The sequence below is a fragment of the Sturnus vulgaris genome, chromosome 8 (assembly GCF_052056855.1).
Source record: "Sturnus vulgaris isolate bStuVul1 chromosome 8, bStuVul1.hap1, whole genome shotgun sequence".
Lineage (NCBI taxonomy): Eukaryota > Metazoa > Chordata > Aves > Passeriformes > Sturnidae > Sturnus > Sturnus vulgaris.
The window spans coordinates 7,382,278-7,443,225 of record NC_142250.1 but is presented as its reverse complement, the minus strand read 5'-3'; the positions used below and the strand labels follow the sequence as shown (position 1 = coordinate 7,443,225).

The following is a 60,948-nucleotide window of genomic DNA, read 5'->3' as shown; positions in this document are numbered from 1 at the left end:
TCCACAGCTCCATATTTCATGGGACATATTTCCTGGAAACTTCTACATAGCTGCACATGGAAACATACTCCTGCAAGCAGCCACTTGAGGCAGGACAGGAGCACACCCTGACCCACTTGCACAAAGCTCCCAGGGAAACACCCTGGCCTCTGGGATGCCCTGGGACAGCAGGGAACCCAGAGCCCTGTGCTTGCCAGTAATGGATCAGCTGCACATGCAGCCTCCTGCTGCTCTCCCTGCCCCACAGCTCAGCAACCCTACAGCTCCACGCGGCACTGGGAGCAGCAGAGCTGATGGCAGGGGGCACCTGCAGGGCAGGACTGTTCCCTGGCAATGTGCACAGGCTCTCCAGGCTGGCACAAGACCCTTCCTCCTGCCAGACAGCGGCCCAGCTCCCACCTTACCTCTGTGTGAGGCTGAGCCTTGCTCAGCCTTCCCCTTGTCCTCAGTCTGCAGTTGTTTCAGGCCCCCTGAGCATGCCATGACTATGAAGGGCAGTGGAGAGAGCAGGGGCAGATGCACGCCCTTCTTTAGTATTTCGTCGTTTTTGGCACAGCTAAAATGTCAAATCCGGAGGTGTCCATCTCAGCACTTGGTCAACTTTCTGGAGAACATCCATCCTTCACCAGCCCAAAATGCTGGAGAGGTTTTTCCGCACATGTGGAGGCTGGCTGGCAGCACGCTTCTGCAGCTGGGTGCCCATCACCTCGTGGAGGGCAGAGGCAAGCCTGGTGACCACAGTGCGGACATTGGCGCTTCGGACAGGCAGCGCCTTGTTCTCCAGCAAGGACCAGAGCACGGGCAGGGCGTAGCGCTGGACGACCTCAGGGCTCCTGCCATAAACGCCTTCCACAAGCACTGCCAGGACAGAGACACAAGCTCCTTAACCACCAAGCTCAAGGCAAACCAGGATCTACCTCTGGTTTTGCTTCTGGGAAGCCTCTCTGGCAAGATCAGCAAAATAGCACACAGAGCCCCACGATCCAGAAATGGCCAAAGCAGCTGAGCCTCCCCAACACAGAACCACCAAGCCCTCAGGACTAATTTCTCCAAACAGAGCCTTGTATATTTATGAGACTTTGTACCTTTAGTAAATTATTTCACAATCTGTTTCTGCATCAATAGACTGATGCAGTGAGCAGATTAATGACTGAAATGTCAACTTCTCTTCTATTTCCATTAGGAAGTTTCTAAATCCACACTGAATATTTGGAAATGCACCATAGAGAGACAATTGAGAGATTTCTAATATAAAGGATGATTCCATTTTTGTGACCCTTGATGTCAAGTGCCAAAAATCTAATCTGGCTCTTCCCTTTGCTCAGTGGCAAATTCCAAAGGACAGTATTGGACTACACTTCCAAACTCCAGCCCACCAGAGATGGGTGCTGCTTGACAGTTGGATTAGAAACATCAGTGACCAGCTGGTGTCTTTGGCAGAATGCTTTTGTGGCTTCCAACAAACAGCTGTTTAAAACCTCAGGGTGTCTTAGATAACTAACCAGACCCATTTGCTGTGGCATTTGTGCATCTCCACATTTTAATAGCCTTTCCCCTTCCAATGTTAATGGCCTTTTTTTCTTGCAATGTGTACTGAAACAGCAGAATAGAGAGAAAAAAATAATAGACAAGGGACTGAATTTTAACCAAATCACGAGGGGTTTTTCATATTCTCTCTGAAGCCTGCTCCCTGCTCATTTCCTGAACTATATCAAACACACACTAAAATTTCCTACCAACTGGCTCCTTGTATGGCAGATTTGGCTGAGAGATCAAACCCTGAAATGCTCGGCAGTACATTCTTATTTTATGCACAGGCCAAAACTTTTATAGCAGCCACTTCTTATTCTGTAGTGGAAGAGACTTCATTTTTTCTAGGCTGTTAATCCACCAGCAGTCATCAACATTTAAACAGCTCCTGAAAGTACCCAAAACCAATTCTACTAAGCAGGAAAAGGGTTATGGTACCCATTTCAAAGTGGAAATTAATTTCAGTTTAAATGCAATTAAAGACATTGGTCACTATGGGACTTGAGAAACAACTGGCTGTTCCTACTAAATCTCTGAGAGAACATCTGCTCTTTCTAAAGTAGTCCTAATTTATGTTTCATTCCTTTCTTTGAAAAGGAGATCAAAATAACTCCAAAAATAAATTCCCTCTTCATGGAGATCCTCTTTATACAAATGTCTTTTAAAGGGCCTTTGACATTCCTAATCACTGAACACTGCCGTTTTGAGATTCCTAATGAAGACACAAAGTGTATCAAACCTTGCACATAAAGATGCTGCCTCACTTGGCAGTGGATTTAGCCCCAGTTCAAGCAAGGCTATAAATCTTCTTCTCTACTATATATTAAGATTATCATTTTTCCATTCCTTGCCTGTTGCTGACACAGCAAGCTCCTCTGAGGGATCAATTATCAGCTGCAATTGTAGCATTTTGGACAGTGTCGACACAGGAAGACACTGTTTGCACAGCCCGAAATATTCAGTCCAATGCCACTTGGACAGCACAGGCAGGGAGCCTCAGCACTCTGCTTCTGCCCCTCTGCCCCCAAAGGCTGCCTTGCACCAAATCTGTGCCTCTAATATGTGTGTAGAATTTCGACCTAATTGTGACCCCAGGCACTACAGGGTTCAACCTCAAAACTTTCCAAGAGCAAAACGAGAATCCTGTGAGCACAAAACAAACGGATCCCCTGCAACAGCACTTGCCACCATTTTCCCTAATGGATCACAGATGTCCCTGAGCTTCCAAGAGAGGAGCCAGTTCGGGTATTTTTAGCCCTTCCCTTTCCTGCACGTGGCTTCTGAGATGCCCCAGGGAAAGCTCAGCCCCCAGGCCGAGCGCCGCCCCCATCTCAGGTGCTGCACACCTCTGCAGCAGCCAGGGAAAACCTGCCAAACACACCTGCCATGGGGATTGGGCAGCAGGGACAAGCTCAGCACCTCCCCAGTTGGAGCAGCTACTCTACTGTCTATTCACAGGAGTTCCCTGTAAATATTTCCTGAGAAGACCTCTTGGCTTAGAAGGGGAGGCCATACCTGTGATACGCTCTGTCACATCCAGTAGAGCTTGGCCACTCAGTTGACTCCATTGGTGGCTGAACTCTTTCATCAGTGATACTTTATCTACAAGAGAAACACACATTTCTGCTCACTCTTCTGAGGTCATAGGAGAAAGGAGCGTGGGGAGGGCAAGGGCAATGGCAGCCTCATTTTATAAAATCAAGTAAATTTCTGCGGATTTTTGAATCCTGTTCTTCTTTCCTTCCAGCCTCTCCTTTCACATTTGTAAATGAAAAGTTTTCTGCTGGAGCTATGTTAGACATTTCACATCAGAAATCTCAAGAATTAAATCACAAGTAAGAAGTGAAAGGGTTTTGCATTGCAGAGTAAACAGGAAGAAGCTCAGATTTGGGATACAGAAAGGCACTGAATCAGGCAGTTCATGAGTTCATAGAACACCTGAGGTGGAGAAAGTAGAAACTGCCCTTGAAGATGTGCCTCTTCAACACTCCATTTTTCAGGCCTATTTCCCTTGAGCAGCATTTTCAGAGCTGACATAAATCTCGGCAGCAAAGGAATTTAGAGCAGCCCTTGCCTGTGTAGCTATTTCCTACAGCCATTCTGCCCCATGGATGTCAGCTGGAGTGTTCCACAGGCACCAAGAGCTCTCAAGGCACTCAGTGTTCTCTTGTGTCAGAGAGGCAGAGACACAGTTGGGGAGAGTCCATGTCAGGGCTCATCCTTACCTAAATGAGCAATGGATGCTTCCAGTGCATTCACAGCTGAAGCATGAACCCCGGGGTCCTTTGAGTTCAGGTTCTTTAGCATTCCTTCCACCAGACGGATGATCACCGGGTTCAAGGCATCTTCCAGGATAGTGATCATTTCTGCCAGCATGTCCAGCGCCATTTGCTTCACTCTCTTATGTGTGTCAGATATTCTCAGGACAAAATAATCAAAAATCTGTGAAGAGAACAAAGAGCATGGAAGCTGAATTAAAATGTCCTTGTTTGAAGAAGGGATGTAAAAATGAGCACTCAGCAATGTTAAAGATTAATGCAATCCTTTCTGTCAGGTCAGCAAATGCTTGCACAATTTCACTCTTTTCCTATGGGCCACTCACTGGAATGGCTGCGCAACCTCATTCTGGAGTAAAGGTTTTCATCTCTTTTTTAGAGGTTTGTGTGGGGACAGAATAGTTCCTATGGTGTCTCTCTTCACCTATAAATCATTAAATTAATTGCATTTATTCATTCAAAAGACTACCTTTGCTTTACAAGTATGGAAGCAGATATTTACAATGCTCATTTTTCTATGTAGTTGCCTCAAGTACTGAGAGCAATTCATGATTTTGCAAAACTATGGCCAGACAACATCTAAGTTTTATTTTGTCTGTCTCAGAACCTGTCTGCAGAAATGCAGGCCTCTGATCAACTCTTCCAGAATCCAGACAATTTGTCTAACTAACAGGTAGACTTCTGAAATTTAATGTGCTGTACAGCTCTCATTAGAGCAGGTTCAGTCCCTTGACAGCCACATCTGGACTCAATGTTCTTGAAGGTCTCTTCCAAACTAGTGATTCTGTGATTATTAGGCACCATTTTCTAGAAAAAGGGGAAAAGCAGCTTCTGGGAGGAGAAGGACGAGACCTGTCCTTGGCCATTTTCCTCCTTTTCCAAAGAGAAAAATAAAAACAACTAGGATGAGCACCATCATTACCAAGTGGAATGGAGACAAGAATGGAAAGAAATAGCCAGAGTTTTGACTGTGCAAGACAAGATGGAGTTTACAAAAGTACCCTTGGTTTAAACTAGCCCAGCCTGACACTTCCCCATCCAAACCCATTTTTTGTCTAGAGAATAATTGCCATGCTTTCAGTGGCTGGATTCCCTTCACTTAACCCAACTGCGACTAAGGAGACAGCAGAAGTTACACCAATGGAAAATTCTGGCATCATCTGATGAACAGCATCAATAGGCACCTGCCAGACAAATGCAGCTGGACTGAAAGAACTTGTCCTGAAGCCTGGACCTCCATTAAATTGGGTCAGTCTGGGTCAGAGGGACCAGCCTGTCCCAAACAGCCAGGATGTAGTGCCAAGACACACTGAATTAACTTCACTGCTACAGGCTTGGGAGAGGAGTTAAAGGGAAGGAACAGTGAAGATACCCTACATACCTGGACAATGTGAGTGGTGATGAGCTTGGGGCTGTTTTTGCACAGCTCTAGGAGGAGTACCACTCCTTCCAGCCGTGCCTCAAACCCCTTGGCTTCCAGGAGATTGTAAAGATTCTGGAGCGTCTCCGTTTCATCCCTAGCTGGAGGTAATGTGACCTGGGCTTTTGGACAGTGGAGGAGGCGTCCATCAGAGGTTGACTTCACCCTGGAAATTAAAAGGAAATTACAACTTGTTGGTGACAATACCTGCAGATAATTGTGAGCAAAGCATCAAGATGAGCCTTCCTAATGATGTGATATCAAGCTAGAAAATCATGAGGCTCTGAAAATCATTGTGGACCTCACGACACTCATTACAGGAGACAATCTACACATATTATTAATGCAGAAGTAAATATTTTGTGCCACAGAGCATTTGTAGGGAAAGGAAACAATCTCTGGCACAGGCCATCACAGCCAGAAAGATTTTCCTGAGGAAGAGACATGTCCAGCTTGTCATGTGCTTTGTCACATCTAACAAAAGTGCTCAGTACCTTTGACTAGAAGGCAATGTGGCCTGGGGCTTCTTGGAGCCATCGCTCCTCTTCTTCACTGGGCTCTTGACAGATGGGCATTCACCCTTCTGCTCTTCCATCCCCTACAACGACATAGAGAAAGCCCCATCAATCTTTAGAATATTAAATAGGAAATTGCCTGTTTAAAACGCAAGTTAGAACCAGGATCACTGCTGCCAAGGCTTAGGGAAATATTTCCAAACTGACAGAAGGAAACAGACCAGAGAATCAGTGATGCCAACACCCTGTTTGCAATAGCTCAAGGCAGGTTATGGGTGATGAAATACTGAGCAGCAGTCTAAAACCCAAATTCATGAATCCGGAGCATAAATGGGAATAATGCAAACCGGTGTCAACGAATGTTCTTAAAGAAGCAGCAGAAAAATTTGGACTCTTTGGCGGTGGGCTCACTGTGTTACATAGTGATTTGGTTCAACCTGGCTCTCCCTGGTTCTGCACAAAGGCACAATCCCTTCTATTTCGTATATTAAAAAGAATAAAAAATCCCCTCAAACAAAGAAATCATTTTCTACTGAATGCTGCTGAATTCACCAAGCTTCTTCAAGCTCCACAGGGCGTGAAAGCAAGGCAGTATTCCCAAAGACAGACGGTAATTTTAGTACTTAGGGTTGACTTGGACATCTTTTGCATTTTTGGAAATTTTCTTGGCACTACTGCTTCCAGTGTGTTTTGGAACGACTCTCTTATCTTCAGATGCACTATTCTCACTCAATTGCTTTACTAGGGGCAGAGTATGGAGAATGTGATGGGAGGTTACACCCAAATATAAACCCATTTTCTCCTCTTCCCCTTTCCTGTTTGTGACCAATATTCAAAATATTCAAAACCTCACCTTTCCCCTAATAATATAATTTACTTCATGGTCTGCAGATGAACAGGGTAGGAATTAACAGCTCATTCCCAAGAGCAAAATGATTCAGCAGAAGAGGAATGAGATGTTTGATCCCATGTTTGATCTCCTATTAGCAGTGGCAATATCTGCAAAAAGGAGACATTTTTCCTGCCAAGCACTTACTTTCTTCTTCATTCTTCTCAGAATATCTTCCAGGTCACGGGCGGGAATGGATCGTTCCAAAAGAATTTTACATTTTTGGTGATTGATCAACATCTTCACCATCTCCTGTCCATAATGCCTATGGAAAGATGGAAAGGAAGACAGGAAGACAGGAAGGAAGGATTCCAGGAAGGAAGGGAGGGAGGAAAGGAGGGAGGGAGGGAGGGAGAGTGAGAGAGGGAGGGAGGGAGGCAGGAAGGCAGGCAGGCAGGCAGGAAGGCAGGAAGGAAGGAAGGAAGGAAGGAAGGAAGGAAGGAAGGAAGGAAGGAAGGAAGGAAGGAAGGAAGGAAGGAAGGAAGGAAGGAAGGAAGGAAAAGTGAACAAAGGAAGTCTGTTAATCAAAGAGGCTGATACCTTATAACTCATTAGGTGCAATCCTTGCATGAGAAGGCATTGCCTACTCAGCAGAGAGACAAAAAATACCATTTCACTCTGCATCTGTGGGTGTGCTTCTGTGGGATCTAAGGATCCCAGGGAACAAGTGAAACAAATCTGCTTGGTTATCAGATCCTATTAGCAGTGCCTTGCTGCCATTGCACAATAATTTGCCTTTCTTGAACTGGTAGGGAAGCCAGGACAAAACACCTCATGCTTTTGTACTGGTTTCACCTGGGGAGGACAGACCCAGAGAGAGGTTTTCTTTATGAGAACTTGCTTTGCAAGTTGATGAAACTAATTGAACGCTGGTTTGGTTATTGACAGCTTGAGGAAGTAATTAGAGAAAGATAGTTCACTCCATGAACACACATTTTGAAGAAGCTAACCTGGAAAAGAGCTCTCTTTCTCTTCCAGCAGCAATGCAGGAAACACCGGCCCAGCCTGGCTCCACTGCAGGCTGCGGGCCTGGCAGGGGGGCAGGACCGGGTCCCTTGTCTGGGGAACTGGAGTGTCCCAGCAGGGAGGAGGAGTGGCCATCAACAGTGGCCAGGGAGACTGATTGAGATCCCAGCTGCTCCCCCTCTTTCCCTTTTTTGCCAGTAGGAAACCACAGTTTTCTTCAAGAAGAAATTTGGAGGTCATTAAGCCTCAGAAAACAGCATTAGAGAAATCTGCAGAAGAAGTTTAGAAAGCCTACATAGATTAGCTAAGGAGTCCTGAAATTTTTCTAGGAAAGTCTTAAGTTAATGAGAAATAGATGTTTGGTATGCTTCAGTGATGAATATTAGCCAGCCTTTGGCTTTGCTTGACTGGCTAATCGGAGCTCTTCTGATCTCAGAAAAGAATCCTTCAAGTCACAGGAAGTTGGCAATACTAATTTATATTGGACAACCTCAGGTTACCCAGTACAGTCATTTCCCCAGGCAAGCCAGAGCAGTGGTCACAGCACCAAGCCTGACAGAGCTCGAGAAGCGTTTGGACAATGCTCTTGGGCACATGGAGTGACTCTTGGCATGTCCTGCACATGGCCAGGAGCTGGACTCAATGACCCTCATGGGTCCCATAAAACTCAGTGCATTCCAAGATTCTTTGGCTTTCATCCACACATTGAGGTAACTTCACATTTCCTTTTGTTTCCACTCTTTTGTGGTTTTGCCTTTACAGACAGACACAAAAGAGTTTTCCTGTCTCAGGAGGTGAAATGAAGATCATTACCTTGTGTCCTTGTGACGGTCCTGAGCAAGGGTCCCTGCCGCGTGCGCCAGCCTCTCAGCCCTGGCTGTGCCTGGGAGCTTCGTGACTCCAATTTTCTCCATCAGGGACAGGAGCAGTTTGGCCGCACACTTCCGCACCTGGACGTGGCGGCTCCTGGGAACAGGAGAGCAAACACTGGGGCACAGGGAGAAGAAGCAAGAGCAGCACAGGCCTTGGCCAGAGCGTGCTCCCTGTCCTTGCTGGGGGACGGAGGCTTGGGCTCTCTCTGAAAATATAGACACACATAGAAGGTTCTGTCCTCAGACAAACTCAAAGTTAGCATTGGACAGAAGGACTGCCTGCAAGAAAGAGGGAGGAATTCAGTCTCCCTGCACTATCTGATGCTCAATTGCTTTCTCAATATTTACTCTGAGAAAGATTAAAGAAAGAGATTACATATGACTTCTTTAGAAATGTAAGACAATTCCTGCTGACCCATCAGAGGGTACCCACTACACAGCGCTGAAGAAGGACTGAGGCTCCATCCAGCCATTAATCTCCAAATCTGCAGAGCTTTGGAAAACAACAAACGCAGGAGAAACATGCTGTGGGCCGTGAAGTTGCAGAATATACAGCACTGCAGCCTCTTTCTTCTCTGAGGCTTGGCAAGGGATACATCTGAATGTTTTTCCCTATTCCAAAGCTGAGGAAAGGGTGGCAGTCATTTTAGACAGATTTCCCTGTTCTTGGGAATGTCTTTTGGGAAATATCAGGCCCAGCACAAACACCTGAGGCAGCATTTGCTTCAGCTGTCTCATGGCAGTCAGCCTGTGAAGGCGCCTGTAAAGTGATTCAGCATCTCAAGGCTAACATGAAATATCAGTTTGAATAGAAAATAGAGCTCTATGGCCAGAATAGTCAGACAAAACCTCTTTTTGGCAGGAGCTGCACCTGCTGTGCAGCCTGTGCCACATGCAGCACATTGTCCCCCATATGCTCCATGCCCCATCAAGTATCCTCCTTATTCCTCAAGTTAATGCAATGATGAGGATGCATGGTTTTTCCCAGGGCCTCCACGCTTAGAGCTGTGAAATATCAAAGAGTGATCACAGCTGCAATTGCAATTGTCCCTCTTCCCACAAAAGCACAAAAGAACAAATCCTTAGCCTTTGCAGGCACTTTCTCTTCCCCACCATTCACCACATTTAGGCAACTCTGACAGACTGGGAGAACTCCAGGAAGCAGCAGGAAGCAGAGACAGAGGAGGTTTAGGTTGGATATCAGGAAATGATTTTTCACCCAGAGGGTGGTTGGGCACTGGGACAGGGTCCCCAGACCTGTGGTCACAGCACCAAGCCTGACAGAGTTCAAGAAGCATTTGGACAACAATCTCAGGCACATGGTTTGACCCTTGGCGTGTTCTGTGCAATGTCGGGAGCTGGACTAAATGATCCTGATGGGTGCCTTCCAACTCCCCATATTCTACAGTTCTGTGATTCTGAAAACTCATTGGCTGCAGGAGGGCAGAAACTGGGGACAAGAGGAAAGAAATGAGGTGGATTGGAGAATCCAGCCACTGAGTTGACAGAAGATGAAGGATACAGGACCCTTCTTTCACACCATTCCCATTTTTTCTCTCATCCTTCTCCCACCTGCACACTAGAAGCTGAAGAATACCACTGAAAGAAGAAGAACCTACCTGACTCCACTGTCCAGGAGAGCAGTCATTGCTCGTGCAGGAGTCACATTGTCCACCATGATCCCCAGGGTCTGACTGGCTGCTTTCTCAACAAACTCTGGGCAGTTACACAACACCTGGAGAAGGACCCGAGCAACCTCATCCACCTCCGAGTCCATGTCCTTTTTCAAGGTCACAAAGAGCTCTCCCAGAGTGACAATGGCCGAGTGGGACACCTTAGACCGGAGGTTGGCCACCTAGGGAAGTCATGAGGGGGAAACAGAAGAATCACCTTGAATAGAAAACCGGTTGCCTTTGAAAAAAGTCCCAGGAAATGATCCCACTGTGTACAGAGGAATATAAAAGAATCTTATGAGCAGAAAAGCACAAGCACAGAAAGGCATTTCCTTTGGTACCAATTTCTGGCCTCAGATCTGCTTACTGCAGGCCTAAAAAAAACCCCATTTCATTAAAATGTTCTACTTAACCCTTCTATAATGTCTTGTGCTTTGATTTTAAGCTCTTTTATTTGATAAACAAAGAACCAAATGAAAGCAAGTGCTGCTTTCAAACCGTAAAGGCACAGGCCATTAAGATAAAGAGTCATGTTGTTCTCTTCAAAAAAGCAACACCAGCTGGTCAAGCACTCAGCCAGGAAACAGAAAACACAGACTCAGGTCTACAGACTAATTTGCAGTGTTGAATTGCAGCTCGGGCAGAGCTTAGGACGCTGGCAAATAACATAACTAGTGGATCTGTTTCTGCATTTGCACATTTCATTCTAATGGCAGCTCACTCAAAGATGCGTGTCAGATAGCCAACCTACCAGTAAATACAGCTACATGTACACACAGATCCTATAGACAGGTGACAGACATTAGAAATAGAAGGTCTAAAAACAGAAATGAAGGTAGTCCCTGAGCACACATGGAGATGAACAAGCACATATCTACTCTACACACCGTGTATGAAGTACAGGGGACAAATTAGAACAGTGTCCTCACCTCACTGGTAACAGTCAAGCAAATCTCACGAAGTCTTGAAAGCAGGACCTCTGAATGGGACCCAGCCAGGTGTTTGATGATGCCCAGTCCCTTCTCCTTCGTCTCCCTGAAAAGCAAGTACCAAAAAGATTGATTTTTCTCTCTACCCGAGAACTAGACAGCACCCTCTGAAATTACCAAGCTGGCAGCTCTGTCAAGCAATGGGAGGTGCTTTTCAAGGAGTACATCATGAAATCGTGGATCTCATTTCCACAGGAAGCTGTGACATTCAAAAGCATACACAAATCCAAAAGGCAAATAGAGGGCCTTCAGAGTCTTCATTTAGGCTGTTTTAGAAGACAGCCTTTCTGAAATCTCTTGCCACTTGCTCTGTGCAGGTCCGGAGCTACAGGATGGTCTGTGAGGCATCAGGGCTGCTGCACTGGGCTGGTGACCGATCCCACGGGCAGCCCTGAGTGTTACCTCGACCAACCCCACACCTGCAGAAGCTCTCTGCACCTCACAGGGCACCAAAAAAAAAATGGGGAAGAGAAAGCAGAAGAGAAAGGGCAAAGCCTATGCAACGGCACAAGCGGGTGCACCATGGCAGATTTCTCATGCTTATCCCAGTGTGAATGGTGTCTTTACCGTTGGGTGAATGAAGAATCCACCAGTGAGTGGATGCTAACTCAGATATCAAAAGGACAACCAATATCACATAACATTTGTAGTGTTATCACATCTGGGCCTCCTTCTCTCTGTATCTAATTGTGGGACACATGGTGAATGTTGACAAAACATCCCAGGCCCATATGAAGCAGTGAGAAAGAAAACGTTGAATTCCAAAAATGCAAGATTCCTAAAGGATTTCGTTTCTTTCTCCTTCTCTTCTGCCATGACACCTTCAGGAGTAATGACACGCTGTGAGATTTGAAAGCACAGCTCAGTCCATTTCTCAGAAACAGCAACTCCCTGCAGCTCCTTCTGGGACGCACATGCAGCAGGTCACAGGGAGACCCTGTCACCTGCCATTGCTGTCAGCAGTGGGACCAGAGAGAAATCTGACTCAGTCCCACTGGGCCAGTGCCTCAAGGCTCCCAAATCTCTACAGTCAAAACTGCTGCCATCCTGCTTCTGCCTTCAGCTAGCAAATCATCTCGTACCACAGCTTCCTCTCTTCCCTCAAGATGTCCTTTGCAGCACCATGGAGCAGCAGGGAAAATAAGGAAACAGCACAGACCAAGGCCAAGAAAAGGCTGCTCTCCAAGCTTTATCCCCACACTGCTCTGCAGTGGTTTCTCCGGGGCCCTTTGGCCCTCTGGGCTGTCAGGGCTCAGAGGCACTAGCAAGATTCACTTCTAACCACCCTTAACACTAAGAGGGAGACAGAGTGACCGGGGCCTTTCTTACCAGTCATCGCTGTCGAGCAGGGAGAGTGCCTCCCGCAAGGACTGCTGTGGATCAGGAGAGGCTGTGTCCTTGTACCCGTTGCCACAGAGCAGCTCCTCTCGGCGCTCGGCACCAGTGGCCGTCTGCGAGGTCACTGTAAGGAGAGGGTCAGCCCTGAGTGCTGCAGCCCCGGGCAAGGCACCCGCCATGGAGCGGCCTGCAGCCCCAGCTCCCACACAGGGTTCCATGTGCTGCACACTGGCACTGGCTCACACACTTCCCTGCCCTCTGCCTCCTTGGGCTCCGTGCTTTCTGACAGCCGCCCTAGCTGGGCACAGCTCCAGGCTAAACCTGACAATTGCCCACACAGCAATTGCCAGCTCCCAAGTGCCACAGGTAGCACAGCCAGCAACAGTTCCTGAGGCAGCAGAGCTCACACTCCCCGCCACACTGTGCCCAACAGCGGGACTGGCTACCCCAGGAGGGAACCCCCAGGGGCCTCTCTTGTCCCAGCACCCTGATTTCCTCCAGCCCTGAGGACAGAGGCACTCTGCAATTGCCTGAGGAAAGACGTGCAGCTGCCTCGTGGCAGCACCAAGCCAAGCGTGAACAACCCAGATTCAATTCTGGTCAATGCTGAACTTGGAAATAGCATCACTAGAAAAGAGCATTGCAAGGATCATTCCAAACTCCCTTCTTCTTATCTCACCGTACTTGGGATCATAGCACCGGCACGCTACCCAAAAAGGAGAGACAAGAGCTACTAAGGACTATCTGCTGTGCATTTCCTGCAGGCAGCAAACAGCCTGGGAGCACCAGGCAGCCCCTCCTGGCTGTCATCTGCTACAAACCACCACTGTATTTGGGTGCGGTGACACTGGAGGCGCTGCTTGTCCCCTCTTGGCATTGCAGGCCATGGGATGGCAGCAGCCACGAGCCACTGGGCACTTGTGACAGCAGCAGCACGTCTGCACCAAGCCACTGCCTGCCATGCAGAGACAAGCCTTGCTGGGATAGCAGAAAAGCTGGCTGCCAAGCCGGACAGCAGCACAGGCAGAGGGCCCAGATGGTCAGTGGACAAGTGATGGTGGTGGCCCTCATAGGTGCACAATGAGCACACCGTGGCACACTGCCCTGCAGCTCATCCCTGCAGTTACAGATACCTCCTGGCACCAGCACTGTACTTTGGACTATCAGGATGGGCAGAAGCTTAGGAAGCCAGAGCTTAGGCCTTTCCCACTGCTTTATTCAGCTCAACTTTCCAATGGGTCTCTAAGAACCAACTGCTGATGTACTACCAAGCTGGAGTAACTGCAAAGTAGATTTGCTGTTCATTCTCAGGACTGGTTATGGACCAAAGAGCCCAGCTGTGCTGGCTGAGGCAGGAGGCAATTTGTGCTCCTTGTGTAAGGAAAAACCCGTATGGGAAAGAGCTGCCATGGAGCAGGCTTACCTGAGGAGTTGCATGGGACACTGCCTTCCTCCTGGATGATGGGAATACTGGGCACTGAGGGCACCTTGTCCTGCTTCCTCAAGACCTTCTTCTTCAAGGCATTACCAGGGTGTTTTCTCTGCACACTGGAAGCTGTGCCATTGACAGGTGGTAGGCTAAAGTCTGCAGGGACCAAAGAGGAGCTTGTAAGTGGAGTGTGCTGGACATCCTGACGATGGAAAGGGTAAGAAATCTTACTGGAACTGGGTAGCTTCTCTTTGTTATCCCAAAGTACTTAAAGTAGAACACTGGCAAACTAACATGGGACAAGGATCACAGAATCACAGAATCCTAGAAGAGTTTCAGTTGGATGGCCCCTTTAACCACCACCTACTCCAAGCTCTGAGAGCAGGGACATTTTCATCAAGATCAGGTTCCTCAGAGGCCCATGTTAGCTGGCCTTGAACACCTTCAAGGATGGAGCAACAACAGATTCTCTGGGCAAACGCTTCCAGCATTGCATCGACTTCATTATAAAAAATACTTACTAATATCTTATCTAAATTTATCCTCTTCTAGTTTAAAACCAAACTGCAGTGATACTTCCCCTAAGAAACAAGGACAAGCCAGTATTGCTTTTGTTTTCCTGTTTCAGAGGCTGGCTGGGGAAGTTCCCAAAAGAAAGTGCAGATAACCTTGTGTCATGCCCTCGGGCTGGGTGCTGCCCCCAAGGTCCCTGCTGCCACCCCCGGGGCAGAGCACACAGCACTGCAGCCAGAGCCCCTCAGCCAGGTTTCCCTAGGGAACGCTGCTTGCTCCTGGGGCTACAACAGAAGCACTGGCTCAGCGCTAGAAGGAGTTGAATTTGGTTTCTTCCAGGTTGCACCTTGGCTGAAAAGCATTCTCCTGGACTCACCTTCCCTGGAAGCTGCTCTCCAGGAGAGAGTCTGAAGCCCTAGGCTACTTTGCAAGAGAGGATTTTCTACTCTAAAAGACTTTAGAGGTGAAGCTGATATTCTGTTCCTGACTCTGTGAGGTCATGGGCAAGACACTTCATGCCTCTGGATTTTTCTTTGGACAATGGACGTCAATCCTATGCAAGCTTCCACTCAGATGCAAGAGGAACAGCCGCCCAGTCTGATTGCAACACTGCAAATGACAAGCAAGGGGTCAAAAAGGACCACAAGTGTAGGCACCACTTACTTGCTTCAGCTGCATCCCTGGGCTCAACTCTCTGTGGAGGCAGCTGCAAGGATATTTTCTCCTCTCTCCTTTTCTTCATCTCTCTCTCCAAAAGCTCAATTTTCTTCTGCTCTAAGTTCTTTTGAGCCAACTTGCACAATGGCGGACAAACCTAATTGTAATGGAAATACATCACAGCCTGTGAGCAGAGACTAACAAACCAGGCACAACATCTCATCAGGAGCACAGAGTCCATAGAGTGCCATAGTGTTTAATCCAGCTCCATATACATTCCAAGAGTTTCAGGAGAATGTCTCTCATCCTCACTATGGCAATTACACACAGTGAGGTGGAACACTTTAGTGCCACAACCTTACACTGCTCTGACTGCAACCTATGACAGGAAGCCCTGCTCGAAGCATTCAAGTCACAGGAATGCTCCAAGACAAATGAAGAGCTCCCATGACCACTGAGCAGGCAGTTTAGTTCCTACAGGCCATGGCAGGAGAATAAAAACCATGTGCAATATGCAGCAAGAAGGAGTAATTGGGTGTTGCTTAACACTCCTGGCCAGGAATTGCAGCTGTTTCTCACTTCCTGGCTTCTGAAGGACTCAGCTCCAAAGGACTCTGAGACCAGGAGACCAAAAGGAGCAGTCATGTGAAAACAAGTTGCAAAAACATTGATATTAATGGGCAGAAAATCTGAGAATGAGAGGGCTGTGAGATACAGCCAGAAAGGTAACCAGGAAAAATCAAACTCTCCCATTTTATTTTGCAGCCTTGCTTAATACTCAACATTAGAATCTTTGCATCTCTGCTTCTCAGGGTGCCCTTTGCCCACCTTCACTGATGTACAGCTTGCTCTGCCATTTACAACTTCTCTAAAATGGCCTTTGCACATAAAAAATGCTTCAGACATGGCCTTAGTACCATCTCCAAACCAGTGACTTTGGCACCACTGGAAACAGCCAAGCAATTGCTCTATAGCTGTCAAATACATTCCCAAGAGTATCTCCATCCTCCAAGAACGGACAATGATGATTTTCAGGGACATTTTGGGCCAAGCACTAAACAGCCACTGGAAAGGAACTCTGCTCATCCCTGTGCTTATCCCTTACCTTTCCAAAGCCGTCCCTCAGGTCTTTGTCACTTATAAGACCAGGACTGGTGGGATGATCCATCTCCGTGGCCTGGCTCAGTGGGAGGCCTGCTACTGGAAGCAAAGGTTCCTGTAAATCTCTGGCAGACTCAAGCCCTCAAAAAAATCATGCTGGGCAACAGGCAAGACAGGTTCCAGATTGCAGAGCTCTCATAAGACACTGAGATGGGGCATGAGATCAGCAGGGTACATATGCCTGGACCCTATCCCAGTGGATGGGGTACTGGCAGGAGACATGACATTACTGTGTTGGCCAGCAGACTGAAACCTGCTACATGATGAAGGCCTCAGCCCCCCAATGCTGGAGAGGCTCTGTGTTTGATAGGGAAGGGCAGAGATGGAGATTGCTCTTGACAGAGATTCTTATCTGCCCTTATGCTGATTTGAGTAAACATCTTCTTTCCAGTTCCTAAAAGAAGTCCCAGATTCTAATACCTGTATGTATTTAGATCAACATCTTCTTCATTTTGTTGGAATATTTCAGAGGACATTAAAAGATTGCAGGAGTGTTACCAAACATAAATTGTTTTCTTGACACTAGATAATTCATTTTCCCCAAGGATTTTCATTCTAAGCGGTATGAGCTTGGGCCACTTTCGGGCCAGCCTGACTAAAGGCTGATTTTCTTAATACAAATAGAACAATGTAACTCATTCTGAAATACACTCCAAGACAGCTATTAAAATTCAGAAAACTAATCATTCCATACAACACCATTTATACTTTAAGAGCTTAAAATCAAGTGGCAACAAAGTAGGAAAAAAACAGTGTTGCAAATAAGGATTTCTTGCCATTGCAGACTAGTAAGAAAAGAGAGTTAGATGTGGACTTTGAGGAGGGAGGGCAATTATGGATGGAAGGTAAGGCCATGGAAATTAAAGTTATCTGTGAATTTGGCAGGGAAACTCCTGATCCTAGGGGAATCTCCTCGGGAGCACTGCAGCCAGTCCGGTTGGCAAAATGGACACAGAAAGGGTAACTGAGGCCACGATGCAAACCTAAGGATTCTGAAGCTCCATAACTGATGGGACATATTTCCTGGAAACTTCTAAATAGCTGCACAGAGAAACATGCTCCTGCCAGCAGCCACTTGAGACAGGACAGGGGCACACCCTGACCCCCTTGCACAGAGCTCCCAGGGGAACACCCTGGCCTCTGGGATGCCCTGGGACAGCAGGGAACCCAGAGCCCTGTGCTTGCCAGCAATGGCTCAGCTGCACATGCAGCCTCCTGCTCCTCTCCCTGCCCCACAGCTCAGCAACCCTACAGCTCCACGGGGCAGAGCTGATGGCAGGGGGCAGCTGCAGGGCAGAACTGTTCCCTGGCAATGTGCATAGGCTCTCCAGGTTGGTACAAGACCCTTCCTCCTGCCAGAGAGCAGCCCAGCTCCCACCTTACCTCTGCGTGAGGCTGAGCCATGCTCATAAGGGAACAAGTGAGTTAGGTATCTCAAACCTTTACAATGAATTCATCTAACGGGTGAGGAATTCAAGGGGATTTTGAATTATTCAGAAAATTGCTGGGCTGTACCCAGGGTTTCGCAGAACCAACACGGAGCCAAGGGACCAGAGGATCTGATCCCTTCTGCTGCATCAACAAAACTATCCCTTCAAATTTCATCTCTTCTATTTTTACATGCCCAGTGAACGCAAAACAATAACAACAGACTTCCACTGAGGCTTTCAACTTGAAAGCATTGGCTGACACAGATGCACCAGAGACCCCATTTTGTCTGCCACAATTCTACTTCTCAGGGATCAGCCAAGGCAGGGATGGGGGGACAAGGCAGAAGGCATCTCCTTCCCCAGCCTCAGCCTGCAACACTGACACAGACAGAGAGAGTCAGGCAAGAGATTTGTCATCGTCAACCTGCCATAGGTGGCTTTGGGCTTGTACTGTCAGAGGATGACAAACTCAGACCCTGCATAGGCTGCATCCATTTAGAAATCTTTTTCTCCTTAATTGGAAAATTCATAAGGACTTTCTGTCACAGGAAGTTTCCCTATTTCTCATAGTGCATAATCGGGCAATGTCCATGAAACTCCTTCATATCTCAAAGAGTCAAACTCAGAAATTGATCCAAGGAAAGGTTTTCTACATCAAGAACAGGGAACATTTTTCATTTCATGATAAATGCCTTCTTTTTTCTACTAATTGTAACACTAGAAATGCTGCAGGGAGATAAAGGGCATGTGCAGGATGGAGAGGAATGTATCCCTTTCTTATGTTGAATGTCCAGGGACTCAAGGTACCACTCCTGCTCCTGCCACTCTACTACACACTGGAGAAAACACTGAAGGAATTTTCACTGCACCATTGGACCACACTCGCAGTGACTGGGCTTTGGGTGACTCCATGGAGCCAATCAAGGAGTTGAAACAAATTTAAAGAAATTCTTAAGAGTGATTTTTAAACAAGCATTCAAAATGTCACCTGGGTGTCAAGATTCCAATGGGAACTTTAGGACAGACATGCTCTGTACCTACCTGCATGTTCAGACTCCTTGCTGCTTCTCCTGATGGATGGTGGCCTTGAGAAAAAGAAGCACAAAAGAACATATGAGAAGAAGGAAAGGGAAGTGGTATAGCATGAAATGAAGCAAAACTTCCCAAACTGGTCACTGTGACAGAGGAAATGAAACACATAAATCCAACATGATGCAAAGCTGATTAATTGTCCTTAAGCTTTCAGTTGCTGCAGTCTGACAGAGCTCGCCAAGCTTCAGCTGAAACACAGCACTCATTCTTGAACTTGCATCCTAACTCCCAATTCTGCTGTCTCTCCTTTTGGACCCAAGCGGCTCCTACACGCTCTCTGAAACAGCAAGAGCTGCTAAGGTGAGACACGAGTCTGTATGGAGGGCAGCTACTTTGGTACTGCTGCCAAAGCTTGACTTTGCCTGCTCGTGCCTTACACTGGCGCCAGTCTCGTGCTGCATGTGGTCAGAGCACTGCTGTGTCCTGAGAAGGATATTCCACCTCTTTTCTCTTTCTAGAAGAAAAAGGCTTTTTCCAACTCAGCTGCTAGGCAAGGATGTCTAGATGACACTTTAAAAGCCCGACCTAAGCTTTTCAATTGGAATGATATTTCTGTGACTCCTTCTTTCTTGTTTTTTATCCTTCCTTATCCTTCAGATAAACTTGACAGCTACATTTTCTCACACATTACCAAACTGATATCTTTCCATCAGGTACAGTCCTATAACTTGTCTCTAGCACCTTGCCCTTTTTGGTTTTAATCCCAAGCCTCATTATTAAACATTGATCAGACTTTAATTCTATACCTCAAAACTTGTCTCTGATCTCATTGCACAGTGCAGGCCCAGGCAGAGGGAAATTACGCCTGACATTTACTTTGAGATCCCTTTCCTTTCAAACAGCTGGCAACTCACAGTGTTCTCCAGAATCTGACAATTACTCCCAGGAAATAATTGCTTACCAAAGCTAGTTTTCATGGCCTTTATCTCTGTAACTCCCACTGAGTTCTGGGTTGGGTTTTGTTGGTTGTTTATATTTCTCTTTACAACAAAGGAAATGTTGGCACATGAACAACAGCACCCCGTGTTAGAAGTAAAAGAAGCAACACCAGATTTTGCAGACACCACTCCAGCAGGCAGTATTTGTCCAAATATATTCTCCTGGGTGGTGCTGCAGTAGACAGTCAAGGATCACAGTATTCAATGAGCTGCAGTATCCAGCCCCGTGCAATACAGTTCCCCAATGACACCACAAACATTACACAGGGAATCAATAGACAAGCCCAGCAGAGGACCCATCTTGAGATGCCGTTAAGCTATACCTGCTCTTCCCCATCATCACCTCTGCTCTTGGGACATATGGTGTGGGGTTTGACATTGAGCTGGATCATCAGAGATGGGCAAAATGGGGAATACACAGAGCTTTCCTTAAATACATGGGAGACAGTTGACTGTGTAAAAGAACCTCACAAGGTGGGAAGAGCAAGCTGAACAGGAGAGTGGAGCAGCAGTCACCTTGGCTTACCTCATCTCCTGGGACTCTTGGACATCCTGCTGCAGAGAGCTGAGCAGAGACCCTGCAGCACTGCCAACACGGGGATCTACTGACTTGTGTATAGGGGGAATCAGAGGAGGTCCCAATAACCCCTTCTTCATATCCCCAACACTGGGATGCAGCAATGAAACCTTGAAAAGAGAAGAACACATCGCTCAGATGAAGCATCCAGCCTTCCCCCATTCATGGCCCAAGATATTTAGCCATGCTTTTACCTGGGACCTGACAGGAAAACACAAGTCAAACACATGGGGAAGCATGGCCCAGGATGGGGAGTGGAAAGGGAAGTGGTGAGAGAGAGCCCATGTCCCAGATTTGCCACCTCTCTTCTCATGCCCACTTCTCAGCAAGTGGGGCTACGTTCCCGGCTGGAATCCCCATGTTTGGCATCAAGATGTTTAGGGGTGCCTCTGCCTCCACTGGCCTTTAGATGATATTGTAATGTGTTTCAATCACTCTTCTCTCTCTGTCTCCTAGGCACCTCACAGCCACTGCTCATCTCCAGCCAAGACCTCACAAAGCCATTCTGCAGGATGTCAAAACCTGCTTTTCTCAAGCCCCTCATTTCTTCTGCTGCTGCCCTTCCCTCTTACAGTTCCCCAGCAGCCTTTCAGCCCAGGAGCTGCTGAACTCTCAGGATGCTCAGAGCTCTCCAGCTCCCACACCTCCATCATCTCAGGCTCACTGGCATTCAGGAGGATCAGCACAGCTCCCTGCCCTGCTGCTCTCTGGAAGGTCTCTGCCTGCCCAACTTGCTCCAGGACGCCATGCCATGGCCAGGAACGGGAATGGAGGCAGTGGGGGCAGATGCACAGCCTTCCTTACTAGCACAGTTAAAGAGATAACTCAAGACCTGATAAAACTCCAGTGAAAGACGCAGAACCTGTCAGGGATATACTGGGCCCTTTCTCAGCAATGCTGAAATCAAGTACACACGCCTTTGATTGGACATTCTGTTTTTCAAAGCCGTTGTTCATCTGCATCCTCCTGCACCCCACGGCAAACCCAAAACAACTGCAGGTGCTGGTCCTGCTGCAAAGGCAATCGTGTGGCTGTGCTCTGGGCTGCTCTCCCCATGGCCACCTCCCATCCCTTCCCTCTGGACAAAGCCATGCCAGAGCACACAGCTGCCCAGTAGCTGATGAAGTCTAGAAATAGCATCAGAGACAACTGTGCACAAGGCCATGGCTGTACAACTCAGAAGCTGAGACAATCTGGAACTGACTTTGCAGGACTACCTCTTCCAGAAAATAACTTTTTCTACCCCAATTACACAGAGCCCACAGAAAACACCAGCAAGACATAGACATGATTCAGAGATACCTGTGGTTACTAAATGTAGAAAGATTGCTTGGCCAGATTGGTCAACTTTAGCTGCTCTGACTGCTTGTTGGGGTTTTCTAAGCCATAAGACAGAGGAGAAGCCGCAACAGAGCCTGGAAACCATTCAAAGATCTATCTTGGTATTAATACAGGTTGAGGACATGAAGTCTGCACTACACACCCAGTGCAAAGACAGCCTGAAATGAAGTGTCCAGTTGAGTTCTTCCTTGGCTCAGTTACTTCCATGGGCTCACATCACAGGAAAAGGTCTCAGAGTCCTTGTCTACTGATGCCTTGAGTTTTAGCTTTTACATTTTTCAGAGTCTATGCTGACTTGGTGTGGGACTATGAACTTCATATTAAGTGTTGGTAGGTTCTCTTCACAGGGGAGATAGACACAACAATCCTTTTCCAGCTTGAGAATCGAGGACAAGTTTACCCCGAAAACATAAACAAGGACAAAGTGTAGGGAGTGGACCAGGAGGATGGAACTTCGTAACTTGAAGCTGAAATCGGACAATTAACGCCCAATACGTAAATGGACCAAATCTTATAAAAGTAAAAAAACTCCAGAGAGGGATCCATCTGGGATCCGTCCTGGATGTAGCCTTGGCCAGGCTCTTGCACTGCTCCAGGTGTATCATTTTAAGGCCTCTTAATAAATATTTACTGTATTACATTAACTCTGTCTCTGTTCCAGATCAGCCTCCCTAGGAATCACTAGAGTGCATAAAATGAAAATCTATCACACAGGATTAAGCTTAGTCTCCTTACCTTACTCCCTTTTCCTGATGAAGTCAGCTCCTGCTTGTTTTTACTGGAATCTTTGTAGCCCATGCCATTTTTCTCTTTCTCCTTCTTGCTATTCCACAACCTGCTTAGCTTGCTGGAAGGAGAGCTCTTCGGGATGGGAGGCAAGGGCTTGGATATTAGGAGCATAGGGGGAGGTGGCCTGGGAAGATTCTTGGCAATCCTGTTGCCAGTCAGGCCTGCAAAGTGGAGACACATCATGGAACAGAGGCCACAAGGTAAATCTAAAGCACCTGAAGCTCCATGCTTCATGGGACACATTTCCTGGAAACTTCTAAATAGCTGCACAGGGAAATGTGCTCCTGCCAGCAGGCCCTTGTGGCAAACCAGCGGAACACCCTGACCCACTCCCACAGAGCCCCCAGGGGAACACCCTGGCCTCTGGGATGCCCTGGGACAGCAGGGAACCCAGAGCCCTGTGCTTGCCAGCAATGGCTCAGCTGCACATGCAGCCTCCTGCTCCTCTCCCTGCCCCACAGCTCAGCAGCCCTACAGCTCCACGGGGCACTGGGAGCAGCAGAGCTGATGGCAGGGGGCATGCACTTAGTTTGGGGCTGGGTTTTGTTGGTTGCTTATATTTGTGCTGACACATGAACCCTGGCATCCCATGTTAGAAGTAAAAGAAGCTTTACACTCCCCATTACATGTCCCCAGTATTCAAGGAACCCTAATCTGCAGGGAACAAATTGCCCATCCAATTGCAAATTGCCACTTTTGCTTGGCTTCATTCTTCCATTTGAATTACTCCATGCTTTCTTTTCTACAGACACATCCAAACACAAGATAAACATCACCTGCATCAAAACATTTGTGATCTCGTCTAATACTGACAATTCAACATTTTCTTAAAATTTTCTTTTCTTAAATAGAAGAGGACAGCTCATTTCAAAATAGTCTCCAATAGTGCTGTTAAAGCTCAGTGAACTAATCAATATTTACATGGCTTTGCACATGATAAATTCATAAGGCTGCCAAGCAGTAAGAGAGGAATAACAGTCTTAAAACTGGATTCTTTTCTCCTGTAGAATGTTCTGGTCAGTTATAACAGAGAGACAGGTAAGCTTAAGTGAGATACCTCATTTCTACCCCAGATGAGTGCAGAAAATATGTCACCATACTTACTAAGTGATGCATGTCCCTAGCTCCATTAAGCATTCCAGCTGCATAGCAGCAATTAAGGAGTCATTCCAAAAGGGCTGTACCCAGGGTTTGGCAGAACCAACCCGGAGCCAAGGGACCAGGGGATCTGATCCCTTCTGCTGCATCAACAAAACTATCCCTTCAAATTTCATCTCTTCTATCATTACATGCCCAGTGAACACAAAACAATAACAACAGACTTCCACTGAGGCTTTCAACTCGAAAGCATTGGCTGACACAGATGCACCAGAGACCCCATTTTGTCTGCCACAATTCTACTTCTCAGGGATCAGCCAAGGCAGGGATGGGGGGACAAGGCAGAAGGCATCTCCTTCCCCAGCCTCAGCCTGCAACACTGACACAGACAGAGAGAGTCAGGCAAGAGATTTGTCATCGTCAACCTGCCATAGGTGGCTTTGGGCTTGTGCTGTCAGAGGATGACAAACTCAGACCCTGCATAGGCTGCATCCATTTGGAAATCTTTTTCTCCTTAATTGGAAAATTCATAAGGACTTTCTGTCACAGGAGGTTTCCCTATTTCTCTAGTGCACAAACACACAATGTTCATGAAACTCCTTCACATGTCAAAGGGTCCAGCTCAGAAAGTGCCCCAAGGAAAGGTTTTCTACATCAAGGACAGGGGGAAGGAGTGGGAATATTTCTCATTTCATGATAAATGCCTTCTTTTTTCTACTAATTGTAACATTTGAAAGACGGCATGGAAATAAAAGGCATGTGCAGGATAGAGAGGAATGTTTCCCTGTCCTATGTTGTATTTCCAGAGACTCAAGGTACCACTCCAGCTCCTGCCACTCAGCACTGCACAGTCGAGGAATTTTCACTGCCCCATCGGAGCACACTCCCTGTGAGTGAGCTCTGCACAGTCCACTGAGCCAATCAAGGAGTTGAAGAGATTATAAAGAAATTCTTTACACAACGATTTTTAACCAAGCTTTCAAAACGTCACCTCTGAGTCAAGATTCCAATGGTCATTTTAGGACAGACATGCTCTGTACCTACCTGCATCTTCGGACTTCTCTTTGATTCTGCTGCTGGTTCTTGGCCTTGAGAAAACAGAGCACAAAAGAACATATGAGGAATGAGAAAGAGAAGGGAAGGAAGAGGTGTAGCATGAAGGGATGCAAACCTTCCTAGCTTGGTAACTCTGAGGAAGGAGGAAATGCAACACATAAACCCAACATGATGCAAAGCTGATTAATTGTCCTTAAGATTTCAGATGCTGCAGTCTGACAGAGCTCGCCAAGCTTCAGCTGAAACACAGCACTCATTCTTGAACTTGCATCCTAACTCCCAATTCTGCTGTCTCTCCTTTTGGAGCCAAGGGGCCCCTACAGGCTCTCTGAAACAGCAAGAGCTGCTAAGGTGAGACACGAGTCTGTATGGAGGGCAGCTACTTTGGTACTGCTGCCAAAGCTTGACATTTTCTATTTCTGCCAGTCTCGTGCTGCATGTGGTCAGAGCACTGCTGTGTCCTGAGAAGGATATTCCACCTCCTTGCCCTTTCTAGAAGAAAAAGGCTTTTTCTAACCCAGTTCATAGGTAAGGGATTTCAGATTCCACTTTAAAAGCCCTACCTAAGCTTTTCAATTGGAATGATATTTCTGTGACTCCTTTCTTCTGATCACTGAGATAAGCTTAACAACTACATATTCTCACATATATCCCAACCAATATCTTTCCATCAGGTACAGTCCTATATTTTTTCTCTAGAACCTTACCCTTTTTGATTTAAATCCCACACCTCATTATTAAACATTGATCGGATTGTACATCTATACCCCAAAATTTAACTGGCACCTGAATTCACATTGCAGGCCCAGGCAGAGGGAAATTACGCCTGACATTTACTTTGAGATCCCTTTCCTTTCAAACAGCTGGCAACTCACAGTGTTCTCCAGAATCTGACAATTACTCCCAGGAAGTAACTGCTTTCCAAAGCTAGTTTTCATGGCCTTTCTATCTGTAAATCCCACTAAGTTCTGGGCTGGGTTTTGTTGGGCGTTTATATTCCTCTTTACAACAAAGGAAATGTGGGCGCACCATGGGAAAAGTAAATGAAGCAACACTGGAATGTGCAGACACCTCTCCAGTAGCCAATATTTATCCAAACATATTCTTGTGTTAGCTGAAGCAGACAGTCAAGGATCACAGTATTCAATGATCTGTAGGATCCAGCTCCATGCAATACAGTTCCCAAATAACACCACAAACATTACACAGGGAATCAATAGACAAGCCCAGCAGAGGACCCATCTTGAGATGCTTCTAAGCCCTGCCTCATCTTCCCCACCACCACCACTGGTCTTAGGACATAGTGGTGTGGGGTTTGACATTGAGCTGGATCATCAGAGATGGGCAAAATGGGGAATACACAGAGCTTTCCTTAAATACATGGGAGACAGTTGACTGTGTAAAAGAACCTCACAAGGTGGGAAGAGCAAGCTGAACAGGAGAGTGGAGCAGCAGTCACCTTGGCTTACCTCATCTCCTGGGACTCTTGGACATCCTGCTGCAGAGAGCTGAGCAGAGACCCTGCAGCACTGCCAACACGGGGATCTACTGACTTGTGTATAGGGGGAATCAGAGGAGGTCCCAATAACCCCTTCTTCATATCCCCAACACTGGGATGCAGCAATGAAACCTGAAAAGAGAAGAACACATCGCTCAGATGAAGCATCCAGCCTTCCTCCATTTACGGCTCAAGATATTTAGCCATGCTTTTACCTGAGATCTGACAGGAAAACACAAGTCAAACACATGGGGAAGCATGGCCCAGGATGGGGAGTGGAAAGGGAAGTGGTGAGGGAGAGCCCATGTCCCAGATTTGCCACCTCTCTCCTTATGCCCACTTCTCAGCAAGTGGAGCTACGTTCCCGGCTGGAATCCCCATGTTTGGCATCAAGATGTTCAGGGGTGCCTCTGCCTCCACTGGTCTTTTGGATGGTATGGGAATGGGTTTAGATCACTCTTCTCTCTCTGTCTCCTAGGCACCTCACAGCCACTGCTCATCTCCAGCCAAGACCTCACAAAGCCATTCTGCAGGATGTCAAAACCTGCTTTTCTCAAGCCCCTCATTTCTTCTGCTGCTGCCCTTCCCTCTTACAGTTCCCCAGCAGCCTTTCAGCCCAGGAGCTGCTGAACTCTCAGGATGCTCAGAGCTCTCCAGCTCCCACACCTCCATCATCTCAGGCTCACTGGCATTCAGGAGGATCAGCACAGCTCCCTGCCCTGCTGCTCTCTGGAAGGTCTCTGCCTGCCCAACTTGCTCCAGGACGCCATGCCATGGCCAGGAACGGGAATGGAGGCAGTGGGGGCAGATGCACAGCCTTCCTTACTAGCACAGTTAAAGAGATAACTCAAGACCTGATAAAACTCCAGTGAAAGACGCAGAACCTGTCAGGGATATACTGGGCCCTTTCTCAGCAATGCTGAAATCAAGTACACACGCCTTTGATTGGACATTCTGTTTTCCAAAGCCGTTGTTCATCTGCATCCTCCTGCACCCCACGGCAAACCCAAAACAACTGCAGGTGCTGGTCCTGCTGCAAAGGCAATCATGTGGCTGGGCTCTGGGCTGCTCTCCCCATGGCCACCTCCCATCCCTTCCCTCTGGACAAAGCCATGCCAGAGCACACAGCTGCCCAGTAGCTGATGAAGTCTAGAAATAGCATCAGAGACAACTGTGCACAAGGCCATGGCTGTACAACTCAGAAGCTGAGACGATCTAAAACTGTCTTTACAGGACTGCCTGTTTTCCAGCAAACATCATTTTCCAACCCAACCTGACAGATTTCACAGAAAACACCACCATGACATAGACATTGTTCACAGACAGTCATAGGTTACTAAATGTAGAAAGATTGCTTGGCCAGATTGGTCAACTTTAGCTGCTCTGACTGTTTGTTGGGGTTTTCTGAGCCATAAGACAGAGGAGAAGCTGCAACAGAGCCCGGAAACCAGTTAAAGATCTCTCTTGGTATTAATACAGGTTGAGGACATGAAGTCTGCACTACACACCCTTTGCAAAGACAGTCTGAAATGAAGTGTCCAGCTGAGCTCTTCCTTGGCTCAGGTGTTTCCATGGACTCATACCACATGAAAAGTTCTGCGAGGTCAGCTTACAGTACATAAACTGAAAATCTACTGCACAGGTGTTTGCTTGGTCTCTTTACCTTTTGTTCTTTTCCCACTGAATTCAGGTCCTGGCTTTTTCTACTTTCCTCATCACAGACGGAGCCATTGTTCCCTTTCTCCTTCTCTCCACTGCACATCTTGTTTGGGTTGATGGAAGGAGAGCCCTTCCAGATGGGAATCAACGGTTTGGAGGGAAGGAGCATAGCGGGATTTGCCAGGGCAAACCTCTTGGCAAGAGGGTAGCCAGTTAGGCCTGCAAAGTGGAGACATAAAATGTAACAGAAGCAGCAATTCAAAACTAAAGCACCCGAAGCTCCATATTACATGGAAAACATTTCCTGGAAACTTCTAAATAGCTGCACAGGGAAACATGCTCCTGCCAGCAGCCACTTGAGGCAGGCCAAGGGCACACCCTGACCCCCCTTGCACAGAGCTCCCAGGGGAACACCCTGGCCTCTGGGCTGTCCTGGGACAGCACGGAGCCCAGAGCCCTGTGCTTTCCAGTAATGGCTCAGCTGCACATGCAGCCTCCTGCTCCTCTCCCTGCCCCACAGCTCAGCAACCCTACAGCTCCACGGGGCACTGGGAGCAGCAGAGCTGATGGCAGGGGGCACCTGCAGGGCAGAACTGTTCCCTGGCAATGTGCACAGGCTCTCCAGGCTGGCACAAGAGCCTTCCTCCTGCCAGAGAAAGGTCCAGCTCCCACCTTACCTCTGTGTGAGGCTGAGCCATGCTCACAGGGGAACAAGTGAGTTAGGTGAACTCTCACCTTTATCCCAAAATAAACACATCTAATGGTTGAGGCACTAGAGGGATTTTTGAATTTCTGAGAAAATTTCTTTGGTTTCAGTTTTCATGGAACTAGCCTGTGTTTAATTCCTCTGAACAGTATTGTGTTTATCACGTCTGAAAGGAAAGGTAGAAGCCTCAAATGATAAGAGGGGAAAAAAGACTCCTTGACATTGGCCTTTTGTGAATACCCTGTAAAGACCCTCACAGCTGTGACTGCTATTCCTGCAAACCACAAAGAGACCTCAGCAAACAGGCAGGCCTTGCTGCTGTTTTTATAGCACTTGAATATCTTCCTCAGTGATAGATTCAACCACCAAGCAGAGGAAGAACAAGAAATTTATCTGTAGTGAGACCCTACATTGATGGCAAAGAAAGAACTAGAACTTGCATCTCATGACCATGTCTAATTTGAGGTCAGCTGTGGCCACAGTCCCTGACCTGGTTGACATTATGAGTGATTTGGCTACTGTCAAAAAGGAGGAAGCAGAGTAAACTGATGACAGAATGTTGTGATGCCATGGGTGTCCTTGCAGGAACACCTGTAGCTGTTAGCCATCAACTCTGAGAGAGAATCAGCACTAACCAACAGGGACCAATTTTCCCTGAAATCTGGTGGGACTTTTTTTTCCATCTGGCTCAGGCCTTTCAGCTCCTTTCCATCCTCACCTTTTCCTTCTGTGGTCTTTCCTTTTCTAGTCGAATCCATGTTTGAACCAGTACTTCTGTCTCGAAGAAGTATCTGGGGTTGTATTTGGAAGCACTCTGGCACTAGACAGCAATTGGAGCTTGGTGCCCAGCCCTAGAACAAGGTGGGGTGACTCCAATCGCCAGCAGTCGGCACAGACAGGCAGAGCCAGACGCGTCTCCTGCCGCTGTGTCTGTGTCAACCACAACCTTCACAGCCCCAGCGCGGGGCTGCCCCTTTGTGACGCGCTCGCCCCTGGTTCTCTCGTTTCCATGGCCACAGAGCCCCCGCCCCAACTCCATCCCTTTCCCTTCCCAAGAGCAGCCAGCCCTAGGCCTGGCCAGGCCAGGCCTGAGGATTTGGCACTGTCTACGAAGTAGCTGCTTTCCAAAGCTACTTTTCAAGGCCTTTATTTCTGTATTTCCCAATCAGTTCTGGATTGCAGCTTGTTGCTTGGGGATTTTGTTTATTTCTCATCACAGCAAATAAAGTTGTGGGACACAAACAATGGCCCAGACGTTGGAAGTAAAAGATGCTTTGCGCTCCCCAGTAGATGACCCCTGAATTCAGTTGGCTGATATCTGTAGGGAACAAATTGACCGTCCCAACATTCCACCTTTGCACTGCTTCAGGCATTTATTTCCTGATTTCGTTATTGCAGGGACACCCAAACCCAACATAAACATGATTTGCCTCCAAACATTTCCCATCTTGGCAGTTCCTGACAATTCAAAATTTTCTTAATGGAAATAGCTTGGGGCAGGTTTTCTGAAATACTCTGCAACACAGAAGTTAAAACTAATCGTGCTTGATTGGGCAGAACTAAGCCTGAGCCAAGGGACCAATTGGTCTGTTCCCATTTTCTGCATCAGCAAAATTATTTCTTCATGTCTCATCTCTCCGATCTATTCAAAGAAGCTTTGCACTCTGCATTAGATGCCCCCAGTATTCAGTTGGCCAATGTTATCAGTGTTCCTGTAGGGTGTAATTTGGCCATGCCAAGGCTTTCCTTCCTTGTGACTGGGGTTTATTTCTTCTTTCTTTCATGCAGGCACACCCAAACCCAACAGTGCAATACCTGCCTCAAAATGATTCTCATTTTGACTGTCCCTAAAAATTCAGAACTATATTCAGAGTGTTTCCCTGCTCCCAGGGACAGGCTCCAAGGCTGGGCTCTCACTTGCATGGAATGAAGAAGAGCTGCTGCACTTGCCAGTGGCTCTGGGGGCTCACAATCAGTGCTTTGAATGCAGCTTTTGTACACACTCTGCCTCCCTGAGCTGAGCAGCATTCCTGGGCATCAACACCACCTCTGGAGGCCAGCATCCTCCCAGCACAGCGGCAGGAACGAGATTGCAGCAAGACCTGGCTGAAGGAGTCTCCAGTCTGCTGCAGCCCTTCACCTGCAGCAGAATCATCTTGCACTGCCATGGGGGGAGCAAAGGGGGTGACGGGCTCTTTGCAGATGAGGGTCTCCTCGATGTGCTGCTGCTGCTCGCTGGGCCTGATTCAGGTGCTGGTGCCTTCCCCTCAGCTGTACCAGGAGCCTGCCTGGAAAAATGACACTGCCAGTGCAAGTGACAGCCACCGATCCCTGCCATGGCCCTGCCCACAGGGCATCCTGCCTACCAAACTGCTCCAATCAGCTGATGTTAGACAACATAAAAATACATTCAAACCATGCATTTTCCACATTCTGTCAAAATCATGGCCACAGTCCACATGTTGGAGGCAGACTGCTGTTGGCAGAATGGGGGAAGCCCAGCAGCTGCTCTCCCCATGGCTGGATGCCCATGGCAGCAGAGGCAAGTCTCTCACTGTGCCCACTGCTGTGCTACCCGGTGCTCTGGAGCTGTTCCCACTGAACTCCAGATGCTGCTACAGCAGGAACATCTCCTCAGACTTTTGATAACAAAGGCTTTGAATGGGATACAGGACTTGGCACAAGAGCTATTAAAAAATTAAAAGGGAAGGGGCAAGGGAGTTTGAATTGTCTGCTCCTTTCTAATACCAGCATACCTGGATTTAAGTAGGGACATTGAGCTAATCCTACTGGGGACTGGTTTGTAAGCCTTGTCTCCAGCAATTCCCACCAGTCTGCAAGGTTTCTTCAGGAGAAAGGAGTAGTTAAGATTTTACAGCACGTCCATGAGCAAGTCTAAGCCAGAACTCAATGGACAAGACAAGTAATCACAAATCTGCCACCCACTGGGAAACAAAGCAGAAAAGAACATGAAATAAGGGCCATTGCAGCTAAGTTTCCTGCATTTATCCCATGGTCCAACCTTACTGTACAAAAGCACCTCAATTCACGCACAGCTTAAGGTCAAGGAATAAAAGTGTTTTGGGAGCATTTAAAGCCTGATTCCCTTTCTTTTCAAGGAAAGGTAGATGTTAATTCCTTAAAAACACAAATGATGATCTTTTTGGGACTGCATCCTTCAAAACAAGGAATGGACGCTTAGAGCTGCAGAAATGTCTCCATTGGAAAACACCTTTAAGACCAGAGAATTCTTCCAATAACCTGAGACTGCTAAGACTGCCAAGGCCACCACTAAAGCATATCCCAGGACAGGATGCTATTGGACTTCTTGGCGACCTGGGCACTTGCTGGCTCACGTTCAGTCACTGCCAACCAGCATCCCCAGGTCCTTTTCTGCTGGGTGACATTCCAGCCACTCTGCCCCCAGCCTGCAGCCTCCCATGGGTTTGTTGTGGCCAAAGTGCAGGATGGGGCACTTCACCTTGTTAAACCTCATGCAAGTGGCCTCAGCCTGTGATCCAGCCTGCCCAGATCTCTCTGCAGAATCTTTCTACCCTGCAACAGATCAACACTCCTGTCACAGCACAAGCTGGCTTGTAGCTAAGCAAGTAATTCGGCCATAGCTAAGAGATTCGTTTGATTAGCCTGGTTCCACAAGTAAGCCCCCTTGGTGAACAATGATAGCATCTATGCAAATCCAAACAGGGATTTCACCCAATGTCGTTCCATCCTAAGCTGCAGACACCCATTGATCAGAGACCTGAGCAATCCGAACTCCTATCCAATCACATGTGGATGCCCAGGAAATCCAGACCCTCTATTAAAGGAGGGCTCAGAACAATAAAGAGGCTTTTTGTCACATGAATCACAGTCATGTCGTCTGTCTGCAACCACAGCTCCATCCAGCATTATATCTGGTGACCACGGCGTGATCTGACTTAGCCATCCCGTGTGTGTGTAGAACAGGGGAGACAAACAGCGTGCCAGCAGAGCCATAAAAAGCAGCAAAAAGCTGGACAGAAATCTAAAGGGAGTGAGAAGACCTGCTAAGCAGGAAAAAGCTAGACAAAAAAATTTAAAGTGAGTGTGGAGAACCCCTAAAAACAACAAAAAACAGCCTGAAGCACAGTTTCCAGCTCAGCTCTTACTTGAGTCTGTTGCTTCCCTGGGCTCACACCACAGGAAAAGGTCTCAAGAGTCCTTTTCTACTGATGCCTTATGTTTAAGGCTTCACATTTCTCAGATTCTGTGCTGACTAGGTGTGGGACTGTGAACTTCATATTAAGTGTTGCTAGGTTCTCTTCACAGGGGAGTTAGTCACAACAATCCTTCTCCAGCTTCAGAATCGAAGACAATCATTACCCAAAAAGCATAAACCATGGCAAAGTGAAGGGAGCGGACCAGGAGGATGGAACTTCGTGACCTGAAGCTGTAATTGGGCAACTAACCCCCAATATGTAAATGGACCAAAACTTTATAAATAAAGTGTAAAAACTCATGAGTGGGATCCACCTTGGATCCATCCTGGGTGTAGCTCTGGCCAGGCTCTTGTACTGCCCCAGGTGTATCCTTTTAAGGCCTCAGGGGAAACCCTGGGACTCTGAGCCCGTCCCCGCCTCTCCCTGCCGTGTTTGGGAGCCGGGCAGCCACTGCCCAGCCCCGCCATTTCTCTGGCCCTGCTTCGCCGTTTTTACTACACTGTAACCACTGTCCCCCTGCCTGCCAGGACACTCCGCGGCCCCTGCTACAGCTGTGGAGTTTCTGCTGCCTCTCGCTTGCTCCCGCAGGTGAGCCCACCCCGCAGTGCCAGCCGCCGCTCCCAGGTTCCTGCTGCAGCGCATTCTCGCTGCTCAGCCCGCCCGCCATTTCCGCGAGGGAGAGGAGGCCGAGCCCGCGCCACAGCGCCCCCCCGCCGGCTGTGCCCGGAACTGCACCAAGGGGAAATCGCCTTCCAGGGTGGGAAGACTTCATTGGGATTTCTCTTCTTGTTTGCTGTTGTTAGCATTGCTGTTTGTTTGCCGTGTTATACACACACATTCCAGCAAGGAACTGTTATTCCTTGTCCCATATCTGTGCCTGAAAGTCCCTTAATTTCAAAGTTATAATAATTCAGAGGGAAAGCGGTCATATCCTCCATTCCAAGGGAGGTTCCTGCCTCCCTTGGCAGACACATGGCTTTCAAACCAAGACATTTGTTTACGTGCTCGTGAGTGCTCTCATAAATTATACTGAATTTTGGTAAAAGGTTTTTGTTCTTCATCAAAACACTTGAATACTTCCTAGCATTGAAAAATTTTATTTAAAAAGGTAATTTTTTTTTCTGGCAAGACAAAGGTACTGTCAAGTCCTACTCCTGCTTCCTCTCCCCTCCTTGATTCAGCCAGGTGCTGAAATTATCTGAGAATGTACAGAGAGATGCAGCCATAGAGCAGCTGAGAAAAGTGATCTGCTCACCTACCCTCCGTCCGAGGACACCAGGGGCAGGACTGGCAGGGCAGAGCCAGCTGAGATCAGTTTGTCAGTGCAGGTGCACTTATTGGGTGGCATTGCCTGAGAATACTGTGCTGCCTTCTAGATCGCCCTTTCCCTAGCCTGCAACAGAATGTTAGAAATATAATAGTCTCTTGCTGTTTGCTGATTGCAAAATATTTTAGGGTTTTGGGGTTTGTTTTTTGATCTAGGTTTTTAAAAATCCATCAGCCTTTGTGCATATTTAGTCCTCCCTAACACTGTGTTAGGAATAAAGCAGCGTTAACCAGTCACATATAATGAAAAATTGAAATCTGGGGGCTGAAAATGAATTTTCTTGGAAAAATTAAAAGTTTCTACAGCTAGTCCTGTGCAATGTTACAGCATTACATAAAGGCATAAAGATACTTCTGATCACATTCTCCTGTAATGGATTTGGGTATTCCCACTAAAGATTGCCTTTGCCTTGGTTTCCATCCAAGCACGCGATGCTGATAGGCAGCCAGTCCTGTGAGGAACAGCCCATAGCTTCTCAGCTCTGCCAAATTAGCCTTTGATCTCCTGAAAACAGGAACTGTGAGTGGGAACTGGCATCCAAAACAAGTCTCAGGGAGAGTCACATTTGTTGATCAATAATGGGTCACATTTGTTGATCAATATCACTCTGCATCCATGCCTACTCTTCATAATTAAGCAGCAAACAAGACTTCTTACTGCTACTGCCCCTTTGGAATTCAGAAAGTTTGAACTCTAAATTTCAGGCAATAATCAAAGGGAGAAACGCACATTCTTGGAAGGAAGCAAACTGTCTTTTAGCCCAAGTGGGTCTGTCAATTAAGAGAGAAAGAATAACACTCCCCACTGCTTGATCCTTACATCTCTATGCGACTTTCCCCAGTTCATTATGGTTGTGGTGGTGTCAACTCTTGCCTCTGCATAATGAGACCATATGTTTATGAATGACAACAGTCGTGGATTCTGTTGCAGCTCCTATCTCAGGGATTGCTTTTCTGTACTTCAATGAGCCCTTCAAAATGTTGGGGGTTTTTTTGTTGAACATCTGCTTATACACAGGGGATGTTCTCATGCTGATTTTGTCCAGCAGTTACAGCCTTTGAGTGCATTGGCTGAGGATGCTGTCACCCTAAGAAATTCTGTTCAGCAGCCAGACTATATGCCATGAACCATTCCTTCAGGAAATCCATCTTAAACTCATTTTGGTCTAACACAGCCAGAGCCATATATTACAGCAAAGGGAAACTGTGCTTTAGATCTGCTAAGTGTGATTGAAACACATTACTAATTTTCTCAATACCTGGACAGTTTTATCCAAGAAAACACCATTGCAGGAGAAAAATCTCCATCATAGGGCAATGTTAATGATCAAAAAAATGCCTTTGCCTGGACTTCAAACCAGAGCCAGCTGCCAGAGAGAAACCCACAGAAAATTGACTGTTGCAGGTTACTGAAGTGGTGTATGCTACATGGTAGAGTGCTGCTACCTTCCTGAAAAGTGCTTTTAGTAGAAGGCAGTCAGGCAGGCACACGAACACACACAAGGACCACACAGCCACAGCTAGCAAAATGGAGCTGACAGAAAAAGACAAGAGAGGTCTTCTATATGGAGTTCCGATGAGGTTTAATGCAGCCAAACACCAAAGGGGTCCAGGGATAGAAGATCACAAACAAGCAAGGGTCCAGGTTTATATAGGAGGACAGAGGGGCGGAACATGGGATCAGGGTCCAATGGGAATAGGGGAAAGTGGCACAGAGGTGGGGTAAGGGACTGGGAAAACCAATGGGGTAACCAGGGTGGAACACTGCACCAAACTGGGACCAATGGGAATAAAGGTAAGGGAGAACATTCTAGGGAAAGGCCATATAGGGATAACAAGGGGGTCCGGGCCAAGGACCAATAGGGAAAACAAAACTAGGGTACATTAACAAAAAATTGCAAAGAACTGTGTGGAGAAGCTTTTTGTCTCCATGAGTTAAATGTCCTTTAGGCGACTCCTCATCTTTCCTTCCAGGGCATGGAGATTGATATCTCTCTGGCAGGCCCCCAGACCTCCACAGGTTATGCTCCAATCTTTTTAAAGTCTAACAAATTTTGCCTTACAACATTAAATTATTGACAGCATCAATACAAACCTGGGTATAGATTTGTCAATACAGGTTTGGTTTTTTTCCTCAATGTTAAGACCATGCAATATATCTCCTCTGCCTCTACATGCTGTGAAGCTGACAATATTTCAGTATGAACAAGTTCTTGGAGAAGACAGACACAGTGCATAGAGGTCTATTAATTTGTTAAACACCTCAACATTAACTAAAGCCTTACCAGGGCTGGGGAGGGAGGTTTGGAGGAGTGAGAACCAAGGAACATGTTCCTCAGAGGATCCAGATTCCCTGCATAATCCAATATAACCAACATAATGGAAATGAAAGAGAGATGTCTCCTGGGATCACAATACTGCTGGAAGTTCTCTGTAACCAATAACAGGAAAGAAGAGTCTTTTCCTCTCTCTTTCCAAATACTCTCTTTCCAATCCTAATTCAGCAGAAATATTTTTGATTATTTTAGTTGGTTTTTTTTTTAATCAGTCCAGATTTTCTCTAGACTGAAAAACATCCTTGTTAGTGGATACCATTTCAGATTACAAGTGCAAATGAGAAAAGTGTCTGATGGACAGCAAAATCCCCAGCTGTCAGAGACTGAAATATTATAGTTTATGACTTCAATATTTTCATGAAGGAATTTGAAAATTGTATTACAAAAGCTGCGGAGGAGGCCACCACACTTTGACTGAGGCCCTATATCACTCGCTGATGAAAAAGTAACAGCTCAGGGCTGGGGACATTCACAAAGCACAAGCCTAATATCTTCGGGGTGGGGACCACAGTCCCAGGGCTTTCAGCTGCAAGGCTTGGAACAGACTCTCACGCCGAAGGGTGGGGGGAAAGAGGCTTTGGGCACTTGTCGAGAAAGACTCTGGTGAGAGGCAGTGACAGCCCATCCTCTGCTGTGCAGAGCAGCCCAGCTGTGGGGCCCCTTCACCCCGGGGAAAAGGCTTTTCCACAGCAGAGGGGGTGTCATGGCCCATCAAAGGCACCCCAAGGAGTCCCCAGACCCTGCACCAGAGCACTGCAGCATGATGTAACAGATCCATAGTGTTCCAAGGGACAGTGTCCAACTGGCCCCCTGCAAGGGAGGTACGTGGGTATTCCACGTGGCCCAAAACGTGTATTAATCCCCTGGATTCTATACTCTCCAGTGTGGTGTGGTGATGGGGACCCTCACCAACAAGAAGACCATATGGAAGGGAGAAATGAGATGTCGTTGGAACCCCTGGAATGATTATATGCTTCCACCTAACCATGTCACTCTTTCCCTGTCCCCCCACCACACACTTCTTTCTCTATTCCTTTCTTTCTTTCTTTCTTTCTTTCTTTCTTTCTTTCTTTCTTTCTTTCTTTCTTTCTTTCTTTCTTTCTTTCTTTCTTTCTTTCTTTCTTTCTTTCTTTCTTTCTTTCTTTCTTTCTTTCTTTCTTTCTTTCTTTCTTTCTTTCTTTCTTTCTTTCTTTCTTTCTTTCTTTCTTTCTTTCTTTCTTTCTTTCTTTCTTTCTTTCTTTTCTTTCATGATTTTTTGCTTTCTTTCTTCTCTCTGCCTCTTTCACTATTAATTAAAAAGATACCAATTCTTTGGCATCAACATTTAATCTCGTTTGGTTTTAATCTCATTTAAGAGTATTTTGAACCTTTGAAGTTCTTTGCATTTTGTACTCAGAGACTTAGCTTTCTTTGCTCTTCTGGGTTTAAACTGGTCCATAACACCAGCACACCAGTAAGGTATGCAGTCCTCTGGGGTGTCAATGATTGAGACAGGGACAGGGACTGCTGATTCATGATCAGAATCTGAATTTTACTGTGAGCTACATATGCTTATATAACATCTTCAGGAAGGCTAGTATTTTTTTTACTACATTCATTGGGTTAAACATCACACAGACAAACATTACATTTCTACTTAGTTAAATCTTCTTTCTTGTCAGCCAGTCTTTATGCAGTCTTGTGGAATTTTCAAAGCTCTGTTTGCTCTTGCCAAGGCATCTTGTTTATCAAACTGCATATACTGATTAAATCCACAGTACTCTCTTAGCTCCCACACTGTAGTAGCACTGAATTACTGTGGGGAGACCCCTTGCCTTGTCTAGGATTGCCATTCAGTTCAGAGCCTCTCAAACAGGAGAAAGGGAAAAGAAGAGCAAATATGTTTTATTTGAAAACACTTGTGTCACTCTTTCTTCATTGCCTTTCTCCCTCTTGCCTGCTTGAACATCAAGGATGTGAGAAAATGACCCTCACTCCTCATCTGAATTTTTAAAAATTTAGTAAAGGACAATAGGGACAAAATCAATAAAGCCAAAGTAACAGCGCTGGGTGTGTAGCTGCAGCCAGAGGCACACCAGCTAACCATAGCAGCTCTTCTTATATACCCTTGCAATTGCATCTGTCAAATACATATTCATACAGGTTATACATATTCAAACATTTCTTTGAACTCCTGTACATGTTCCAGGAACTCTTTAGCATGGTTTGGCTCCTGACCCACCTTTCTAGAGCATGTGCAGTAATCGTGGATGTGGTTTTAAGGGTCGTGTGTCACCTCCTCACAAGGACTCAGTGGTTTCAGCAGGTGACAGTTCTTGATAGTGTCAGTAGCCAGGGCCCTCATCATGTCCATTCCCCAAATATTATCTGACCATGCAGGTGGTTTTAGCTATTTCAGTTACTGTAAGTTAACCACAAGTACTCTAAATCAACATCTGCTATTTCGCAAGTATATCTGAGTTATTTTCACTATTGCCAAATAATGTTAATTACAAAAATAAAAGCATTAGTTATTATTTCACAACTACAGCTACTCCCACAAAAGTTTATATTACATTATAATGTACAACACATAGCACCCACTTTAATATTGGTGAAAAGCCAAAACTATGATACGTGTTTATCGCAAGGAGGACGTGCTCTTTAAAGAAGCAATCCTCTATTCTTGTGCATTCACCACAGTATAAGATATCAAAAGCATCTCCTTTTCCTGTTTTCCTGACATTAGTAACTTCCTAGCTGCTAAACTACAACAGCTCTGCCTCAGTTTAGTGGTAAGAAAGTTCAAAAGCCATATTTCTCCAACAGGAGAAAGTGTAACATCCTCAGGATGTGGATCTTTTAGTCTTGGTATTAATGAAAGAATCTCTCATCTTAAAAATAGAAACATTAATTATATTCTTTTAAAAACTAAGAAGTAAGAAATACATGCCTAGTATTAGATTTGTCACATTGATCCTGCAGACTGGAAAAAACCACCCCAACCATCTACCCAACTGATAAAACAAAACTGAAAAATCAGGTTTGTTCTATGCAATATGAACAGAAAGGGGATTGGTTCATTTGGGGGTGAAATAGTATGGTATAACTTCAAAAAAACCTACCTAGAAAAAAATAGAAGTGATTTTTAGATAAAATAATCACATGAATTATATTTTCCTCATGCAGGGAAAAGAAAGATTTTGTGTTTAAGTCTGATGTTTTAGGAGCACTGATCCACTCATTCATTTCAGCATTTCATTTTCTTCACAAAGGTCTGTCTGCAGGATGAATACAAATTGTTAGCATTCCTAAAAGAGCCTCCATGCTTTGTCATTATTGGAAACAATAATGAACGTATAGGGATGCCAGTTTGAAGGCAGGGATAGAGGGCAGTGGCATCAATCCCATGCTTTGCAGACATCAGATCTCTGTCATGTGCAAACGTTAATGCCAGCACAGCCTGTCATTTTTTTTTCTGAGTATTGTTTGGCTAATGTTTTTTTAGAAATGTAGAATACAAGAAGAGCTCAAGCCTACAACAGCATCATTTTAGAGCTCTGAAAGCCCTCCTCTACCCTATAGAATATGGCTTTATGGTATATTGTGCTCATGCATAAAATACTGGTGCTCTTTGTTTTCTAGGTAAGAAGAGTACAACTGAGATGACTTGCATCTGCATGGATCAGGGTCCATCGAGTGTTGTCATTAATTATTAGGCCAAAGGATGCTCATATTTTCACTGCAAGAGGCAAAGAAATTCAGATGAGGCTTTTCCAGATAATCTTGTCTTTGAGCAGAATTAAGACACACTTTTGGTAAGTCCCAAGGGTGGGGATGCAGTGGTCAGGATCGTATGTGAATTCGAGGGCTTTTTCTTGTGTGCAGAATCTTCTAGTGTTTGCTCCGTGGGAAAGACACAAGTTTGATATTTATGCATTCATAAAATGATAGAATTTTTAATGGATTGTCCCATACAGGGTATTTTATATTGTCCTGCTGACTATCAAGGGATTAGTCTCTAGTAAGGGTAATGAAACCCTGAAAAGTCTTATGATTCTTCTTCCTTGATTTTTAACACTCCTTAACAATACTGTGTTCAAATGTGTATATTAGGAATATAGTGAAATATAGCAAAGGCCTCAAATCAAGATCTTTTCTTTTTAAAGCGACATCTATTTTTCACTTTGACTTACCAGTTGTAGTTTGGCTGATATTTCCAAGGCATGGAAAAGCCCCATGAAATATCTCATTACACTGAAGTTCTGCTGGACCCACATTCAGGAGACTTCTTGCAAGTCAGGAGGCTGAGTATAATCAAAGTGCAGATTTGCTTTGACCCCTTCTGTTCTTTGATCTTCAAAGAACATCTTTGTACATGTGGCTCTTCTAAAATGACCCAATATGCACTTTCTAAATGCTTAGTGGAAAGTATAGCTCAGTTGAAATGGCAGCAGGGATAAGAATATGTACATTGGCAGCTGCTGCATGTCTCCTTGCCATTACCTATAGTGAGACCCGCAATTGGTCTCTGGGTTAGAGAGGGTTAATGAATGAGATTTGTTTTGAGAAGCATTCTCTGACCAAGGCTGTTGGCATGGAGACCAAGAAGAAAAAGGAGAGAAGAAGATAACCCGGAAAAAAAACCCCTGCAGCAGTGGAAAGTATTTTGAGAAATATCCTGGGAAGAATAAGGGTGGTGAATTTTCCACCAATGACCGTTATGTTGACTTATTGTAAACAATGGTGAAAGTGTAAACTATATAAAGGGTATCAGAGATGGTGCATTGTTGTAATAAACAGATACTAGCCTTCTGAAATGCAGTGTGTCTATTTGTGTCTCACGCCCACCCCTACAGTGACATCTGGTGACACCGGACGTGATCTGCAGTTGGACTGCAGGGTGCCTGCAGGGCGGAGCCAGGTCGAGGCGGGATCAGCAGCGAGTCCAGACACAATTAACGGTGGTATGTGGAATACAGGTGAGCTGCTGAGAAAAAAAAAAAAAATAATAAAGAGAGAGAAAGAGGGGGGAAAATGGGAAGTAATATATTGAGCGAAGAAAGTGTTGTCTGTCGACAGGGAAAGCCTGATTGGAAAGAAGAGGTGTTAACCAGTGACTATGCCCTAGTATGTAAGTGTGGGCATCACATGACTTTAAATACTGATAAGCATTGCCTTTAGTGCTTGGAAAGACATTGAAAATTAATTATGGGATATGATATCTAAACGGGAGAAGAGCTGAAGAAGTTTGAAAAAATACAATAAATAGACATTGCAAACCTGTTGCTATAAGCTGCATTTTTGTCAAAACGTGGGAGGAGGTAGGCCGATATGGGCAGCTGCAGGGGAAGATGGGATGGCCGTGGAATCACTAGCTGCGTGGTATCTGATTTGAAATGTATTGCTGTAATTGAAAGAAGTTGTGATGGTTGTTGCCGCTGCTGCCATCCAGCTCATAGAGACCCTCGGCTTAAGACAACTTGTTTTCATAGAATCATTCCTTTTTCCTCTGCCTACAAACAATGAGAGATAAGACTATAATGAGAAGGACTGTTTGCAATCTGACAGAAAGCAAGATGCCAGTACAGCTTAAAAAGATTGGGCTTCTGGTATTTACTGGATGAAGAAAGAGAAAAAAAAAAAAACAAACAACCAAAAAACCCCACAGAACTGTGTTGGTTCCCTGGGCTGGGAGGCCCCACCAGCTCCTTTGAGCTCTTTTGCCTCCCCCCGAGCCCTGCACCGCTTGGCTTTCCTCGGCACAGTGCAATTTCCCCCTTTTACCCCTCTCCTTCCCCCCCAGTGCTTGCTGGAGAGCAGCCGACCAGCTCTGTTTGCTGAAGCTATGATGCACTGTTATCAGACTGTCTAAAAGTGGCATTGAAATATGTTTGATAAAGTTAACTTTGTCCTTTTAATGATTTGTGATTTTAATAGGACTTCCTAGAGTTATTTGAAGTTATCTGTCTGTGTGTAATATGGCAATATCTATTCTTTTTAACAGAAATGTTGATAAAATTTACCATATAGAAGTACACTAAATTGATATTGGTTTTTTTGCTAGGTTATGATTTGGAAACTTATATACTTAAAAATATTGATAAGTAGATAATATTTATGTCTTTTTACTTCTGGGAATTTTTTTGCCAATGTTTTACTTGCATGTTAGTAGAAGAGCAATTAATTTTCATGCCCAGACTGCAGAGCTGTTATCTAGGTTCTGTAACCTTGAATTTTATCTACCATAGGTATTTGAAGCTTAGCTATAATTGGTACACGGAATTCCACATCATGGGTAGACGATATTGTGTTAATTTTGCCAATTTGCTTGCTTTTTGCTTCGCAAATGTAATAAAATATTTTCATTATGTATTTTGCTGTGATTTTGCTTGAACCATGTTAACAAATAGCGTGTATTTCAAAACACCTGAAGACAGTTAGCTGAGCAAAAGGCTTTAGAGAAATCTTTTACTAATTGGGACTTACAGGCCAGCTGAGATCTTTTGTCTTGGCACAGGTTCAACAGTTAGGCCTGAGTGCTTTAATTAAGACAATGGAAATGGCATCTCTGAAAGAGAGATATGTTATTATACAGCGAGGTCTGCTTGCTTGAATGAACAAAAAGTAAAGCCTAAGATAAACCCAGGCAATACACTGAGTTGTAAGGATCTGTAGGAATTGATATCTTCCTTGCAGAGACAGTGACTATTTTGACAAAGCAAATATATAAGGTGCCCCTTTGGTGCCTATGGTCATGTAGGGGAGAGTTTAAGTGCTCTTTTACTAGGAAGATCTAGTAGTACTATTCAGGGTATTAATGTCCATTTAGGTATTATTGATTCTGATTATTTGGGACAGATTCATGCTATGGTATCAGTTAGTGATCCTCCTGTTGTTATTCAAAAAGGAACTTTTATTGTTCAACTTATTCCTTTTGTGAGTTGTGTTCCAATTGTAATGGACTGGAGTCATGGCACAGGGGGTTTTGGCATCTGCAGGAGCACCTCTGGTATTTTGGACTTAAGAAAATGACAGATCATCGTCTGGAACAAGAGTGCATTGCCACGGCTAAGGGCCATCATCCAGAGACTATAATTATCACAGGTTTGATTGACACAGGAGCAGGTGTGACTGTCATTTCACAACTTTTTTGGCCTTCATCATGGCCCCTCACTCGAGCAGATTTTGGAGTCGTAGGATTGAGTGATGCAACTGTAGGTGATATGCCTGCTGTTGTAATTAAATGTGAAACATCCTGAGGGCCAACAAGCTAACATCAGGCCTTATGTTACCAATGCTCCATATAATTTATGGGGACGAGACTGTTTCTCTCAATGGGGTCTAGAAATCACTGCGGGCTTTTAGCAAGGGCCACTGTGCTGCAGGGTCTTAAGTGTGCAGTGGAAATCTTGACATGGTTAACAGAGAAGCCTGTCTGGGCCATCCCTATTGCAAGGCTTATTGCCCTGTAAAAATTTAGTAGCAGAAAAGTTGCAAGCTGAGCATATTGAAGAATGATTCATCCCAAGGAATACCCCTGTTTTTGTTATAAAAAAGAAATCTGGGAAATGGAGACTTTTACATGATATACGGCAAGTAAATGCTGTGATGGTCACAATGGGAGCTTTACAATCAGGCCTTCCAACATCCACAATGATTTCATAGGGATGGAAAATAGTTATCATTGATTAAAAAGACGGTCTTTTTTACTATTCTATTGACTGAACAAGAGAAGGAAAAATTGACATATATTGTGCCTTCTCTGAATTATGCGGACCTTGGCAAATCATTACATGGATGATACCTTGTTGGCATCTGAACATGAATGATAATTGTCAAATTTTGATTAATGTGCTGTGACAAATTTGGAAACTTTTGATTTAATCATTGTCCCAGAGAAAGTACAGAAGCAAATGCCTTGGAGATATGTGGGGTTCAAAATAAGCAATAGTCAGATTGTACCTCAACCTGTCACTTTAGGCATTGAAGGAAAGAATCCTTCAAGTCACAGGAAGTTGGCAATACTAATTTATATTGGACAACCTCAGGTTACCCAGTACAGTCATTTCCCCAGGCAAGCCAGAGCAGTGGTCACAGCACCAAGCCTGACAGAGCTCGAGAAGCATTTGGACAATGCTCTTGGGCACATGGAGTGACTCTTGGCATGTCCTGCACATGGCCAGGAGCTGGAATCAATAACCCTTATGGGTCCCATACAACTCAGCAAATTCCATGCTTGTATGGCCCTTCTCCACACAGTGAGGTAACTTCACATTTCCTTTCATTTCCACTCTTTTATGGTTTTACCTTTATAGACAGACACAAAAGAGTTTTCCTGTCTCAGGAGGTGAAATGAAGATCATTACCTTGTGTCCTTGTGACGGTCCTGAGCAAGGGTCCCTGCCGCGTGCGCCAGCCTCTCCGCCCTGGCTGTGCCTGGGAGCTTCGTGACTCCAGTTTTCTCCATCAGGGACAGGAGCAGTTTGGCCGCACACTTCCGCACCTGGACGTGGCGGCTCCTGGGAACAGGAGAGCAAACACTGGGGCACAGGGAGAAGGAGCAAGAGCAGCACAGGCCTTGGCCAGAGCATGCTCCCTGTCCTTGCTGGAGGAAGGAGGCCTGGGCTCTCCCTGACACTGTAGAAACCTGTAAAAGGTTCTGTCCTCAGACAAACTCAAAGTTAGCATTGGACAGAAGGACTGCCTGCAAGGAAGAGGGAGGAATTCAGTCTCCCTGCACTATTTGATACTCAATTACTTTCTCAATATAGAAATAGATTACATATGACTTCTTTAGAAATGTAAGACAATTCCTGCTGACCCATCAGACGGCACCTAATACACAGAGCTACAGCAGGACTGAGGCTCTTTGCAGCAATTTCTCTCCAAATCTGCAGATTTTTCTAAAACAACAATTTCAGGGAAAACATGCTGTGAGCTGTGAAGTTGCAAAATATACAGCAATACAGCCTGTTTCTTCTCTGAGGCTAGGCAAGGGATACATCTGAATGTTTTTCCCTATTCCAAAGCTGAGGAAAGGATGGCAGTCATTTTAGACAGGTTGTCCTGTTCTAGGGAATGTCTTCTGGGAAATATCAGGCCCAGCACAAACACTTAAGGCAGCATTTGCTTCAGCTGTCTCATGGCAGTCGGCCTGTGAAGGTGCCTGTGAAGTGATTCATCATCTCAAGGCTAACATGAAATATCAGTTTGAATAGAAAATAGAGCTCTATGGCCAGGACAGTCATACAAGCCTCCTTCTGGCAGGAGCTGCACCTGCTGTGCAGCCTGTGCCACATGCAGCATATTCTCCCCCATATGCTCCATGCCCCATCAAGTCCCCTCCCTAGTTCTCAAGTTAATGCAAAATGAGGATGCATGGTTTTTCCCAAGGCCTCTGTGCTTAGTGCTCTGAATTATTAAAGAGTGATCACACCTGCAATTGCAATTGTTCCTCTTCCCACAAAAGCACAAAAGAGCAAATCCTTAGCCTTTGCAGGCACTTTCACTTCCCCACCATTCACCACATTTAGGCAACTCTGACAGACTGGGAGAACTCCAGGAAGCAGCAGGAAGCAGAGACAGAGGAGGTTTAGGTTGGAGATCAGGAAAAGATTTTTCACCCAGAGGGTGGTTGGGCACTGGGACAGGGTCCCCAGACCTGTGGTCACAGCACCAAGCCTGACAGAGTTCAAGAAGCATTTGGACAACAATCTCAGGCACATGGTGTGACCCTTGGTGTGTTCTGTGCAATGTCGGGAGCTGGACTAAATGATCCTGATGGGTGCCTTCCAACTCCCCATATTCTACAGTTCTGTGATTCTGAAAACTCATTGGCTGCAGGAGGGCAGAAACTGGGGACAAGAGGAAAGAAATGAGGTGGATTGGAGAATCCAGTCACTGAGTTGACAGAAGATGAAGGATACAGGACGCTTCCCTCCCACTATTCCCATTCTTCCTCTCATCCCTTCTCCCACCTGCACACAAGAAGCTGAAGAATATCACAGACAGAAGAAGTACCTACCTGACTCCACTGTCCACGGGAGCTGTCATTGCTCATGTAGGAGTCACATTGTCCACCATGATCCCCAGGGTCTGACTGGCTGCTTTCTCAACAAACTCTGGGCAGTTACACAACACCTGGAGAAGGACCCGAGCAACCTCATCCACCTCAGAGTCCATGTCCTCCTTCAAGGTCATAAAAAACTCTCCCAGAGTGATAATGGCCGAGTGGGACACCTTAGACCGGAGGTTGGCCACTTGGGGAAGTCATGAGGGGCAACATAAGAATCACCTTGAATAGAAAACCAGTGGCCTTCGACAAAAGTCCCAGGAAATGACAACATGTCCCACTGTGTACAGAGGAACATGAGAGCACCCAATGAGCAGAAGAGCACAAGCACAGAAAGGCACTTCCTCTGGCACCAATTTCTGGCCTCAGTCCTCCTTTTAGCTGGCCTAAAAGAAGCCCCATTTCACTGAAATGTTCTACTTAACCCTTCTATAATGACATGTGCTTTGCTTTTAGCCTGTTTTATTTGAAAAACAAAGAACCAAATGAAAGCAAGTGCTGCGTTCAAACCGTAAAGGCACAAGACATAACGATAAAAGAGTCACGTGCTCCTGTTTGAAAAAGCAACACAGAACACCAGCAGGTGAAGCACGCAGCCAGGACACAGAAAACACAGACTCAGGTCTACAGACTAATTTGCAGTATTGAATTGCAGCTCGGGCAGAGCTTAGAACGCTGGCAAATAACATAACTAGTGGATCTGTTTCTGCATTTGCACATTTCATTCTAATGGCAGCTCACTCAAAGATGAGTGTCAGATAGCCAACCTACCAGTAAATACAGCTCCATGTACACACAGATCCTACAGATAGCTGAGAGACATTAGAAATAGAACGTAGAAAAACAGAAATGAAGGTAGTCCCTGAGCACACATGGAGATGAACAAGCCCATATCTACCCTACACATCGTGTATGAAGTACAGGGGACAATTCAGAACAGTGTCCTCACCTCACTGGTAACAGCCAAGCAAATCTCACGAAGTCTTGAAAGCAGGACCTCTGAATGGGACCCAGCCAGGTGTTTGATGATGCCCAAGTCCCTTCTCCTTCGTCTCCCTGAAAGGCAAGTACCAAAAGGATTGATTTTTCTCTCCAACTGAGAACTAGGAAGCAACCCCTGCAATTACCAGGCTGGCAGCTCAGTCGAACAATGGGAGGTGCTTTTCAAGGAGTACTTAATGCAATGGATCTCATTTCCACAGGAAGCTGTGACATTCAAAAGCATACACAAATCCAAGAGGCAAATACAGGACCTTCAGAGTCTTCATTTGTGGATATTTTAGAAGACAACATTTCTGTAATCTCTGGCCCCTATGGCATTGCTTCCTACAAGCTGTGAGAGTGGCCCATGCAGCTGGTTTTTGTCACCTCCCTGTACCTGTACCTAAGACACAATCCAATTGGAAAATGTCCCACTGAGACGATTTCCTTCTTTGCCAGCCCCTGCAGGCAGTTCAGCTGTGAGAGTCTGCACTGGCACTCTGGAGCTGAATTTCCACTCTACAGTCTAGGCCTATCTCTCACCCACTCCCTTCCACTCCAACTCCACATTCCCCAAACAGCAGCAGAATGTCCCAGAAGATTCCACACTTGGGCAAGAATAGTCAAAAGTCTGCCTTTTCCCAAAATCCTCTACCTAAAACAATCCACACAACAGACACATGTCATTTAAAAGGTGCAGACAACTCTGTCTCTCAGCTCTTCCTCTGTGCAGGCCCAGAGCTACAGGAAGGTGTGGGAGGCATCAGGGCTGCTGCACAGGGCTAGTGACTGATCCCACAGGCAGTCCTGAATGTCACCTGCACCCTCCCACACCTGCAGAAGCTCTCTGCACCTCACAGGGCAACAAAGAAAAATGGGGAAGAAAAAGCAAAGGAAATGACTCTGCACAAGGATATGGCAGACGTGGCAGATGTGGCAGATTTTTCATGCTTATCCCAGTGTGAATGGAGTCCTAACCCCTGAGTGAATGAAGCATCCACCAGTGAGTGGATGCTAAACTAGACATCAAAAAGACAGTCAGCATCATCTAACATTGTAGGCTTATCACATCTGGGCCTCATTCTGTCTAATGGTGGGACACGTGATGAATATTGAGAAAACATCTCAGGCCAATATGAAACTGAGAAAGAAAGATTCAATTCCAAAAGTGTAAGATTCCTGACCAACGCCAAGACAAGGCTGCACTCCAGTCTTTATCCCCTCACTGCTCTGCAGTGGTTTCTCCAGGGCCCTTTGGCCCTCTGGGCTGTCAGGGCTCAGAGGCACTAGCAAGATTCTCTTCTAACCTCCCTTAACGCTAGGAGGGAGACAGAGTGACTGGGGCCTTTCTTACCAGTCATCGCTGTCGAGCAGGGAGAGTGCCTCCCGCAAGGACTGCTGTGGATCAGGAGAGGCTGTGTCCTTGTGCCCGTTGCCACAGAGCAGCTCCTCTCGGCGCTCGGCACCAGTGGCCGTCTGCGAGGTCACTGTAAGGAGAGGGTCAGCCCTGAGTGCTGCAGCCCCGGGCAAGGCACCCGCCATGGAGCGGCCTGCAGCCCCAGCTCCCACACAGGATTCCATGTGCTGCACACTGGCACTGGCTCACACACGTCCTTGCCCTCTGCCTCCTTGGGCTCCTTGCTTTCTGCCAACCCCCCCCCCCCAGCTGGGCAGAGCTCCAGGCTAAACCTGACAATTGCCCACACAGCAATTGCCAGCTCCCAAGTGCCACAGGTAGCACAGCCAGCAACAGTTCCTGAGGCAGCAGAGCTCACACTCCCCGCCACACTGTGCCCAACAGCGGGACTGGCTACCCGAGGAGGGAACCCCCAGGGGCCTCTCTTGTCCCAGCACCCTGATTTCCTCCAGCCGTGAGGACAGAGGCACTCTGCAATTGCCTGAGGAAAGACGTGCAGATGCCTCGTGGCAGCACCAAGCCAAGCGTGAACAACCCAGATTCAATTCTGGTCAATGCTGAACTTGGAAATAGCATCACTAGAAAAGAGCATTGCAAGGATCATTCCAAACTCCCTTCTTCTTATCTCGCCCTACTTGGGATCAAAGCACAGGCAGGCTACCCAAAAAGGAGAGACAAGAGATACTAAGGACTATCTGCTGTACATTTCCTGCAGGCAGCAAACAGCCTGGGAGCACCAGGCAGCCCCTCTTGACTGTCATCTGCTACACATGGCTGCTCCATTTGGGTGCGGTGACACAGGAGACACTGCTTATTCCCTCTTGGCATTGCAGGACGTGGGATGGCAGCAGCCACGAGCCACTGGGCACTTGTGACAGCAGCAGCACGTCTGCACCAAGCCACTGCCTGCCATGCAGAGACAAGCCTTGCTGGGATAGCAGAAAAGCTGGCTGCAGAGCCGGACAGCAGCACAGGCAGAGGGCCCAGATGGTCAGTGGACAAGTGATGGTGGTGGCACTCGTAGGTGCACAGTGAGCACACCCTGGCACACTGCCCCGCACCTCATCCCTGCAGTTACAGCTGCCTCCTGGCACCAGTGCTGTACTTTGGACTATCAGGATGGGCAAAAGCCAGAGCTTAGGCCTTTACCACTATTTTATTCAGCTCAGCTTTCCAATGGATCTCTAAGAACCAACTGCTGATGTACTACCAAGCTGGAGTAACTGCAAAGTAGATTTGCTGTTCATTCTCAGGACAGGTTATGGACCAAAGAGCCCAGCTGTGCTGGCTGAGGCAGGAGGCAATTTGTGCTCCTTGTGCAAGGAAAAACCCGTATGGGAAAGAGCTGCCATGGAGCAGGCTTACCTGATGTGATAGGTTGACTTAGGAAGAAGAAACTCAGAAGAGATTCTTCCTAAGGGAATTTCCTCTGTGGGGGTTGGGATACCTGCAACAGCCAATTAGAGAAAGTTAGTTCGCTCCGTGAACACACATTTTGAGGAAGGTAATCCGGAACTGACTCTCTTTGTCTTCCGGCAGCTGAGCAGGTAACATCAACCCGGGCTTCCCTCTCCCCCATGCTGGGGGGGGGGGGGCTCGGGAGGCCGCTTGGGCCCCGTTTGCCAACGAGGGGGACCCGATGGCCAGGGAGAGAAAAGGTTCTGTGATAAAACCTTCACAGCTTCCTCCTCCAGGGGCCTGCGGCTCTGGCGTGGGGGGAGGCCGACTCTTGCTGCTGCCGGCTGGGCCTGGCCTGCCCGGGTGGCCATGAGCAGTGTGGGGCTGCAGCCCAGCCCCAGAAAGGCTGATTAACACCTCGGCTGCCCCCCCAGCACAGCCTAAGCCTGGCCCAACTCTTGTAGTTGTGTTAAACTTTAACTCTTTAGTGCTCAGATAAGATTTGCAAAGCCTCCAGCCTTTCCTTTGAATATGAAAGGGAATAAGAAGATTTCTGAAGTCAGTGATGTAAGAGCTAAGTTTTTAAGATGGAAAGAGAATGAGAAGATGTTGAAATGGCTGAAAATCTTTTTGTGAAATTGTAGGAATGAACTGATTACCGAATATTCCTATAAACCATGGAAAGAGACATGGGGGGATGGAAATGTTCCATTTAATAGATGATTTGACTAAAGAGCACCTGTGTTGAGAATTTCTGTCCTGAGAAAAGAAGGGGATTTTGGTTATCTGAAGATAAAGCCTGAGCAGAGAAAAAGGAGACAGAGAGAATCTTTGCTGTCGAACATTTCATTCTTAAAAGTAATACCCCATGAGACAGACATGGCCCACATCTACAACTTTGGGACGGTTGTAGAGTTGGGAGGAGCGTCACGGTTGCAGGTTCCCGGGCGGATGCAAATCGTGAAAGATAAAACCACAAGAGAACTGTTTTTTTCCTTCTTGTGGGAAAAATCCCTACAACTTCAACAAGAAGAAGCTTCTCTCTCCAGGAGTGAACTGAGAAAGACTAAATTGGGCACTGACCGAAGTATTTGTTACATGTTTGTTTTGTTGTTATGAAGATTGGGAGAGGGAGGGAAGGAGTGATCTAAAGAAATCTTATTCTGAATTTTTTTTTCCTTCTCCTTTTGTTTGTGTAGTTAATAAATTTTCTTTTATACTCTCTCAAGTTTTAGGCCTGCCTTGCTCTTTTGCTCCTGGTTCTGTCTCACAACAAGAAAAATAAGTTTATTCAAATTGGCAACTCAAACTCAAGACACCTGAGGAGTTGCATGGGACGCTGCCTTCCTCCTGGATGATGGGCATACTGGGCAGTATTGGCACCTTGTCCTGCTTCCTCAAGACCTTCTTTTTCAAGGCATTACCAAGGTGTTTTCTCTGCACACTGGAAGCTGTGCCATTGACAGGTGGTAGGCTAAAGCCTGCAGGGACCAAAGAGGAGCTTGTAAGTGGAGGGTGCTCGAGAGGGTGACTATGGAAAGGGACAAATAACATGCTCAGGCTGTCTAACTTCTCTTTGTTATGCCAAAGAACTTCCAAGTAGTACACTGGAACACTAACATGGGACAAGCATCACAGAATCACAGAATCCTAGAAGAGATTCAGTTGGATGGCCCCTTTAACCACCATCTAGTCCAACCCCTGGGAGCAGGGACATTTTCATCAAGATCAGGTTCCTCAGAGGCCCATGTCAACCGGCCTTGAACACCTTCAAGGATGGAGCAACAACAGATTCTCTGGGAAATCCCTTACAGCCTTTCATCCTCTTCATTATAAAAAATACTCTCTAATATCTAATCTAAATCTACCCTCTTCTAGTTTAAATCCAAACTGCAGTGATGCTTCCCCTAAGAAACAAGGAAAACCCAGTATTGCTTTTCTTTTCCTCTTTGAGAGTCTGGCTGGGGAAGTTCCCAAAAGAAAGTGCAGATAACCTTGTGTGATGCCCTCGGGCTGAGTGCTGCCCCCAAGGTCCCTGCTGCCGTCCTCGGGGCAGAGCAAACAGCACTGCAGCCAGAGCCCCTCAGCCGGGATTCACTAGGGAACTCTGCTTGATCCTGGGACTACAACAGAAGCACTGGCTCAGGGTAGAAGGAGCTGTATTTGTATGGAAGGGTTTTGTGCCTGCCTGGAGAGCCTGTGCACATTGCCAAGGAACAGTTCTGCCCTGCAGGTGCCCCCTGCCATCAGCTCTGCTGCTCCCAGTGCCGCGTGGAGCTGTAGGGCTGCTGTGTTGTGAGGCAGGGAGAGGAGCAGGAGGCTGCATGTGCAGCTGAGCCATTGCTGGAAAGCACAGGGCTCTGGGCTCCCTTCTGTACCAGGGCAGCCTAGAGGCCAGGGTGTTGCCCTGGGAGCTCTGTGCAAGGGGGTGATGGTGTGCCCCTGTCCTGCCTCAAGTGGCTGCTGACAGGAGCATGTTTCCCTGTGCAGCTATTTAGAAGTTTCCAGGAAATGTGTCTCTTGATATATGGAGCTTCAGATGCTTAAATTTGAACTGGAGCCTCTGTTATATTTTCTGTGTCCATTTTACGTGTCCATTTTGCAGACCTGACTGGCTGCAGTGTTTCCAGGGAGGTTACCCTGGGTTCAGGAGTTTCCCTGCCAACTTCCCTGATGCCCTTATTTCCAAGGCCTTGCCGTCTTCTACCTGAAATTGCCCTTCTTTGTCATAAAACCTATATCTATCTCCCCCTACTTATTCAGCTGGCCAATCTGCACGGTTAAATAGTATTGATTTACAACACTCGTTTTTTTACACTTTGCAGCCACTTGATTTTAAGCTTTTAAAGGTTAAAGGTGTTCTATAGAATGAATAATGGTCTGAAGTTAAACAACTGTGTTGGAGAGTGTTTCAGAATGAGTTACATTGTTCTACTTACAATAAGAAAATCAGCCTTTAGTCAGGCTGGCCCGAAAGTGGCCCAAGCTCATACCGCTTAGAATGAAAATCCTTGGGAAAAACGAATTATCTAGAGTTAAGAAAACAATTTATGTTTGGGTAACACTCCTGCAATCCTAAGTTTTTCTTTTCATGTCCTCTAAACCATTCCAACAAAGTCAAGAAGACGTTGATCTAAATGCATAAGGTATTAGAATCTGGGAGTTCTTTTAGGAAACGGAAAGAAGATGTTTATTCAAATCAGCATAAGGGCAGATAAGAATCTCTGTCAAGAGCAATCTCCATCTCTGCCCTTCCCTATCAAACACAGAGGCTCTCCAGCATTGGGGGGCTGAGGCCTACATCATGTAGCAGGTTTCAGTCTGCTGGCCAACACAGTAATGTCATGTCTGCTGCCAGTAGCCCATCCACTGGGATAGGGTCCAGGCATATGTACCTTGCTGATCTCATGCACCATCTCTGTCTTATGAGAGTTCTGCAGTCTGGAACCTGTCTTGCCTGTTGCCCAGCATGATGTTTTTGAGGGCTTGAGTCTGCCAGAGATTTACAGGAACCTTTGCTTCCAGTAGCAGGCCTCCCATTGAGCCAGGCCAAGGAGATGGATCATCCCACCAGTCCTGGTCTTACAAGTGACAAAGACCTGAGGGACGGCTTTGGAAAGGTAAGGGATAAGCACAGGGATGAGCAGAGTTCCTTTCCAGTGGCTGTTTAGTGCTTGGCCCAAAATGTCCCTGAAAATCATCATTGTCCGTTCTTGAGGGATGGGAATTCTCTTGGGATTGTATTTGACTGCTACAGAGCAATGAATGGCTTGGCTATTTCCAGTGGTGCCAAAGTCACTGTTTTGGAGATGGTGCTAAGGTCATGGCTGAAGCAATCCTTATGTGCAAAAGCCATTTTAGAGAAGTGCTGAATGGCTGAGCAAGCTGCATATCAGTGAAGGTGGGCAAAGGGCACCCTGAGAAGCAGAGAAGCAAAGATTCTAATGTTGAATATAAGCAATGCTGCAAAATAAAATGGGAGCATTTGTTTTTCCTGGTTACCTTTCTGGCTGTATCTCACAGCTCTCTCATTGTCAAATTTTCTGCTCATCAATATCAATGATCCTTCAACTTCTTTTCACATGTTCCTTCCTTTTGGTCTCCTGGTCTCAGAGACCAAGTCATTCAGAGTCCTTTGGAGCTGAGTCCTTCAGAAGCCAGGAAGTGAGAAACAGCTGCAATTCCTGGCCAGGAGTGTTAAGCAACACCCAATTACTCTTTCTTGCTGCATATTGCACATGGTTTTTATTCTCCTGACATGGTCTGTAGGAACTGAACTGCCTGCTCACTGGTCATGGGAGCTCTTCATTTGTCTTGGAGCATTCCTATGATTTTCATGCATCAAGCAGGGCTTCCTATCATAGATGGCATTTGGAGCAGTGTAAGGTTGTGGCACCAAAGTGTTCCATCTCACTGTGTGTAATTGTCATAGTGAGGATGGGAGATATTCTCCTCAAACTGTTGGAAAGTGTATGGAGCTGGATTCAAGACTATGGCACTCTATGGACTCTGTGCTCCTGATGAGATGTTGTGCCTGGTTTGTTAGTCTCTGCTTACAGGCTGTCATGTATTTCCATTGCAACTAGATCCGTGCTGCACTGTGCATGTTGGCTGAAAAGAACTTAGAGCCAAAGGATGTGGAGCATTTTGAGGAAGAGATGAAGAAAAGGAGAGAGGAGAAAAAATCCTTGCAGCTGCCTCCACAGAGAGTTGAGCCCAGGGAGGCAGCTGAAGCAAGTAAGTGGTGCCTACACTTGTGGTCCTTTTTGACCCCTGCTTGCCCTTTGCAGTGTTGCAATCAGACTGGGTGGCTATTCCACTTGCATCTGAGTGGAAGCTTGCATGGATTGATTTCCATTGTCCAAAGAAAAATCCAGAGGCATGAAGTGTCTTGCCCATGGCCTCACAGAGTCAGGAACAGAATATCAGCTTCCCACCTTCACCTCTAAAGTCTTTCAGAGTGGAGAATTCTCTTTTGCAAAGTCGCCAGGGTCTTCAGTCTCTGTCTTGGAAAAAGATTTGGAGAGACTTGGGCTTCCAGGGAAGGTGAGTCCAGGAGAATGCTTTTCAGCCAAGGTGCAACCTGGAAGAAACCAAATTCAATTCCTTCTAATGAAAACACCAGAGATCCTTCTCCCGCCACTCCCTGCCAAGGAGCTGGCGCTGTAGAGCTGTGCTGAAGCCCCGAGCCAGTGCTTCTGTTGTAGCCCCAGGAGCAAGCAGCGTTCCCGAGTGAATCCCGGCAGAGGGGCTCTGGCTGCAGTGCTGTTTGCTCTGCCCCGGGGGCGGCAGCAGGAACCTTGGGGGCAGCACTCAGCCCGAGGGCATCACACAAGGTTTCTGCACTTTCTTTTGGGAACTTCCCCAGCCAGACTCTCAAAGAGGAAAAGAAAAGCAATACTGGGTTTTCCTTGTTTCTTAGGGGAAGCATCACTGCAGTTTGGATTTAAACTAGAAGAGGGTAGATTTAGATTAGATATTAGAGAGTATTTTTTATAATGAAGAGGATGAAAGGCTGTAAGGGATTTCCCAGAGAATCTGTTGTTGCTCCATCCTTGAAGGTGTTCAAGGCCGGTTGACATGGGCCTCTGAGGAACCTGATCTTGATGAAAATGTCCCTGCTCCCAGGGGTTGGACTAGATGGTGGTTAAAGGGGCCATCCAACTGAATCTCTTCTAGGATTCTGTGATACTGTGATGCTTGTCCCATGTTAGTGTTCCAGTGTACTGCTTGGAAGTTCTTTGGCATAACAAAGAGAAGTTAGACAGCCTGAGCATGTTATTTGTCCCTTTCCATAGTCACCCTCTCGAGCACCCTCCACTTACAAGCTCCTCTTTGGTCCCTGCAGGCTTTAGCCTACCACCTGTCAATGGCACAGCTTCCAGTGTGCAGAGAAAACACCCTGGTAATGCCTTGAAGAAGAAGGTCTTGAGGAAGCAGGACAAGGTGCCCTCAGTGGCCAGTATTCCCATCATCCAGGAGGAAGGCAGTGTCCCATGCAACTCCTCAGGTAGGCCTGCTCCATGGCAGCTCTTTCCCATACGGATTTTTCTTTGCACAAGGAGCACAAACTGCCTCCTGCCTCAGCCAGCACAGCTGGGCTCTTTGGTCCATAACCAGTCCTGAGAATGAACAGTAAATCTACTTTGCAGTTACTCCAGCTTGGTAGTACATCAGCAGTTGGTTCTTAGAGATCCATTGGAAAGCTGAGCTGAATAAAATAGTGGTAAAGGCCTAAGCTCTGGCTTTTGCCCATCCTGATAGTCCAAAGTACAGCACTGGTGCCAGGAGGCGGCTGTAACTGCAGGGATGAGGTGCAGGGCAGTGTGCCAGGTTGTACTCACTGTGCACCTACGAGTGCCACCACCATCACTTGTCCACTGACCATCTTGTTGCCCGATACCCCAAATTAAAACACAAACTAACAGAGTGTCAGTTTATGCGGTGCTTTATTCGGGGCCCGGGGACCTGCGGACTCACGTCCAAAGTCAGAATCCCACTGGTTCCCTTTTTTAGAGGGTTTCTATACCCTTTTTTACAAGTGGTTTACGTGCAGAAGTACACATTCTTCTAAATAATATAGGTACATTCATCTTGTAGATAACATTTTACATCATAGGTCCTTCATGGTTGCTTACCCTAGGACTATAGTGTTCTCCCCCTTAATCTCCCTCTTACGCCACTACCCACCACCAGTACTTTATTTATGATTATACTTTAACCTTATCACTAACAGTTCTGCATGCTTTGCTAAATCTTTTGAACATTGTTTCCTCAGCACAGCACATTCCTAAGTTAGTTTCCCAGGGCCTATTCTGGGAACTGCAGTCTCCAAGCCTTAGCATTACTACTGCTATTATGGTTTATACACTTTCTATTCCAATATTCAGGATTTCTAGTCCATACGGTAACAACTCCCCCCTTTTGAGCATTCTTCAGAGTCTTCTACAAGGATGCTCAATTCTTCTAAGTGATAGTTTCTAGATATGATGGTGGAGGGTTGTTTCGAGAAGTTGGTTGAATCACTTCTTTTCGTGTCAGGGCCTTCATGATTTGTGTGTGTTCCTTCTTTAGCAATCATTCCTAAAAGACATCTATACATAATCACGATTACTACAATGATTATTACAATCATTATTCCATATTGAATAATTGAGGATAACCAACTAGAGACCTGGATTCCCAAAGAACTGAATAAAGCTCCAACCCAATTATGTTCCGCATCCTTTTGTACTCCGTGTATTTTTGATTCAATTTGTTCCAAATGACCTATATCCTTTTCTACTTCCTTCGTGACATTTGGGATATGTACACAACAGTGATCATCCCTTCCTTGTAAATATCCACAAACTCCGTGTTCCTTTAATAAGAGCAGATCTAATGCCATTCTATTCTGGATTGTCATCCTGGTTGTAGCTTGTAATTGTAGATTAAGATCTTTAAATCCCTTCTTTGTCACTGCCGCCAATCTTTCCGTCTGCCCTAGCAATTTATATAACATTTCCCGGTTCCTATATGTAGATACAGGTGCAAATAAAGATTCAAGCATCCAACCGAATTTTACACTTCCCCCTGGCTCGTGCCATTCGTTCTCCAGATTTACTGTCTCGTCTGTCTTAGGGCTTAATCCCCTTTTTGTCCTTTTCTCTTGGTCTTCCTTGGTTAATTTGGACTGTTTCCAAAAATGGACATAAGGTTGGTATCCCTAACGTTATTTGAGTAATCGGACCACCTATCGGTAAATGTGTAGTCCATTGGCCATGTCCCATTACCCAGACTGAATTTTCGGGGCTTCGTACTGTGGTTGATTGACAATCTTTCCAAGCTCCTTTTAATTCTCCCGTTATTGTATGGTTGTATCTCTGACATTCACATCCCCATTTTAACAACACCCGGACGGGTACTAATCCAATTTGGGATTCTGGGGTATCACAGGTTATGACTTTACTACAATTCCAACTTGATGTTTGGTCTAGTTTGTCTTGGTGCACTGTTTCAGCTCCGAGGACCCCTGGGTGTTCCTGTTTTCTTGACCCAATCCATTCGATACACTAGTGTATTGATCCGATATAACTATAGGGTTCCAGTAGGCTAGGACCCCAAATTGTTTTCCATTGTTCCCACTCTTCTTTTCTTTCTTGACACACTATTTCATAATAATAATTTACTACAGGTTTTCTCCTTTTCTGATTTACTTCAAATGTGCACCACCCAACATTTTTGTATCGACCTATTTTAGTGAATACAGGATTTGGTAATTTTAAGCATTCCGATCTTTGCCCTGGGGTTGACCACTGTCTTCAATAGGTATGAACCTCTTCTATTATTCTAGTGCGATTTCGTATGGCAAGGGCAAACATGCTGTTATTGCTGTTACATTTTGTATTTTCCCAAAATCCCTAACTAATCCCACTACCAAATTCTCTTGCCCCAATTCCTGTTGCACATTTTCCGTTTCTTTTGCTTGTCAGACCGGTCTAGTTTCTCTTATCTTGCAAAGATTCCCTAATTTGAGAGTGCAATTGATTCTCAATGAAGGACCATCCCACATGTCAACTCTCATACTTGTGGGTATTACTTGTATTGGATAAGGATGCCCTTCTGATACCGAAATAATGAGAAAAAGGACTAATGTAGATATAGTAGTAGTCATGCTAAGGCTTAGAAAACTGCAGTTCTCGGACAGGCCCTGGGAACCAGCCCTGGGAATGAGCTGGGGACTGTGGAAACAATAATTAAAGATAATTAAAGAATTTAGTGGAGCATATAAGAACATCTAGAAACTTTCAGGATAAGGCTAAAAGTATAATAATAAATAAAGGGTTCTGGTGATGGGAAAACATGCAAGGGGGAGTTAAAGGGGGGTAGCCTATAGTTTTGAATAGACAAGCATGCAAAATTTATAACTTTTAGGAATGATATCTACAAGATTTATGTATCTGTATTGTCTTGAAGAATGTGTACCTCTGCACGTGGACTACTTTGTAAAAAGGTATAAAAAACTTGACGAAAAAGGGAACTGTGGGACCCTGACTTTGGACGCTAGTCCGCAGGTTCCCCGGGCCCTGAATAAAGCACCGCATAAACTGACACTCTGTTAGTTTGTGTTCTGTTTGGGGCATCGGGCAGCAGTTTTCTGGCGTCCCAGATGGGACTCCGGAGGCGGCAGGGGCGGTTCGCGAGCTGATCCACTCCACGCCGGCACCAGGTGATTTCTGGGGAGGACATCAACCCGTGCCCGACCCCGCGCCTGACGGACGACCAGGAGGTAAGCCCGAAGGTGCTTTATTCCTTTTATCAAGGGAAAGGGGGGCCTGCCGATTAAGTCGGAACGGCGTTTCCGCACGGGGGTCACAGACGTCTTTAAGGTTGTGGAAAAAGCCTAGGCGCTGACCGTCAGACGCAGCAGTGACTGCGCAGGTTCAGCACTTGCCACTCGCAGAGACGAGAAAGGCAAGATTTGTGGAAAGGGTGTAAGTGTAAAGGGTGTGAGTGTTGTGTGTGGTGTGTATTGGAAAGGGTGTGAGTGTTGTGTGTGGTGTGTATTGTGTAAAAAAAATATAAAAAAAAAAAAAAAAAAAAGGAACAAAAGAAAAAAAAAAAAAAAAAGAAAAAAAGTGTAATGATGCCTTTAAAAACGTTTAAGACTCTAGCAAGTTCCGGGATGGAAATCCCAGACGATTCACCATTGGGCTGTTTATTACAACACTGGAATGCGGGGAACTTTGGTCAAGAATTAAGTAAAAGGAAATTGATTGATTTCTGTAATCATGTATGGCCTTTATATGAACCCGATGGTATGCAATGGCCTAGGAACGGTACACTGAATCCTGACATTATTACACCTTTGATGCATTTCCTGCTAAGTAATGAAAAATGGGATGAAATACCGTACCTAGACCTCTTTTATTATTTGAAAGATAAACCAGAGTGGCAAAGGGAGTGTGGGATCATGGTTTTGAAAACATTAAACCTGAATTGTGAAGGATGTAAGGGGTGGCAGAAAGAGAAGGAATGCTCAGTTAAGTTTTCGGAACCTGAAGAGGATGTTTCTTTGCTGATAGCCCCTAGTGCTCCTCCGATGGAAGAACGTGGAGAAAGTATGTTAGAGGCAGAAAGGGAGGATCAAGAAACAAAAATAGGAACCACAGATATACCACGAACCCCCTTATGTGAAAGAACTCGGAGAGGGAGGTGGGAGGTAGAAAGGAAGAAAAAGGGAGGAGGTGCTCATTTAATGGTTCCGCTGCGTGAAGCAGTCGGGCCGCAGGGGGAACGGGTCATAGTGAAAGTTCCCTTTTCTCCGAATGATTTGCTAATTTGGAAACAATCAGCGGGGGCGTATCGGGAGGATCCTGAACGAACTGCGCGGGTGGTAAAAATGGTAATTAAGACTCAGAACCCAGATTGGAATGATTTACAAGTTCTGTTAGACACAATAATGGATTCTACTGAAAAGGAAATGGTGTTTAAAGCCATGACAGAGAAAGCACGGGAAATGATTAGGTTGCAGCTTGCGGATGGTACAGTAAATGACTTAGTGCCTAGGGAAGATCCGGAGTGGGATCCCAACTCGACGGGCGGGTCTCGGAGACTTAAAGCTTATCAGGATTTGTTAACAGAAGGAATACGGAATGGAATACCAAAAACTTTGAATTGGTCTAAGTTATATTCGGTCAGACAGGAAAAGAATGAGTCTCCATCAACCTTTTTAGAGCGGCTTAAGGAGACAGCTCGTAGATACACTAATTTAGAAGTTGAGGGAGAATCGGGAAAATTACAGCTAGCATTAATTTTTATGGGGCAGTCCCAGGAAGATATTAGA

General features: G+C 46.1%; 1 protein-coding gene across 1 annotated transcript; it reads right to left on the bottom strand.

Moving 5' to 3' along the window:
• Positions 1 to 622: 622 nt before the first annotated feature.
• LOC148222969 (TOG array regulator of axonemal microtubules protein 2-like) lies at positions 623 to 46,308 on the bottom strand. Its single transcript, XM_088168641.1, has 22 exons — positions 46,280 to 46,308; positions 44,622 to 44,774; positions 30,460 to 30,653; positions 27,711 to 27,925; positions 26,019 to 26,179; positions 24,538 to 24,581; positions 22,347 to 22,556; positions 22,007 to 22,073; positions 20,460 to 20,466; positions 20,215 to 20,375; positions 18,700 to 18,743; positions 13,892 to 14,053; positions 12,460 to 12,655; positions 11,071 to 11,176; positions 10,088 to 10,323; positions 8,410 to 8,562; positions 6,778 to 6,895; positions 5,721 to 5,824; positions 5,188 to 5,392; positions 3,756 to 3,972; positions 3,046 to 3,132; positions 623 to 858 (listed from the first exon to the last, which is right to left on the bottom strand). The coding sequence occupies exons 1-22, from the start codon at positions 46,306 to 46,308 to the stop codon at positions 623 to 625; spliced, it is 3,105 nt and encodes a 1,034-aa protein (XP_088024767.1).
• Between the last annotated feature and the right edge of the window lie 14,640 nt (positions 46,309 to 60,948).

Coding starts and splice junctions, on each gene's coding strand:
- LOC148222969 (XM_088168641.1), bottom strand. CDS start 46,308: ATGACAGCTCCCGTGGACAGTGGAGTCAG. Junction 24,582..26,018: donor CAAGAGTCCCAGGAGATGAG/GTAAGCCAAGGT, acceptor TGTTTTCTCAAG/GCCAAGAACCAGCAGCAGAA. Junction 8,563..10,087: donor CTCCTGGACAGTGGAGTCAG/GTAGGTTCTTCT, acceptor TCCTGTTCCCAG/GAGCCGCCACGTCCAGGTGC.